This window comes from Zootoca vivipara, chromosome 13 (genome assembly GCF_963506605.1).
Source record: "Zootoca vivipara chromosome 13, rZooViv1.1, whole genome shotgun sequence".
Taxonomy (NCBI): Eukaryota; Metazoa; Chordata; class Lepidosauria; order Squamata; family Lacertidae; genus Zootoca; species Zootoca vivipara.
In genome coordinates this window covers 35,170,479-35,235,534 of record NC_083288.1, presented here as the reverse complement: position 1 = coordinate 35,235,534, position 65,056 = coordinate 35,170,479, and the positions used below count along the sequence as shown (strand labels likewise).

The 65,056-nt window shown below is 47.3% G+C and overlaps 2 protein-coding genes across 3 annotated transcripts; both read left to right on the top strand.

Annotated features, from left to right (window-relative positions):
• The first annotated feature begins 27,227 nt into the window (after window positions 1–27,227).
• On the top strand, window positions 27,228–40,966 carry SYT5 (synaptotagmin 5). Its single transcript, XM_035136738.2, has 9 exons — window positions 27,228–27,495; window positions 31,478–31,636; window positions 33,179–33,360; window positions 33,946–34,065; window positions 34,162–34,329; window positions 34,921–35,088; window positions 35,808–35,925; window positions 38,150–38,283; window positions 39,311–40,966. The coding sequence occupies exons 1-9, from the start codon at window positions 27,228–27,230 to the stop codon at window positions 39,518–39,520; spliced, it is 1,527 nt and encodes a 508-aa protein (XP_034992629.1). The 3' UTR covers window positions 39,521–40,966.
• Window positions 40,967–48,292: 7,326 nt separating this feature from the next.
• DNAAF3 (dynein axonemal assembly factor 3) lies at window positions 48,293–64,547 on the top strand. Of its 2 annotated transcripts, none has more exons than XM_060281615.1 (12): window positions 48,293–48,524; window positions 51,411–51,494; window positions 52,755–52,919; window positions 55,156–55,249; window positions 55,399–55,556; window positions 55,719–55,895; window positions 56,031–56,153; window positions 56,995–57,117; window positions 57,900–58,053; window positions 60,423–60,537; window positions 62,765–62,839; window positions 63,271–64,547. In XM_060281615.1, the coding sequence occupies exons 2-12, from the start codon at window positions 51,435–51,437 to the stop codon at window positions 63,464–63,466; spliced, it is 1,440 nt and encodes a 479-aa protein (XP_060137598.1). In that variant the 5' UTR covers window positions 48,293–48,524; window positions 51,411–51,434; the 3' UTR covers window positions 63,467–64,547. The 2 variants fall into 2 exon arrangements, with proteins under 2 accessions (XP_060137598.1, XP_034991831.2); XM_035135940.2 differs by having other exon boundaries at window positions 48,294–48,524; window positions 52,777–52,919.
• The last annotated feature ends 509 nt before the right edge of the window (window positions 64,548–65,056 follow it).

Genomic DNA, 65,056 nt, shown 5'->3' with positions numbered 1-65,056 from the left:
CGACAGCAGCGATCTATGAAACACTGGGTGCACCCTCATGTCCTCTGGCAGTGCCAGCCTGTATGCCACCGGGTTGACCTGTTGCGTGACCGTGAAGGGGCCCAACCTTCTGGGCGCCAGCTTTTTGCACCTCCCTCTGATGGGAAGGCCCTCCGAGGACAACCAAACTTTGTCCCCCACCCTAATGACCTCCCCCGGTCGCCTGTGGCGATCTGCCCCCTTCTTGTACGCTTCCTTGGCTCTCTCCAAGTGTTCTCTAAGCTGCTGGTGCACCGTCTCCAGTTCCTCTGCCCAATCCTCAGCCTGTGGGCCCTCCTCCTCCTCCTCCCCCTCCCTCTCTGGGAAAGATCTGAGGTCGCGCCCGTAATTGGCCTTAAAGGGCGACACCCCTGTGGAGACGTGCACCGCATTGTTGTAGGCAAATTCTGCCAGTGGCAGGCGATCCACCCAGTCCGTTTGCCGCTGGCTGACGTAGCATCTCAGGTACTGCTGCAGAATGGCGTTGACCCTCTCCGCCTGTCCATTGGTCTGCGGGTGTCTAGCCGTCGACAAGCTGACCTCCACCTGCAGGAGGTTCATGAGCCGCCGCCAGAACCTGGAAACAAATTGGCGGCCACGATCCGAAATAACCCTTAAAGGTAATCCATGCAGTCTGAATACGTGATCCACAAACAGTTTGGCTGTCTCCTCTGCAGAGACCGCCCTGGCACACGGTATAAAGTGGCCCATTTTGGACATGAGGTCCACCACCACCAACACTGCGGTCTTGCCCCTGGAAGAAGGCAGATCTGTGATGAAGTCCATGGACACCACTTCCCACGGCCTGTGTGGCGTGGCTAAGGGCTCCAGCAATCCCGGTGGCGCTGCTCTGACCACCTTTGCCCGCTGGCAGGTGTCACAGCCCCGTACATAGTCTCTAACATCTTCCCGCACCCCTGGCCACCAGAAGTGTCTCATGACTAGGTGAGCGGTTTTGTCCCTCCCAAAATGACCCACCGTTGGGTTGTCGTGCATCTGCTTGAGGACCGTACGTCTAAGCTGGGTGGTGGGCAGGTACAGTGCACCCTTGTAGAAAAGCAGCCCCCTGCGTTCTGCAAAGTCTTTTGCCTGCTCCCCCCCCCTCTCAGTTCTCTGAAGATGCGGTTGGCAAACTCATCTGCTGCCGTCACTGCTGTGAGTTCCGCCTCGCTCACCACTGCTGCTCCGCAGGACCATGCTGACGGGGGGAAAATGTGTCTGGGTGCCGGTGGCGCCTCCTCCTCCATGTACTCTGGCTTGCGGGAGAGGGCATCCGCCCTGACATTCTGCTCTCCCGGGATGTAGTGTATGGAGAAGTTGAAGTTCGAGAAGAACTCTGCCCACCGTATCTGCCGCTGGTTGAGCACCCTGGCAGTTCTCCAGAACTCCAGGTTCTTGTGGTCTGTGCACACCTGGATGGGGTGCTTGGCGCCCACCAGGAAGTGTCTCCAGTGCTGGAACGCAGCGTGGATCGCAAGAAGTTCCCGATCAAACACTGTGTAGTTTCGCTCTGGCTGGGTCAACTTCCTGGAGAAGAAGGCACAGGGTCTCCACTCTCTGTTGGCGTCCAGTTGCAACAAAATGGCGCCCACAGCTTTATCAGAAGCATCTGTCTCCACGCGTAGGGGCGCGTCCTGAACCACGTGGAACAGGTTCTGGTCTGAGGCGAACACCCTCTTGAGGCTTTCGAACGCTGCTTGCGCCTCTGGTGTCCACCTGAACTTCTGCTTGCCTCTCAGGCAGTCAGTGATGGGAGCCGTAACGCGAGAGAAGTTCTTGATGAACTTCCTGTAGAAGTTGGCGAAGCCTAGTAGGCGTTGGGCATCTTTGCGCGTCCTGGGGCTGTGCCAGTCCAGGATGGCCTGCACCTTGTCCTTGTCCATCGCCAGCCCCTTGTCTGACAGCTTGTAGCCCAGGAAGTCCACCTCCTTGGTGTGAAACTTGCACTTCTCCAGCTTCACATACAGGTGGTTCTCCTTCAGGCGCTGCAACACCTCCCTGACATCTTTCACATGCTGCACTGGGTCATCGGAATAGATAAGGATGTCATCCAGGAAGACCAAGCATTTCCTGAAGAGGAGGGACCCCAGGACGTGGTGCATGAAGGCCTGGAAGCATGCTGAGCCCCCTTGCAACCCGAAGGGCATCACCCGATATTCAAAAGAGCCCAGAGGCGTGAACATCGTGGTTTTCCATTCATCGCCTTCCCGGATCCTGATTAAGTTGTACGCCCCCCTCAGGTCTAGCTTGGTGAAAATCTTGCCCCTGCGCGCTGCTGTCAACAGATCGTCCACTCTGGGCATGGGGAAAGCCACTGGCTCTGTCACTGAATTCAGCCGTCTAAAATCCACCACAAGACGGCGCTGTTGCGTGTCTTTCTTGTCCACCCAGAAGACTGGGCTGCCCCCTGCTGCCTTGCTTTCTCTGATGAACCCCCGCTTGAGGTTCTTGTCGATGAAAGCGCGCAGATCCTCCAGTTCCTGGTCTGACATGGCGTACAGCTTGGCTGGGGGTATAGTTGCCCCTGGCACCAGGTTGATCTGGCAGTCAAAAGGCCTGTGTGGGGGTAGGTGGTCGGACTCCGCTTCGCTGAAGACCTCCTGCAGGTCCCAGTACGGCTTGGGTATCGCCTCACCCCCTTTGACGTGCATGGTGGCCACCGTGGCTATCGGAGGCCCCTCCCCTGGTTGGTGCTGCATGCAATGTTCCAGGCAAAAGTCCGATCCAAAAGTGATGCATCTCTGGTGCCAACTGATGGAGGGGTCGTGGCGCGCCAGCCAGCTCATGCCCAAGACGATGGGGGGGTCTGAGATGGTGGTGACGTTGAATGCCAGTGTCTCTGAGTGCCTTCCCACCGTCATTTTCATGGGGGGGGGGGTTTGATGAGTGATGGCCCCTCCCAGCAGCTCTCTGCCGTCAATGGTCGCCACGTGCAGAGGAAAATCCAGCTGCAGAAGCTGGATCTGGTGCTCTTCTGCAAAGTTTCTCGAGAAGAAGTTCGCTGACGCCCCACTGTCAATTAGGGCGAGGACCGTCAGGGGATAGCCATTTGGGAGCGGGAGCGTCACTTCTAGAACCACTCCTGCTCTGGGAGGGGTGGGCTGGCTCTGCTCCTCTCTGTGCGGGTGGGTGGGCTGGGGCTGTTGTCTGCTGACTGTGCCTGGCTGCTGCCCCTTGTCTCCTGCAGCCAGGCTTTCCCGTTTCCCTGCTGTGGTGCTGCGTCAGTGGGGGAGGGCACAACCGTTCCCGCCTTTCCTTGCCACTCCCTGCGATGTGGGCAGTCTCTGACGAGATGCTGGGGGGAGTTGCAGAGAAAGCAATTCCCACCCCTTCCCTCCTTGCGTCTTGGCGCCGCTGGGGTTTGAAAAGCCCGCGCGCGCGCGCTATCAATCTGCATGGGTTCCTGGTCCTGGCTGGCCCCAGGCGTGGCTTGAAAGGGTTGTTGGGGGAGTGGCTTCTCCTGCGACCGTGGGAACCAAGCCCGCTTTGCGCGCGTTGCTTGCTTGTCGCTCCACCGGGATTCCTGTCTCACCCCCACCGCCAGAGCCGCTTTGCTCAGCTGATCCATATTACTGGGCTTTGGACCTCTCGAGAGCTCATCCTTCACCTCCTCATGCAACCCCAAGTAGAACGCCGCTTGCATTGGGGGTGACTCCAATTCCCACCCCAATCTGTGCACCAGCATGGTGAATTTCGCCCAATACGCGCGAACTGTCATATTTCCTTGGCGTAAATTATGAAGTTCCTCCTTAGTCTGGTCCATATGACTATCGGACGAATACATCGTTTTCAAACCTTCTAGAAATAGTTTGACATTCTTCATGCAAGGATTCTTTGTTGCGATTAACGGTCTTAGCCACTCCCTGGCTGCCCCGGTAAGGTGCTCCACAATAAACGCTACCCTGTGCTCATCATCAGGGAACTCATCGTGGTGCAGCTCAAGAGCATACACAATCTCAGTCTCAAAGCCCTGATATTCCCTCGGGTCTCCATTGAACTTGCTTACTAGGGTCCCGGCTCTCCTTCCTGGCAGCACTTGGACTTGGGGTGCCCCTCCCGCCTTGTTTTTCTCTGCATCCAGCTTGTTTTGGAGGTCTACCGCCACCGCCCTTAATTCCTGCTCTCTTTCCTGTAGCGCTCTCACCTGTTCCGCAAGTTGTAGCCGGTCGTCCTGGACCTTCTTAGTCTCTTCTTTGGCTGCCTTCAATTCCCCCTGCGCCTGCAGCGACAGCTGCTGCAGTTCTTGCTGGGCTTGCTCCGCGATCTGCCGCCATCTCTCCGCCTCTGACACGCTCATCCCGGCAACTCCAAAGTAGCCCAAAAAAGGATTCGGAGGTTGCTGTCACAGTGGCCGGAGTGGGCTACTTCAGAGTAACGACGCTACGCAGCTCTGCATTTTATTCTTTTATTGGTGCTGCGTATTTACAGTGCTGAAGTCATTGCTATTTACACGGAGTGACGTGGTCAGTCGGTTCCAGAACCTCCGAATGGCTTTTGGCGCGTCTTTCTCCAACACAAAAGCTTTGGCAGACCCATCCTCTTTCCCCTCCTCTTTCTGCGTAATTCCGGAGTTGGGGGGATGGGTCTCCCCCCCTTATTCGCCCCTTCCTGTCCCACCTGGGACCCTGGCTCCTCTACCTTGCCTGAGCCTCGGACACGACTTCCTGCTTCCCCATTGGAATCGGAACTCTCTCTGCTTTCCCCTGTGCTCGGGGATGGGCTTGAACTCAGGAGGGGAGGGACTTCGCGATATCCCCTGTCCCTCACAGTAGCCACAGCCTATGGTTGGCTCTATGGGAAATGTTCAGCATAGGGCTGGCAAAGCACTTCTTTTTTTCCCCTTCCCTTGTGGGGAAATAAGAGAAAGAAGGCTACATTTTACAGGCAGGGCTAGATGAGGGAGAAGTCGTAGATATCCCTTGCTCAGCCGATGTCTTTTATTTAATTAATTAATGGAGCTGGTTGCTTCGGCTCCAACTCTTTGTTGCCTGCAGGGAACAGGCGCACACAGCCAAACTGAACCGGATTTAATCTCCCCCCTCAACCATCAACTGTCCTGCTGCTTCGACTGCATGCGCCTGTTCCCTGTAGGCAACAAACAGCTGCATCCAAAGCAAACACCCCCCCCCAGCCAGCACAAAAAGGACCCCTGCACTCCCACAAGCTGGTGGGCAAGCGACTGTAGTTTGGGGGAAATAGCTCCAGGGGCAAATCTGGACCCCCTTTCAGGCCAGGATTGAACCGTGGGCTAAGGGTTCCCATTCCTGTTCTAAAACAATGACTTCTACCTACTACTCTTGTCATTGATTTTTTTAAAATAAAAAAATTCAAGTTCAATCCAATGAACCAGCGAAACTGTTTTAGTCTATTAAAATATTTTTATTAATCTTTTTTGAAATAATTTTTATTAGCTTTCCAATAGAAACAACCAATTATAATATTCCAAATACAATATTCCAATTAAAAACAACACACTGAAAAAACCCAAAAAACACAAACCAAATTGTAGTCCAAATTGTTAATTCTTTCTTTTTTCTGGACTGCCGATAGTCTGGACCTCTGAAGCATATTTCCGATGTCTCATTCCTGCTCTTCTTGTTGTTTTCCTGTTTTCCACATTCCGATCTTATCACTTTAAAGTTCTCTGTCCCTGGCTCTGCGATTCTCAGTCATGTCCAAAATCATATGTCCTTACATCCATCGAGTACAGTTTTATTTAAAAATGTAAATTTTCCCAACTTGTTTAGCAGCGCAGCTTCTCCTTCCTCATTCCAATCTCCAATCCAAGCTGTTATCCAAATCTTTTGAAGTTTAATTACGCAGCAACTCCCATGTTATTAAGTTGTTAAGTTGTCCCATCCAGGCTGTTGTCCAAATCTGTCTTTGATGTTAGGCATATGTTTGCATATTGCAATGTAAATGAACTGTATTCCACAAATAGAAATGATTTGACGATCAATCGGCTTTCGGAGACCACACAATCCCCCCTCCCGGGTCCTAGGAGGGGGGCTGCTAGACATCCATTTAGCCTTCTCTCTCGCACTTAATGAAAGTTCTGCAAACAAATGCTCTGTATTTTATCTCAAATTATTGTCTTGAGTCACTGCAAAGTCAGCCAACCAGCATCTCCCACTTCCCTCAAAACAGGGAGAAACTTTCATTTTTCTATTTTTGCTGCGTCACAGGCGCCATCTTAATTCTTCTTTTCTTCATCAAGTCTTTCAAACCAAAGTTGCGCAGTTGAGTATTTAATTATAAATAGAAGCCCATCTGTACTCCTCAAAATAAATTAGGTTTTTTAATGAGGCTTGCCGTAGAAAACCAATTATAAGTACTGAAGTAAAGAAAGCACGCACCAGTCCTCTGTAATCCAAACATCATGACGAGAATCAGTTTGAAATCCTAGCTTAAATGCCAGGGACTGTACAATTATGCAGGTTTTTTCTCAGTCTTTTTCGGTCCAGACTATGTCTGCTTATTGTCCAAATCTAATTATTTTATCCAAGCAGATATTCCCGGCTATGGGAGAGGCTTCAGAGAGTGCCAGCCATACCGTGCTCTGTGACCCAGTGTCCTGCCGCTTGCACAATGCAAGCTGGCAATCTCGGACAATCTGTGGGTCTTTGAGACAGTCCTCCCCCATCCTGGGAGTCTGCCAGGGCTAATTACCCCCATATCAGCCCTGAATTACTGGCACGGCTGAGGTCCGATCGTATGGGAGTCAGCCATTTCCCACCGCCGGAAACAGGAAGTCCCTAGAATATTTTTTTATTAATCTAACCCATTAGGTGACACAGCTCTAAAATAGAAAACATGCTGGTATATTTGTGTGTGTGTTTGTGTGCACATAGATACTTGTTTTGTGCTGCAGCAGACTAGCCCCGTTACCCTTCCCGCATATATTAAGACACAACAAGTTATAGAGTTTAAACAAACACATGAGGCAGCATCTGAGTCAATGACGGCTGGGGCATGAATTACTTACTTTCAGTGGGTTGCGCGAGAAGCAGTGAAAACATAATTTCCCATGCTGCCAACAAACCCAGGTGCTTGATGTATACAGAAAGCTGGTCTGCATTTCTCTCCCGAAACACTCCTCTCCCTGCTCTCTGCCCCCCCCCCTACTGGGACTGAGGTACCTGGGGAATCTCCTAAAGCACCTCTTCACCCAGTTAGACTGTGGTCATTTTAAAAGCATCTCTCTTACCAAAAGATAAATTGGTTGAATCATCCCCCCTCCCCTTTCACGGAAAGGACAGAGAATTATTTGGTTGCTAAGGCAACCTAAGTGTCAGCTCCCAAATGTTGCCATGGTACTGTCAGATCTTTCCTCACTATTTTTATTTTATTTTTTACACATCAGGTCATGGCTCTTTGCAGACGATCACATCTGACTCTGGACTGTAGCAGGGCTGAAGGGATAAGGGGAGGAGGCCAGCCAGATGTCCAAGGGGCTCTCTCTAGAATGGTTGCTGGATGGTGCCCAGCCAAGGATGCTGAGTTCCTTTGGGATGGAGGGTGAGGTCTAGGCACCCTGATGACTTGGGATGCTGAGGGTGAGAACTTAAGAGTGGTGGTGAGGGTTAGAACTCATAGATGCAAGATGAATTAGGCCCCACAGGGCCGTCTCAAGCAGGTCGGGCGCCCTGGCACTGAGGCGGAGAGATTGCTCTGGCGCCCCTGCCCTCGCAGTGCGCAGAATGGCTTCCGTGCGGCTTCGCCGCGCAGCGCCCCCCTGCCAGCCTGGCACCCTGGTGCCCCGCGCCACCGGGACTACACCTAGAGCTGGGGCTGAGGCCCCAGATGGTGCTGGGAGACAGGATTCTTAGATAGGAGAGCGGGATACTGGAAGCATAAATCCTGAATTCTTTAGGAGTAGAATAAGACACTGGACCCCTCCACACTGGTGTGGTTTTTGTGGTTGTATTCTGCAACATTATAATTTTGTGGGGGTTTTTATGTATACTGTTTATATACCAAAATGACACAATAACTGCACCTTAGTGGTGGATTGATACTGGACTATCCACACACTATTCTGCTTTGTTAGCACTGGGGAAACATTTCTTCTGCAATGCTTCCCCAATGTTACTGCATTATTGCTATCAAGCCCCCCCCCCCCATATAGTGAAACAAAAGTGGGACATAAAATGAACTGCAGCACATTTGTGGAATGAAAAGTTGCATGTTTTTAGAATGAAGCTATGGGGCATGCGCTGATTGGAAATGATCCAGGACATTTGCCCTGAAGCTTTCGCATATGGGGCATCTACCTGCCCCATATGCCATTGTAAGTGCACATAATGATGGATGCACAGTAAAAGGGATGCCCGGAGGGACCGTTGAGCTGAAAAGCGTTTTTGATCCTTGCATGCCAAATGTATTAACTGAGATGTTTGTCCCTCCACCCACACCTGAGCTTTCTCTTCTCTTCGCTGACGAAAGCATGGATTGACACAGTGTTTTCCCCCCTGGAAAAAATAGGTGCCGGTACTCACCATGAAGTTGTTACAGTAAGTGCCGCACTTTTTAACAACAAAAAAGAGGTGTGTCGGTATCCCCTGGGGGGGGGGGGAAGCACTGGATTTAGATCTATTTGCACACACACACTCACCCCACAGCTTGGTACAGGCTGGTCGCTCAGCTCCACTCAGTCCCCAACCCTTTAAATTGTTTTCTCTGCGGCCATTGCCTGCATCAGATTTTGGGAGGGCTCTGATTGCGCTGCCCCCACGAACTGCTTTTGGGCAGACCTCCCCAAAGGCAGTGGCCAGTTTGGAAAACCTTGCTTCAAGGGTGAAGGATCCGAGGCTGCCTTGCACTGGGGGACGGGGGGGGGAATGTGCAGATGGGTTTTCGGTGCGGGGATCCAGGTTGTTGTGACGGAGAGTGACTACCTGGCAGCCTAGAAGCTTGGAGGCGTCCTCGCTTTGGATTCCCCCAGAGCGCACATAGTCTGGTGGCGGCTTCCGAGCAGGGGACTCTTAGCCACCAGGGGACTCGCGCGCGTCGCGCTGGTGGCACAGTAAGTTGCAGAACTCTCTCCCTCCACAGGAGGGCAGTCGTGTCTCTCCTCTCTCTCACACACACTCTCACACAACCTCCTACTACACTGTGTCCACCCTCCAAACCATGCCCACGCCTCTTCCATCTTCCTCTCCTTCATACAAGCGGCGCGCCCCTTCTTCTGTCGCCAAGAGCAACGCCGTCCTTCCTCTCCGTCTCCTGCCTTTCCCAACCAGCTCTCGTAAGCTCCTTTCCTGTATACTGTACACTGTCCTATAGTCGCAGTTGAGAATGACAAACCTCTCCACTTTGCCTAGAGCTCCGCGCACCCCAACACTGACCCCCACCATAAACCCATCATTCTACAACACACACGCACCTCAATATTTCTCTTTCTCCACACACACACACACACACACACAACCTCGTTTCCTGACATTAATTCACATTTCACCGGATATTAATTCACCTGTGTATCTGATGCGTCCCAAACAGAATCCATTTTTCTTTTTTCTTTTTCTTTTTAAATTTTTCTTTTTTGTTCTTTTTATGCTATTTTTTCCCTTGTTATTAATGGAAAATGAATAAAAATTACTTTTTTAAAAAAGAATCCTAACCCTCCCCTGGCTCCGCAGACTAGATTCCAACGTACAATATAAACAATTTCCCGAGGCGATCACCACACGATCACCCTCTGGGTGTTGCTGAATCTTCCCCGATGAGGTGACTTAGTTCTCACCACGATTTGGTGAAGGGGGCGGGCATAGACCCCCTTCCCCAACTAGCCTGTCTTTTTAACCTACCTGGTGGTTGCTATGGCATGTTGGGTAAAGGGTGGCTTATGGGCGATCTTATGGCTCTCTGTCTCATGCACACATAGGAAAACTGCCTTATATTGAGATCTACTGGTTCATCCAGCGGGAGTATTCGTCACAGTGACTTGCAGCGGCTCTACCAGGTTTCAGGCAGAGAGTTTTTCCCAGCCCTACCTTGAGATGGCAGGGACCGAACCCGAGACTCTCGCGTCGATCTAGGGCCTTCCCCACATGCCGAGATGCACACAAACACATCTCTCGCACACGGACCGTACAGTGGCCATATCTGCACATCCTGCAACTTAAATCGACTGCACGTTCCTCGCAAGGATCCCTTTTATCTCTGTGTTTAGGAGAGTATCCAGTGGATTTTTAAGCAGATCCCTGCCGCGTTTGTTGGAGGGCGGCGCAAAGTGGAAGGAGGAAGCCATATTTTCACTTGTTTGAAACTGGTTGAAGTTTGCGGGTATAATATGGCTATATCTATAAATCTCTGGGTTTGCTCCCCCCCACACACACACACCATAGCAGACTGACAGCTCTCTCGGGCTCGGTCCTTTTCTCACAAAGACCTAAAAAGTGGGGTGGGTTTTCACCTGCTAACGCTAGTTCCGCCCCCCCGCCGCCGCCCCGCCATCTTCCTATCATCACTTTCAAAGATTCCCTCCGGCGTTAGACCCCCCAAACACCTGAACGCTTCTAAGAACTGATCTGGCTTTGTTTTCAATTCGCCATTTCGAAGATCCCTTCTCCGCCCCCGCCACACACACACACACACACACACACACACACACACACACACACACACACACCACACCCCTCGACCCCTCCTTTCTTCACTTTTCTAGTTAACCCCACCTCTTCCTTCCCGGCCCCACCCCGCAGCCAGCAACGTTTCAGCACCACGGAAAGCGGACAGCTCCTTTGCGCTCGCTCGCTCGCTCTCCCCAAGCACACAAGCACAAAACGCTACCAGCCTGCGCTCTTCCTCGCTCGCGGCGAGCTGCTCCTTTTCAAAAGAAGAGCTGTTTTGATTTGCCTCCGTCCGATCTTTGCCTTTGATCTGTCCAGCAAACCACTTCTTCTGCCGAGAAAGCGGGAAGAGAAAAGGGTAAGATGCGCCCCTTTGGGACTTCGGTTTTCTAGCCAGAAGTGCTGTGCGAGAGGGTGGCTCCGCACCCAAGAGATTATGAGTTGTGTTGAATTTCTCTTTCTTCCTTTTGCCTGAGAGGCTATATCTTTCTCTCTCTTTCTCTCTCAAGCCATCAAGGGTGGGCAGGATGGGCTCTTGAGAACAGAGGGGAGGGAAAACCCCTTCCCCCGGAAGGGGGCCGGTTTCCCCAGAGCTTGGGGAACAAAGGCAGGTGGCTTTACCTGTGTCCAGGGCGAACAGGGAGACGTGACCGGTGAGCTTTGCACAGCGGATGGAACTAGGTGGGAGGTGGAAGCAGAGGAGGACGCTCGCTTGTTATTCCTACCCGTAACCCGAGCGACGCCAGGTGGCGACTGAGGCCCAGGAGGGCGTTAGTGCCCAGGCAAGACCCGGTTGGCATCGAAAAGGGTGAGCGGGTGGAGAAATGGTCAACCAAAAGCGCAATTGTGATTTTGAAGAATTGAGGGCTGAGTATGAACTTAAAAGGATTGTGGCATCCTCCGCCACCTTCCCACGGCAGCTCAATGGGGCATGGCCAGTTGACCCCCACCCCCCACCAACACGCACACTCTCATGCTGCAAATATGACACCCCACCCCTTTTAAACCCATCTAAATAAGTGGACTCAACTATAAGGCTTGAGCGCACAGGAAGCCAGCAACCCCTGATGGGGATGGGAGAGGGAGGGTGAGTGTCGAGGGGAAGATGTGGGTCTCCCGACCCCCAACCGTGCAGGAGATGGAAGGGAGGTGTGTGGATTGCTTGGCTGGAGAGTGGGAGGGTGCGTTTAAAGGAAACAGCCACTGTTTGGGGAAAGGAGACTCATCCGACTGCCCTCTCCTTGGGGAGATAGACTTCGACAGGGAGCCTGGGTAGGGGACAGGATTTGGAATCCCCGGTGGCTCGGCTCTCCTCCGGGAAGGCAGGAGGCGAAAAGGGGCTCATTTGGGGATAATGTCCTCAGTCTTCTGGCGTCTGAGCCGATGGGAGTTGCTATAGTACCATCCACAATTCACGGCGAGGCAAGCTGCGGTCTGTTGTCTCCAGGGCGGGGCGGAACTTTAACACACGCACAGAAAGCTCACGGAGGGGAACGCAGGCGTCTCCCAGCTCGATGCGCGTCAGGACAGGTTGAGCTCCTCTCAGTAATAGGCCTTGGCTTTGTAGTAGCATAGGAAGTAATGCTAAGAGTGCGTCTGAGCACGTTAAGAGAGCATCTCACCACTCAGTGAATTGCGGGGAGGGGGGGCAGGCAGGCATTAGTCTTCCACTCTTTCTCCAAAAAGCTCGAAGTGTTGTCCATTGTGGCTTCCTCCCTAATTTATGCTGGGAGCTACCTCGCCAGGTAGGTTTAGGATGGAGACTGCATAAAGGCCAACCAGCTAAATCCATGGCCAACTGTGGAGATTTAAACCCAGGCCTCCCCAGGGCCCTCTGGCATCCTAACCACTATGCTACACTGGCTGAGGGTGGTGGGGGCGTTTCAGGGTGTTCAGTTGCTTTGCCAACTTCTCACTCTCCTGCCCATACACATGCATGCTCTGTATGGGGAAGGCCAATATCACACTGGATCATAGAATCATAGAATTGTAGAGTTGGAAGGGATCCCAGGGGTCTTCTAGTCCAACCCCCTGCGATGCAGGAATCTTTTGCCCAATGTGGGGCTCAAACCTACGACCCCGAGATTAAGAGTATCATACTCTATGACTGAGCTAACCCAGCTCAGTGACAGTGATTAAAAGGGATTAATTTCGATTTGGGCTCACCAGGATTAATTGGAAACATGTTGCCAGAGTAGCTGTTGAGTATCAGTCAACCCCCCCCCTCTCCCCAACCTGTAATTAGCAAGGGAAACAAACTCTTTGAAGAAAGGAGTGCTAAGTTTCAATGTCTGCTTTGGCTTCTCACCTTTGTTCATGGCAGGGCTGTTTAACCCCTCTTTGACAGGCAAGGAATTCAACAGGTGAAGCTTTCTCCTCATTGCATCCTTATGTAGCTGGGAGGAAGAACACGAATTAACTTTGTGTCTTATGGTGCAATTGTTAGAAGCACAGCAATCCAACCATCAAAAGAAGGCAACACAATACAACAAACCTCACACCCGTTAGGATTGCCACTTTGAAACAAGCAAAACAACTGGCTTGGTTCTTGGTAGCATGATATGCAGAAATTAAGCAGACAGAGCTCTTGCAAGCATTGAGATAAAGCCTCTCCGGCAGAGAAAGATCTGAAGAGCCTTTTAACTGAGGGATGGGCTATGACCCTCCCCACTTATTAGGAAGTGAGTTGGCTTTTGAGGACAGCAATTACAGTCAGAACTTCATTTTTGGGTGTGAAATCTGGAGTGACACAATGGGTAGAAAAAGGGGGGGCAGAGAACCAGCTATTTTGCTCCACTACAGACTTGTTGTGTGGCCTTGGACAAGTCACTTACTCCCACTTCCTCATCTGTAAAACGGGAACATTCTGCCATGGCAAAGCTACGCTTTAAGGCCATGCAGTGCTTCAAAAATTAATAACCGTCTGACCTTTTAACGTGGATAACATTTCAGCATGCTTCTATTCCTGTAGGGCTGTGAGCCAAGGGCTCCTAGATTTGTGACATGCGGCTTCTGAAAAGATGGGAGAGATGCCCCCACCACACCTCTTTCTTTTCACACTTAAGCACTCTGTGCATGCTCTACTCTTGGAAGGAGGTAGAAGGGAGGGGTGCAGACCTTGCTTGTGCAAAGGGCGTGTGGCGCTTGGTGTGTGTGTGTGTGTGTGTGTGTGTGTCTGCAGATGGCTCCAAGAGGAGGCTTGCTTGCATTTGGTTGCCATAGTTTTCCTAAAGGGATGGAGAGAGTTGCTGGGAACGCTCCCATATCACCAAGCCAGCCACCCCCAGTCCTCAGCCAGGCATTTACCATATTTTTTCTGTATATAAGACTAGGCTTTTTAAACCAAAAAATTAGGTTTAAAATTGGGGCTCGTCTTATACATGGGTAGTGATGAGGGGTGTTTTCTTAATTTGGAGTCCTCCAAAATAGTCTTATACATGGGGGTGTCTTATACACGGAATGAATGAAACTGCGTGAATGAAACTGCATCTCTGCCCCTTTTGCGACTCTCTCTCTCTCTCTCTCTCTCTCTCTCTTTGCTTGGAGTCTCTGTTTGGACTCTCAGCAGGTCTCCACTGTGAAATGGTTTTCTTTGAGCTCTGAGCTTGCAGTAAAATCTGAGGAGGGAGCCCCTGAAACTAGCTTCAACAGGAGTGAATTAGAGCTGGTGAGGTTAAGAGGGGCACTCGGCTTCCTAATTCAGTGGAGGCTGCTCTATGAGGACAAATGGGGCATTGCCCACCAACCTCAGTTTGCCCTCTGTCCGTCTCCACCTGCCTACCTTCTTACTTAAAAGCGAGGCAGGCGCTGGCTTTCAGCTTCCACCTCTTCCTTAGGAAGATAACTCATCAGGGGAGGGGGGACTTGGTTGGTCCAGCCTCTCGTTGGCTCTCTAGCTCCACCTACTGTTTGGGCCTCCTGCCTTCTACCCTGCCGCTCCCAAAGGGCAGGGGCCACCACTGTCCTGATTCCTCTGGAAGGATCCGGTTGGTTTTATTGGGCTTAATTTGACTCAGCTTTTAGGACGTTAAGCTCATGCCACCAGTCCAGTATCTCCTGAGGCATTTGATCTGGGCTTCGTAGTGGACAACTGGCCAGAACCCGTTTTCAGTGCCTAGCAAGGTTGAAGTGGTGAGAAAGAGCATTCTGAGCCATGTGCAGAGTGCTCCCCCCCAGTGTCTTGCCAGTAAACAAACAGCCAGCTACATCGCACCTGGGATTCAAAGGAAGGCCTCTGGTGATAGCCCAACGTCCCTTGATTTAAAATACATAAATAAATCCAGCGGGTGAGAGGTTTGGGAGGAAGCCAAGTCTCTTGAGTCCTCAGAGAGGTCAGGGAGCAGGTTAGAGCTGGAAAGAGGGTCAAAGTCGAACACACCTCCATTGTCGTTTTCTGATGCAGGGAGTGTGGGGGGCAGGTTGAGGGTTAACTGGGAAGAGCTTAGCGACCAACAGTGCTGTTATTCTCAAGCTGGGCATCTTTTGGGATTACATATTTAATCATGTTCCCAACCTAATCATATGTATTATGTATAGTGGTATAGTCTCTCTCTCTCTCTCTCTCTCTCTCTCTCTCTCTCTCTCTCTCTCTCTCTCTCTCTCTCTGTCACACAAACACACACACACTTTGAACACACAAACTTAAAATCATCAGAGGCATGTGGTGCCTTAAAAAAGGAATGGAAAAACCTGCCCCCCTCCAAATGTTGCTAGACTCCAGCTCCCATCAGTCCCAGGCAGCATGGTCAGTGGTCATGGCTGATGGAAGTTGTAGTCCAACAACATCCGGAAGGTTCTTCTCCACCCCTGCCTTAGAGACTGGCAAACTTAGGCCTCTCTGGCACGATACATTTGAAGCACTGTGATTCCTCTTTAAACATCAGTGGCTCCCCTTCCCCCAAGAAACCGAACCCTGGGAACTGTAGTTTGTTAAGGGTGCCAAGAAGAATTGACGGTTAGATCGCTTTGTGAACGGTAGCTCTGTGAGGAGAATAAGGGTATCCTAAGAACTCTCAGCAACCCTTAACAAACTACAGTTCCCAGGATTCTTTGGGGGAAGCCATAGGACTGTTTTAAGTTATACGATAGTGCTTTGAATGCATAGCGGAGATGGGACACATTATTGTGGCATAAGCTTGCCTTGTTCTTTTGTTTTTGCTACAAGAAGGCAGCTACCCCTTGGGAAGTTGTTACAAACTCCTAAAGCAGCTCAGTAACTCACAGAGCGACCCTCATGAACACTTATTTGGGAGTAGAGCCCGCTGGAGCAGAGGCATTGTCTTGGGTCAAAGATTGGGGCCCCCCAGTGGTGCAGCATGCATGTGTCACCGAGAGTAGACTTTGCCCAGTGCTGTGCAGCGTCAATAGTGGCGGCAACTCCTCTCATGCGCTTAGGAGGAGCCTGCCTTTGACGCTACATCACACTCAGGTGGGCATTTCGGCTTCCTCCACCCCGCTCAGTATTGGGGGGAGGGGAGGTCCTGAGCCGCCTGCTAATGAATATTGAGGAGGCTAACACCCCCTAGAGTCTTAAGCCAACAGGACTTCCTTCTGAGCAGACAAAGAGAGGATTGCCCTGTGAGATGTTGAGCTATGAGCCTGCCAGGGAGTTCAAAGCACTGGTTTTAATATCACAAGAGAATAGTTTGAATTCAGCCTACCTATCCCTTCGTAGCTGGAGCTCCAGAATGTTCCTGCGGGTTCAATTTAGTCGACAGGAACTCTGGGCCCCTCCAGGTGACCTATTTATTATTGAGCACTCATCCTGATTTGCTTGCACAAAGCTTAGGCTGTGGCTACATCCAGTCTTTGTGGAGCATTTGTTCAGATCTGTTTACAGGGCTGCCATGATGCAACTGTGACCCTGCATTCCTCCTGATTTTACACATCTTTCTCATTGGTGATTCACCCACCCCACACATTTCAATGCATTTCCCCATTGCTTTCCAAATTGCAAAAGGTAAGGTCCGTTGTTGAATTATACTGTAATTGGATCTGTCTCACTGGGACAACAGGGTGCTTTAATCAAACTTTGAATGCAAATGTGAAGTTTTGTTATGTTCCTGATTCCGTCCCTCAAAAATCATGACCGTCCATTGGCCACCTTCTGCGTTTTCCGGGATATGTTTCCATCCCATCCCATCTATATTCCACCTCTCTTTCATGATGAAACTGAAAGCAGCATGGGTGTCTTTGCCTGCATAATTGCCCATCCAGGGACTTACAAGATCCAGACCTCCTTAGCTTCAGCAAGATACCTGCTGATCAAGCCTGAGGTGCAGATTTCAGGCAGGGGTGGGATTCAGCAGGGGCAGAGTCTGGTCTTTCAAATTCCAGCGATGCCCTGTGTGAGGCCACAATTCGGTGCCCTCCCACCTCTCGCCTTCTGTTTCTGCTCAAATCACTCCACCATAATTGTGATGCCCTGTGGCATAGGTAAAGGTAAAGGGACCCCTGACCATTAGGTCCAGTCGTGACCGACTCTGGGGTTGCACGCTCATCTCGCATTATTGGCCGAGGGAGCCGGCGTATAGCTTCCAGGTCATGTGGCCAGCATGACAAAGCCGCTTCTGGCAAACCAGAGCAGCACATGGAAACGCCGTTTACCTTCCCGCTGTAGCGGTTCCTATTTATCTACTTGCATTTTGATGTGCTTTCGAACTGCTAGGTTGGCAGGAGCTGGGACCAAGCAACGGGAGCTCACCCCGTCACAGGGCTTCGAACCGCCGACCTTCTGATCAGCAAGCCCTAGGCTCAGTGGTTTAACCACAGCGCCACCTGGGTCCCTTGCCCTGTGGCATAGCACTGTGCTAAATCTGCCTCTGGATTCTGTGTCTCCTGAATAAAGACTGCAAAGTAAGGTCCACTCCATCCAGGAGGAATGACTTCTTTGTAGACCTGCATAGATAGGATCCTTGCTGTGCCGTGTGGTTTGAGAAGTCAGCCCTGCATTGAACCCAGCAATGTCATTAGCTTTGGCTCTGCTCACAAAAATTCCCCACCCCCACCCCCAAGAATGGATCCCACCATAGAATGCTGCAGAAATTGTTCTTAATTCCAAGAGCTTTCCTGGAACATTTTGAACCGTTAGCTTATTTGCAGCCATTTGGATGCCATCCTTCTGATCTGTTGAATACAGGCAGAAGATCTAATCATTGATTTGTTTTTATAATATCTATAATTTTGTTTTATAATATCTTGAGTATTCCTGCCACTTCTTTTCCTTTCCAGATCAAATCTCACTAGGTGGTGGTAGGCCAGGGCTCAGCAGAAAGGCCTCACCCATGTTCTAACTCATTACTCCACTGGCTACCAGTTGTTTGGGGGATTTGCTTGGCAGTCAGCCAGAAATGTTTGTCTCTGTGTTAATCTCTTTGAATAGAATGGCTGGCACGGCCATTGTGATGTAATTATGGCACTCTCTTTGCTGTCTCCACTTAGATGAGCTCTGTCCTGACGCCACACAGTATTTCCCTTACTTGTAAAGTTATGGCACAGTCTCAGTTGGGATGCTGAGACCTTGTCTGTGTCTGCCCTACTTGCTGCCCCCAGAGGGAAAATGTCACCAAAATAAGCCTTCAAAGCAGCCTGTCCATGAGCTCAGCAAACTAACAGGCTGGTTTTGTGATGTAGACTGAACATCCTGATTTGTGAACCTGCTCAGGGATCTCCTAAATAAGGAGTTGCCAATGTGGTACCTGTTAGTGGCATGGCACCCTTGAGGTCTTTGCTTGGCTCCCACAAGGATGGATACCTTTTTCTCCCTTGAAAAACACATACCGGTAGAGATGAAGGAGGAAGTGGAAAGAATGGTGCTCTTTCCCGCTTCCTGTTTCAGCTCTATGTGCTTTTCATGGCTCAGATGAATTCTGCCAGATCCAACTTTTACACAGATCCCCTAGGAAAGTGAAATGCATGCAGGTGTGCATTTTCTTTCCATCTCTTTGGGTGGAAGAAAAGTAAGAAGGGACCAGAGTGGGTTTGCGCTCATGGTACTTTTTTAAAAAAACACAACGGCCCTAAAAACTGTTGGTGACCCCCCTGGTCTAAATTAAGAGCAGTATATAAACAACCCTAGTAAAAACAAGCATAGTTCACTTACATTTATCCTATTTTTTGGGGGGAAAATCAACTTACAGAATTCATTGCCACGTGGTGGCGGTGATTCCTGGTTTAGGTGGCTTCAAAGCCCTCAGCGGCTATTTGTCCATGAAAGCTAAATAGGCTTCCATGTTCAAGGATAATACAGGTGAAACTAGGAAAATTAGAATATCGTCGAAAAGTGCATTTATTTCAGTAATGCAACTTATTATTTTTGATTTTTCTTTTAATTTTTACAAATGCTTTCTTTTGGAAATTCCACAGTAATAAAAACAAGTAGTTACAATAATACAAAAATAAACATCGCTATTACATTTCATTAATGACATTCCATTTATAATTGACCCGCCTAACGGCAAATAATCACAATTACAACAAATAAAGGCTTGACATACCTTGCTTTGCATGTCATGCATCTATCTCATATATTGGTTTCACCTTTTAAGTTGCATTACTGAAATAAATGCACTTTTCGACGATATTCTAATTTTCCGAGTTTCACCTGTACACCTCAGAGGACTAGACAAGCAGCTAGGGCACACTGTTGCCTTTGAGTTCTGCTTGTTTGCTTCCTGAAGGCATCTGCTTAGCCACTGCAGAAAAACAGGGTGTTGGACGTGTTGTTTGAGTTCTAGTTGATGAACTGAAGACAACCACAATTTATTAAAGGTAAAGGTAAAGGGACCCCTGACCATTAGGTCCAGTCGTGACCGACTCTGGGGTTGCGCGCTCATCTCGCATTATTGGCCGAGGGAGCCAGCGTATAGCTTCCAGGTCATGTGGCCAGCATGACAAAGCTGCTTCTGGCAAACCAGAGCAGCACATGGAAACGCCGTTTACCTTCCCGCTGTAGCGGTTCCTATTTATCTACTTGCATTTTGAGGTGCTTTCGAACTGCTAGGTTGGCAGGAGCTGGGACCAAGCAACGGGAGCTCACCCCGTCACAGGGATTCGAACCGCCGACCTTCTGATCAGCAAGCCCTAGGCTCAGTGGTTTAACCACAGCACCACCATTACATCTGTATTAATGCACCTGGGGATAAATAATATTGCTGAAGGGGAAAAGATACATACTTCACTGGCTGCGCTCATAAGGTCATAAGAAGGCCCACATCAAAGGCCCATGGAGTCCACCATCCTGTTCCCACAGTGGCCAACCAGAGGCCTTTGGGAAGACCACTGGCAGGACTTGAGCAATTCTCCCTACTTGTGATTCTGAGCAACTGGTATTTAGAGTCATACCATTTCCAATGCTGGATGTAGTACCCAGACATCATGACTCCCATCGCCATCTTAGAAGACGAATCCCCTTCAATGGAGAAGCTGGTTCCCCCTCCCAAGTTTGTGATATATATATATATATATCCAGAAACCCAGAAACGTCAGCGGGTGCAGAATGCCACGGCGAGACTCCTTACAGGGATCACATTCATCCAGTGCTTTACCAGCTGCACTGACTCCCGGTGGAGTACAGGGTCAGGTTTAAGGTGCTGGTTTTGACCTTTAAAGCCTTATGCGGCTTAGGACCCTCGTACCTATGGGACCGCCATTCCCGGTATGCCCCGCAGAGGACATTAAGGTCAACAAATATAAACATACTGAGTCACAAGGTGGTTAGACTGGCCTCGACCAGGACCAGGGCCTTCTCAGTACTAGCCCCGACCTGGTGGAACGCTCTCTCTCAGGAGACTAGGGCCCAGCGGGAGTTGTCATCTTTTTGTAGGGCCTGCAAGACGGAGCTGTTCCGCTTGGCCTTTGGACTGACTCAGTCTGACCCTGGTGCTACCCTCCCCTAAGGCTTTATCCTACAGATATTTAAATGAGGTTGCACTTGTAGATTCCTAATTTTAAAATTGAATTTTAACATTGTATTTAATCTGCATTTTAATTGAATTGTTTCTTTTATGCTTCCTTTGATATTCTTGTTGTTAGCCGCCCTGAGCCATCTTGACTGGGAAGGGCGGGGTATAATTATTATTATTATTATTATTATTATTATTATTATTATTATTATTCCAATTAATGCAGTTGCATTTTTATTTGAAACAGGGTAGTTTTAACTGGTTGATCTAATCACCATCAACAACGATAATTTTATTATTTGTACCCTGCCCATCTGACTGGGTTGACCCTACAAAACATTACGAACTTAGTAGTGTGAGGGAAAAATCATAGGCAATTGATAAATTGTTCTTCTTCAGTGGCACCCTACAATCTGCCTCCTGGAACAGACTGGTGCACCCTGTCTCACAGTAGGGCCGGCCGTGCAAGACTGACTGAGCCCAAAGATCTGTGGCGTAAGAAGGTGAACCTTTGCTGGAACAACCACCAGCTCAGCAAGGAAATGCTCTTCTCTGTCTTACCACACACACACACTCCAAAATCTATTCCTTGACGCTTCACAATGTGTAATGCTAGTGAGTATGAGCCACCCACAAGGCAAGAGACTGAAACTGCTAATCTGGTAAGACATCTGCTCTTGGAGAGGGAAGAGGGAGAGAGGGGGAAAGGAGTCTGGGCCTTTGCCATCCACTCTGGCTATTACATTCCTTGCTGTTTACAACATTAAGAACAAGGCCTTAATGCTTTGTTCCTCTGTTCGAAGACTGTGTTCTCGACTTCCTCCTCCTCTCAATGGACGAGATGTTCAGAGTAGTGCTGCTGAGACAAGAGTCAGGAGCCAGGCTTCACAAAACAAGGAGTCACAAAACAAGCACAGGCAACGTTGATATGATCCTCCAGAGGTTGTTTGACTCAGGCTCCCATCAGCCCTATGCATCATGGCCAACAGGCAGGCCAACAACATCCACACGATCGCAGGTTCTTCTTCTCCATCACTGCTGAAGATACCCAAGTAATGTGCTGCTGATACTTTCACACACAATGTGTGAAGCTGCAGCGGGTGAGATGGCAAGCTGTTCCATGCTTGGAGCCTTAGTGTTAATGCGCAGGAATTTACATGCACGTTCTCTGGATACACTCCCTGACTTGCTCAGAGTTAATTGGGAGGGAGGTGGCTGAATCTCAAAGCGTGACTACTCTTGCAACTAGCCCTGAAAACTAATGTTAAACGTCCTTGCCCCAAAAGGGGGGGGGGGTTACAGAGACAGTATTTCAATAGGGGTTGTGATTAGAAAATGGGAACTGTCCCTTGTAAATAGGGATAGCTAAAGCTGTGGGTTTGGAAGGTCAGCGGTTCGAATCCCAACCACGGGGTGAGCTCCCATTGCTCGGTCCCAGCTCCTGCCAACCTAGCAGTTCGAAAGCACGTCAAAGTACAAGTAGATAAATAGGTAGATAAAAGTAGATAAATCTCCAGCGGGAAGGTAAACGGCGTTTCTGTGTGCTGCTCTGGTTCGCCAGAAGCAGCTTTGTCATGCTGGCCACATGACCTGGAAGCTGTATGCCAGCTCCCTCGGCCAATAAAGCGAGATGAGCGCCACAACCCCAGAGTCATTCGCAAGTGGACCTAATGGTCAGGGGTCCCTTTACCTTTAAAGTGTTTGTACTGGAGCAGGCTAGGGATTGAAAGCGAGGCCCCTGCGGGTCAAGGGCTGCATGTAACCCTCAGCCTAAGTGCAGGAAAAAACCTTCAGCCTAATTTTGTGTGTCAAGGGGAGCCCAGAAGGAGAGAAACAGAGAAGGAGGAGGTGGAAGGAGGACTGGCAAGAGTGAACTCTCTCATCTGCCAGCCCATTCGGCAGGGAGAAAGAAGGGTGTGAGAGAAAGGGGTGGTGGGGGAAAAGTGATACAGAGGGAAAGAGAGAGAGAAAAGGGTTGACACAGAGAGAAGGAGAGAAAGGAGTGGTACACAGAGACCAAGAAGGCGTGAGGAAGAGAGAGAAAAGCGGTGGCAGAGAGAGGGAGGGAGGAGGAGGAGGCGCTTTGCCTACTTTCCCTTCTGGTCCTGCCAACCTCTCAATGCAGGCATGTAGCCCCTCCCTGACCATTGCCCTCTCCCCCAAGGGAATATGGCTCTCAACAGGAAAAGCAAGGTTATTCATCCCTGCTGTAGTCGCTGAGCCCTGCACCCCCACAGAAAAAGGAGTTCCCTCCATAGCTACGCGAATTGCATCCTTTCCCCAGCCGACTCAGAGTTTTATTGTTATGCCTGCCTTAAAAACAATACTAACTCCAGCACTAAAATCAGGCCTGGAATAAGAGAAGGCACTTTTGAGAGGGGGAAGAATTTAGTTTGTGAGTCTGATTCCCTCCCCTACACACCCAAGTCCATCAGATCAAGAGAGGAAGCGACTTCTCCTAGAAGGAAGGGGGGAAATGGCCAGTTTTCCCCCACCCCTCCCCCACCTCTAATCCCTCCCTCCCGGCAAGGCTCTTCCTTTCTGACAGCCTTGTGAAGTATGGATGAGCAAACTGGAGGACGGGGAGTGAAGCTGAAGCTGACAGGAAATCTGGGGACAAGTTGGAAACAGGCCCCGGGGTTGGGAAGGCGTCGCTGGAGCTTGGAGGAGAGGGGTGTCACTGCGCATTCGTCCAGGAAATGAGAGGTGGGGAGGAGGGGGGGGGGAAAGAGGGTTGATCTCAGGACACACTGTTGCATAAACAGGAGTTCTGGAAATCTGTATTTAAAACACACGCACACAGACCGAGATTCCGTAATTCGTCAGCTTAATAAATAAATGTGGCAAATTCAGCAAATGAGATTCATTTTCTTTAATGGGCCTCATTTTATATCCTCTCCCTGCCACCGCCACATGGAAAGCAAGATGGGTGGGGCGGAAGGACTGGAAGCGAGTTACAGGTGTTGACCAAATAACTTACAGTATGGTGGGGGGCAGTATTTATCTGAATATCAGTTTCTAGGAATCACAAGTGGGGAGAATGCTCTGTTGCACCCAGGGCCTGCTTTCAGGCTTCTCATAGGCATCTGGATGGTCTCTGGCCTGATCCACCAGGTATCTTCTTCTGTTAACATGGACCCAAGGCATTTATTTGAGAGTCCTACCGTCTGCTTGGGAAGGAAGTTCCTGTTGTTTGTGGGGACAGGATGCAGCGGCGAAATGAAACCACTCTGTACATGCCCAGAGGTACATTCATTTCTCATATCGTATTATTTCATCTGTTTCTCTTAAGAAGAAAAAGAAAAAAAATCAGAGGCCCAGCCACAGATAGGAGAGGTTGGTGCTAAATCAGGATGCATATGGGGAAAAGATGATGTTGTGGAACCAATATCAGAAGGACCCACAAGAGATGCTTGTTTCTGCTTAGAGCCCTGTTTGTACCACATCAGATTAACAGAGTTTCTAACCTAGGACTAGAGCTGGGTGATATATTGATATATCGTCCCAAACCGGTATGATATCAGTGTCATAATTTTGAGCTAGAAATATATTGCAAATCTTGGTGTGTGTGTGTGTGTGTGTGTGTGTGTGTGTGTGTCTGTGTGCGCGCTATGCAGAAATCACAATGTGGGGAAAACTGTGAAGCCAGCCAATCCTCTACCTAGCTCCATCCTTAATTCAGACATTGTGATATATCAGTATATTGTGATGTTTAGCTGGTGGTACATCAAGAAGTTGAAAACCAGATACCACCCAGCCCTACCTAAGACCCATTTACAGCAGGTACTGTAATCCTTTGGTGGCAGAGCCCTGCCTCAGTGGTAGAACATGTGCCTGGCATGCAGAAGGTCTCGGGTTCAGCCCCCTGCATTTCCACATGGGGCTGGGAGAGGCTCCCTCCCTGGAATCCTGGAGAACTGCTGCCAATCAGAGTTGACAGTACTGAGCTGGGTGGATCATAGAATCATAGAGTTGGAAGAGACCACAAGGGCCATCCAGTCCAACCCCCTGCCAAGCAGGAAACACCATCAAAGCATTCTTGACATATGCCTGTCAAGCCTCTGCTTAAAGACCTCCAAAGAAGGAGACTCCACCACACTCCTTGGTAGCAAATTCCACTGCCAAACAGCTCTTACTGTCAGGAAGTTCTTCCTAATGTTTAGGTGGAATCTTCTTTCTTGTAGTTTGAATCCATTGCTCTGTGTCCGCTTCTTTGGAGCAGCAGAAAACAACCTTTCTTCCTCCTCTATATGACATCCTTTTAGATATTTGAACATGGCTATCATATCACCCCTTAACCTTCTCTTCTCCAGGCTAAACATGCACACGAAAGCTCATACCAAAATAAAAACTTAGTTGGTCTTTAAGGTGCTACTGAAGGAATTTTTTTTATTTTACTTCGATCCAGACCAACACGGCTACCTACCTGTAACCATACCCAGCTCCCTAAGCTGTTCCTCATAAGAAATCATTTCCTGGCCTTTGACCATTTTGGTTGCCCTCTTCTGGACACGTTCCAGCTTGTCAGTATCCTTCTTGAACTGTGGTGCCCAGAACTGGACACAGTACTCCAGGTGAGGTCTGACCAGAGCAGAATACAGTGGTACTATTACTTCCCTTGATCTAGATGCTATACTCCTATTGATGCAGCCCAGAATTGCATTGGCCTTTTTTAGCTGCTGCATCACACTGTTGACTCATGTCAAGTTTGTGGTCTACCAAGACTCCTAGATCCTTTTCGCATGTACTGCTCTCAAGCCAGAATCAGGATCAATTGTCTGACTCCATATAAGACACCTTCCTGTGTAGCTGCAATGGCAGCTTGCTTGGAGGGTGTTAGTTTGGGAGCACAGAAGTTGTAGGATGCAGTTTCTTAGCAGGTCTGGGTCTGTTCAGTGCCTGGATGAGAGATTCCCTGGAAGAACGACGGCATCGCTTGCCTCCAGACCATCCCCTGGTAAAGACATGAATCATCTCTCGTTCTCCTGCACTCAAGCATCCCTTTCTCCGCACAGCAGCTGCAAGGTGTTAAATCCTTGCTTTTGAAACAATGTCTGGAGGATTTGGGCTGTAGAGAAGTGCATAAGCTGTGCCAAGCCCATCTGTGAGCTATCAGAGGCGGGGAGGCAGAATGAGTGTGGCAGGTGGGTGACAGACTTCAGGGCCTATCATGCGGGGTGGACACAGGAGGTGGAGACGGGAAGGGCAGGAGCACAAAGCGCAGAGCTTTCTACTAATAATATATAGAGCATCTGTCAGTCCATCGATTTCTTTGTGTCTTTCCGGCTCCACAGACGCCGTTTCCCTTCCGTTCAGTTTCTCCATCAAAACCGAAACAATATTTAAAAGTAAAATTGTGCCTGATAGACTGTGAACATCACTGTTCATGGCAGTCAGAACAAGCCCACACAGCGTATTTAAATAACTGGATCCCTTTCACTTATAAATATAAATAGTGTCATTTACGTAATGACATTTTAAAACCCTCTCTTCTTTTCTTTTTTCTTTTAAATCTATGGAGAGTTAAATGCATTTCTCATTTTCTTTTCCTTAAAAAAACCCTAATATCCACCCCTCTCTATCAAACACCCCTTCTTTCATGTGCATTGAACTGTAATTAATGCTTCCTGCAAACAGTAGCCAAGTTCAGATGGAAGGATCTCAGTGAGTAAAATAAACCATGGTTTACTGGACCACGAATAACCATTGTGTTTGCAGGGTCCCCTTCCCTGCTGTTTCCACCACAGGTTTGCTAAGCCAGATACACATTATATCTGAAACAGGAGCTGCCTTAGCCCTGCCTATAAGCCAGGATTGTACAGCGTGGGTTGTATTCAGTTCTACTCAAAGTAGACTCCTAAGTTAATCATGGTCATTAACGTCAAAGGGTCTACTCTGAGTAGGACTAGCATTTGATGTATTTATTATTATTATTATTATTAAAATGGTGGAAAGCAGCATCTGCAATCAATACTAACAGCAGATCACCATTTATCTATCTATGTGGCTGAGCTGAAGTCTGAAATGCAGGCTTTCTTGTTCAAAGCTCTTTCTTATAACCACTACAGTATAAGCACATATAGCTTCTGCATAACCACGCCAGTAAATTTTCCCGCGAGTGGCTATCAGAACAGCACCCTTAGAAACCCCAAACAAACAGTCAAATCACAGCTCTTTCCGTGCCTCTTTCATGTTTTCCTTTCAGTCACAAATAGAATGGGGAGGGGGGGGGGGAGTTGACGATGTTGTTTTTAAAGCAGACCGCGAGTCTTGAGTTCAAATGCTGCCTCCAGGAGCAAGCTGGGCTTGAACTGTGCTCTTTTATTCGGGTGGCGGCTGCTTTCGAATCCAGAGGCCGTTCCGGCCTATTTGTCAGGAGATAAACGGGAGTGTCCAAGCAAGAGAAACGGCCTGTCAGTCTGATTTGCGGAGAGACGGTGGCCAAGCACTGTGGGTGATAATCCGAGGCGGGCGCTCCCTCGGGCTCCCTCTCGTCCTCCGCGCCCAGCTCTTTTCGGTCCTCCTTAATTATTTAGAGTGGAAATCATTACCACTCTAAAGGGATCTAGGGAGAAGGCCATTTTGAGTGGTTTGCACTGTAGAGGCGGGGCGGGAGGGGGCGGGAAGGCTAGTGAGTTAAAAGGGAGGGGAGTGGGCTGGGAGCCAGACTCCGATCTTCCCTGGAAAGGCTAGGTAGTAGTAAAAGCAGGAATTGGGGTGGGGGTTGGGAGGGATGGCTGCACTCAGGACGCCTGGGTTCTCTAGATGGAGAGTCTTAAAAGGGAAGGAGGAGGGGCAGCTCTCTGCTAAGGCGATCAATAGCGCACTCGTCCATACCCGCCGGGCACTGCTGCTGCTTTTGCTGTCCAAGGTCCTGAAATCCAGCGCTGCGTCCCTGCGTTACGTGCCTGCTTGCCTGCCTGATTACGAGGAAAGTCCCCGAGGGGCTGCCGCCCCCTCCCTCCCGCCTCGCCAAGCTGTTGCTTTTCTGTCCATCAAGCGTCAGGGGAGATGCCCCCGTCCAATCAGCGGCTTCCTTGTCGCGGGAGTCCGTGCGCCCCGGCAGCTGCGTCTTCCTTTCCCTCGCCAAACCCTTATTGAGGCAAGATGGCTCTCAGCAGAAGGGAACATCTTTGTTTTTGAGTGAGGGGTGTGTGTGTGTGACAGAGAAGCTGAGAGAGAGGGAAGAGACTGTGAAGGAAAAGCCACACGCCCCCATTCCGCAAAGTAGATACACTACAGCCTTTTGCAAGGATGGGGAAGCTGCTCAGGCCAGATAAGGCCCTCCTGGCCTTCCAGTGTGGCCCTCAGGACTCTGAAGCCACACTCCTTACCAGCCCTCACTTGCCTTCTCCTCGCCAGTGCTTTAGGCTGGCTAGGGTGTTTCATGCTTGCCTGGCTGGAGGATAGAGAGATGGGGGTGGTGCAGAAGCTAGCCAACTGTACAAATATATATACATTTCATTTTTCTTCCCAGAATGCAGCTCTCAGGTTAAGGTTTCCCAACATTGCCATTCTGTTGGATGAGAGCCCAAGGATCCAGGCTCCTGCTTTCAAACAACGTATTATTATTGTTATTATCAAAATTTGTATAGCACCCCTATATCCATATGGTAGATCTCAGGGTGGTTCACAACATAAAATTGCAATATAAAAAACACAAAATATATAATAAAAACAAAAACAAACCAATAATGTCACTTTCCACACATAGTGCTGGTCACAGACAGCAGCCTCTCAAATTCAAGGAAGAGAAATGGGGGAGGGGAGGGCACAGACATTTTCAGTGATTTTTCTCCAGGGAGAGGATGAATTATCCCAGTTTCTTCAGGATGGGTGCTCACAATTAGCCGTGGCAGCATTGTGTGCTTGGGGGTGGTAGCCGCCCACCCACCCACCCACTCACCCAAAAACATTAATATAACAAAATAAATCATGGAGAATATTCAGAGAAAATTCTGCATTACTTTGGCTTTCTTTTTCTAAGGCTCTGAGAAAGAGGAGAGGAGAGGGGTGTGTCAGAGATTTTACTCCCCCAAAAATGCATTCTGAGAAACTTTAGCTCAGAATGACCTAATGCATTTCACACCGACACCCTGTCCAAATATCTCACATCAAAACACAATTCTGCATAAGCAAACCTGGGGCAACTGATCAAAAAAACCCAGAGAGCTAATCACCGAAACCGTTTATGGTTTTATCCATGTGCTCATTTTACCTAGTTTCCCCCCCCCCCCATTTCATCATTGTATTAATCCCCCAGATGTATTTGTAAATCATCCTCATTACATCTCCTCTTACTCTTCTCTTTGCTCTGCTAAAGGGAGCCATAGCTGCCAAGTTTTCCCTTTTCTCGCGAGGAAGCCTATTCAGCATAAGGGAAAATCCCTTTAAAAAAGGGATAACTTGGCAGCTATGAAGGGAGCAAAGCAGTCCTTTTCAGTTTATCTCACAGTAAAGCTGGGGGTTTTCCTTTGTGTTTTGGCAAAGTTATAAAACAACAAACGTTTGCTAACAATTTACACAGGGGTGGTGATTTTAGTTCTTCTGGAGCAAATAAGCACAGAGTCTTGTGATGCCTTAAAGATGAACATATTTATTAGGATTTAAGCTTTCATTCACAGCGACAGCCTACTTCATCAGATGCAACTCTCGTTCATAAAACCTTCTACTTGAATAAATGGGTCAGTCTTCCAGATGCAACAAGACTCTTTGCTGCAACAGATGGATGCAACTGCTCCCCTGGACACTGTTACTAAAGTTAAAGGCAGCAGGAGACTGACTGAATTTACTTTCAAAGTCACTGAGAAAAGCAACAAATGAATGAACTAATTATGAATGGATGGAAACGGAAATGAATGAAAAATAAACAATAAAAATGAATAATGGATTATTATAACCTTGTACACCTCTAAGCTTATTCAAGAGAGAAGACAAATGCATTGGATGGCTGCCTTGAAAGATCATTTGGAAGCTCTAGCTACAGTTGCTCAGAATACAGCAGCCAGCTTATTAACGGAGACTTGTAGAGCCAACCACATCTTGCCACAGCTTAAAGTTCCGTGCTGACTCCCAGTTTCTTTCCAGGACCCAAAAGAAAGTCTAAAACCAATTACAATAAACACAATCAATAAAAACTCTTTTTTTAAAAAAATTAAGCATAGGTCTTGCAGATCCTGTGCAACTAAAAGAGGCCGCAAATACTTGAAAACCTTTCAAATTAAGTGCCAAAAGCAGGCAAGTTTTTGCATGGTGCCATATATAGAGCATTCCACAAGTGGGGAGCCACCACTGAAAAGACCAGTTCTTGCATTGCCAACCTCCAGACCTCGTGTAGAGGTGGCACACAGAGAAGGGCCTCAGATGCCAACAACTGGGCCATATACAGGACCTCACAATTTCTCACAGCAACCTTAGCTCTATTTGGATGTTCTTCTCACAGTTACGGAGAACACATGAGCAGCAAAAACAGGACTGTGCTGAGCGATTGCCCCACTCCACCTTGCATTTGTCTGTCTATCCATAAAGTGCAAATGCCTGGAGCAATATGGGTTGTGTGTGCAGGATTCCGTGAGAAATCCTGGGAAACCCTGGGGTTCCATAACATGTGGATTTCTGTACCCCAGGGGTGCGGTACCTTTTTAAGCCTGAGGCTTGATAATTACTTTGTCTTCTCAGATAATGCTTCTTGCTTGACTACATGGAGGGGAAGGAGGGGTGAATGTGTACGTATGTGTAGAAACGAGTCCACTGTACAAAGGTGATGTTTCTTGCACTTCCCGCTTTTGCCTCTGGATGTCCCATCACTGGGCCTTGGGAGGCTGCCCAGAAGAGAACCTGGACCTCAGGCTGAAAAAGGTCATCCACCCCTATCTTAGGTCAGCGTTTCTCAACCGCTGTTCCGCGGCACACTAGTGTGCTGCGAGACGCTGGCTTGTGTGCCGTGACGTGCGGCGACGAGAAGGGCGATTTGCATTGTCACGTGCCTGGCGGCCGCCAATAACCAACACTAACCCGCCGGAAAGGAAGCCGGCCGGGTCACGACGCGGGGCGAGCGCAGCTCTCAACAGCCACCACCATGGGAGGGTGGTTAGACAAACTTAAAGAAGCTGGCTGGATGAGCTCAACCCGAAACTTGCTGAGCAAAGGATTGTGCTGGCAGAGAAATCAGCGGCTTGTGAAGCCTTATTACAGGAGATTGCAACCAACACAGCAATTGGCAAGTGATTCTTACAGTCATAATTATATAGTCAATATAGGGCGGCACAGAGTTAAATTTTTTAACTTTTTTAATGGTGGTGTGCCTCGTGAATTTTTTCATGGAACAAGTGTGCCTTGGCCCAAAAAAGGTTGAGAAACACTGTCTTAGGTGATGGCAGTGTGACCTATCAAGAGATGCACTGCAGAGCTCCAGAACTTGGACCTGTTTACAGCTAGGTATAAGGGGGACGCGGGTGGCGCTGTGGGTTAAACCACTGAGCTTAGGGCTTGCCGATCAGAAGGTTGGCGGTTCGAATTCCAGCCACAGGGTGAGCTCCTGTTGCTCGGTCCCAGCTCATGCCAACCTAGCAGTTTGAAAGTTTGAAAGTGCAAATAGATAAATAGGTACCGCTACAGCGGGAAGGTAAACGGCGTATCCGTGCGCTGCTCTGGTCACAGAAGCTGGCCACATGACCTGGAAGCTGTACGCTGGCTCCCTCGGCCAGTAAAGTGAGATAAGCGGCACAACCCCAGAGTCGGTCCTAATGGTCAGGGGTCCCTTTACCTTTACCTATAAGGTGTAAAGGGACAAGTCAAAGGCTTGATGGGAAAACAAAGGAAGGATCTGAACAGGGAGGGAGGGCCGCTACCTTAGGGAATGGTGTCAATAGTGTTAAACTGCACAGGGTGGTGTTTTTGTGTTTTTTTAAAAAACTGATTACACTTGCAGCAATCATCAATAGTTAACAAATTAGCCTTTTCTCCCTCTCTCTCATCTTCCAGGTTCCACAATGAATGCAGCCCGGAGGTCAGCCAAGGTGGACTCGGAGGTGACAGAGTCCCAGATGGAACCGTCCCTCAATGCCACCGAAATGCCCACCAAAGAGAACGTTTTTTCTGACTTGAAAGACAAGTTCATGAACAAGCTGGGCGCCCTGCCAAGTAGGTAGAGCTTGAGCACCTTCTGAGCTTACATTTCAGCTTGGAGGATGGGTCTGATGAAACGGGCTTGAGAGGGCGTCAAGATGTTATACAAACAATGCCTTATCTATTTGAGTCGCATACGCTGGCATTTCTTGGCCCTAAAATGTGGGTTCGGTTTTAATTTTTGCCCAGAGAATGCGCAAAGACTGTGTGTCCTCTAATTCCACACAAGTGGAGCAAAGCAAGCCTGCAGAACGTACAACTGAAATACCAGTTTGTTTACCCCCTCCTGCCTTCATGAAGCTCTGCTTGAAAATATATGGGCTTGGATTGGTCAAATCTCTGATGCTAAAGGGTGTGGTGTGGATGTTATATCGGCAAACAGTTTTAATGCAAAGTATACATAGGCCTTCCTGCCAACCTAGCAGTTCGAAACCGCATCAAAGTGCAAGTAGATAAATAGGTACCACTCCAGCGGGAAGGTAAACGGCGTTTACATGCACTGCTCTGGTTCGACAGAAGCGGCTTTGTCGTGCTGGCCACATGACCTAGAAGCTATACGCTGGCTCCCTCGGCCAATAACGCGAGATGAGCGCCGCAACCCCAGAGTCGGTCACGACTGGACCTAATGGTCAGGGGTCCCTTTACCTTTACACATAGGCCTAGATAGATGCTTTATATCTGTTCCACGTTCCACATGTGGATATAACATTATAAAAGTTCAGGTGCCTGTAATATTCTTCCCTAGCCTAATCAGTGGAACCTTTTGAGATGTATAATCGACAAAGATTTTTCTTCAGGCAGAGCTCCATGGAATTAGGTAACTCTGGAGAAAGAAGCCAGAGCTTAGGCCTGAAGGAGGAAACGGGAGGTGTCCCCCCAAATGTGACAGTGACACAAAAGCAGGAAGGCTTGCAAGGGCCTGCGAGGATTCTATCATGTGGATGAAGGGCTTGGAAGGCTCATGGATAGATTTAGGGAAATGGCCTCACTACTAAGCTTGTGCTTATATCCTAAGCATGCTTATTAGGGAGTAAGTTCCATTTCAGCTCAGGGAACATTAGGATTCTTTTATTCAAGGACCAAAAGCAACTATAGTAGAATATCTTACAGAAGTTGCTCAAGAAGGGAAGGCTGAAAAAGTCCCCCCCACCCCTGAAGTAAAGGATTTCACAATTAAATCTCAACTCCTCCAGGAATTAGGCAAACCACTATTTCCCCTTCTGCCATGGGGGTGGGGTGGTGTGGGGGAATGATAATTTTGGCCTGCTTTACTGGGCTGTCGTCAAGATTCTTGCATTAACCAACATGCTTTCAGAACTTAGAACAGGCATCCCCAAAACTTCGGCCCTCCAGATGTTTTGAACTACAATTCCCATCTTCCCCGACCACTGGTCCTGTTAGCTAGGGATCATGGGAGTTGTAGGCCAAAACATCTGGAGGGACACAGTTTGGGGATGCCTGGCTTAGAAGATGCGCTGTATATATTATGTCCAAAAAGAGAGAAAAGCTGTTGAACCTCACCCGCCTTCACTGATCCTTTGTTCTGCCCCTCTCCAGTCCCGCCCTGGGCTTTGGCCACCATCCTCATAGTGGCCGGCCTCCTCCTTCTCTGCTGCTGCTTCTGCACCTGTAAGAAATGCTGTGGCAAGAAGAAGAAAGGGAAGAAAGGCAAAGACAAAGTGAAGGCCCAGATCAACATGAAGGAGGTGAAGGAACTGGGCATGAGCTACATCGACAAGGTGAGTCAAGGCTGGTGGCTGCTTCCCTCTCACGGCACCGGGGGAAGTCGTCGCTTTCCTAAGGTATTTCTGAACTTGCACACTTGCACGCATGCAGGCCATAGCTGCCAAGTTTTCCCTTTTCTCGCGAGGAAGCCTATTCAGCATAAGGGAAAATCCCTTTAAAAAAGGGATAACTTGGCAGCTATGATGCAGGCATCCATAACCCATACATAAACTGACTTTTAACTAGGGAACTACAGAAAAGCTGCCATCAATTTAGCATTGCCTATTAGGTGCTTGCTTCTGTGCCTCCGAAATACATTTTATATACCTGATCAACATGCAGGTTTTAAGAATTGTAGATTGTGCTGTGTTACATACGTCAACATTTCGGGGCAGATCCACACCATACCTTAAAAGCACATGTAGTTTTTTAAGGGCAGTGAGAATATTAGGAGGGGGAACTGCAGTTCCCATGGTTCTTTTGCAGGGTGGGAAAGAGCATGGAGTACTTTAGATATATGGTGTGGATTGCTCTCTGTCTTTGATGCTGATACTTCCCTGTTGGCTGCTCTGGCCCTTCCCTCCCTCCCTCCCTCCCAGGTCCAGCCTGAGATAGAAGATTTGGATCCATCTCTGCTGCAGGAGCCCAAGGAAGAAAAGCCCCAGGAGAAGCTGGGGAAACTCCAGTACTCACTTGATTATGACTTCCAAAGCACCCAGGTAGGGATGGTCAATGCTGCCAGCTGGGTTGGACGGGCCAGTGGTCTGACCCAAGGCAAGGTAGCTTACCTCTGCTCCTCTTAAACCTTGCCCTAGCTGGTGGTAGGCATTCTGCAAGCTGCTGACCTGCCAGCCTTGGACATTGGGGGCACCTCGGACCCTTACGTCAAAGTCTTCCTGCTCCCAGAGAAGAAGAAGAAATATGAGACCAAAGTGCACCGCAAAACCCTCAACCCCACCTTCAACGAGTCCTTCACTTTTAAGGCAAGTTGTCTTCTGCATGTTCCCTCTTCCATCTTGGCCAAAGTTCCTGAGCTTTGCTGAGAATTTCTTCCCCATCTACTCCATCGCCTTCCCTTTTTACCACTGGCTTCTCCCCATAATTTGCGGATCCTCTTCTCCCTCCCCACCCTATCACACACAGTTTTACCACTGAATCGACCAATAGCACAGAGGCAGGGGGACGCAACATTCCCTTCAGGGCAAACTACCATGGGCCATATATCAGTGGTGGGCGGGGCCAGAAGCAAAAGTGGGCGGGGCAACATATGCAAAAATTTCCTTAGGGCAGTAGCCAATGCCTACCCAGACACCCATAACCCCCTTTGAATCCTCCATTCAGGCAAGGAAGAAGCATCATCACAGTTGAAGGACACCTTCCAGCCACGCCAAAACACTCAGGGAGCAAGGCAGGGCCTGTGAGGGGGTGTGGCCTGAGCAGAAGGGGTGGGGCCTGCTGAGAGTTCTGAGAGCTTGATAGGTCCAGGTGGTCACACCTGACCCTTAGGTGGGAGGTTCCCCACCCTTGCAATGCCGTCTGCCATTTAATCAGCCTGTGGTGTGCTTGGCCCTTAGGTCCCCTACTCGGAACTGGGCGGCAAGACCCTCGTCATGGCCGTCTATGACTTTGACCGCTTCTCCAAGCACGATGCCATTGGTGAGATACGCATCCCCATGAACACGGTGGACCTGGCCCACGTCATTGAAGAGTGGCGGGACCTGCAGTCGGCAGAGAAAGAAGAGGTAGGGATTGATCCGTGTGGAGTTACTTTCAACAGTGCCTGACTCTGAAAGCGGGTTTGAACATCACAGTCGGAGCCCTTCACATATTATTTCAGTGAATTCTGAACTCACAGCTTATTACCCCGGCTTTTGATACTTGCAGGACTCACCTCATTTTTTGTGATTGTGAGTTGTTTAAAACTGTTTTTAACATTGTGTTTTAATGGTTGCAATTCACCCTGGGACCTTAGAGTGAAGGGTGAGTAAATAACAACAGCAAGAAGCCGCTTTTCCATAAACAGCTGACATCAGATAGCTGGGATGATTTTGCTTGTGTATTTATTTACATTTACATCCCATTTATTTAACATTAATAGGAGTTCAAGGCAGCACACATGGCTCTCCTGCACTCTCCGTTGTTGTTTTTTGCTTGTAACAAACCTGTGAGGTAATTTGTGCCAGTGGTGGACTTTGAGCTCTCATTTATTAACACTCGGACCACGGCGCCTCGCTGGCATGTGGAGTTTGCATGATTCAACAACTGGGGCTGTGAGGAGGAGAGTCACATGAGTCCTCCTGACCACAGAATTGGCATCCTGTAGATGGCGGGGAGGGGGGGGGTTGCCAACTGTGTGAAGGCTTTTGCCTGAACCAAATCACCCACCCACCCCTTAAATATGGAGATTGGCTCTTGATGCTTCCATCCTAGCTCTAAACCAGCCCTATTCTCCTCTCTTCAGCATGAGAAGCTGGGAGACGTCTGCTTTTCTCTCCGGTATGTCCCTACGGCTGGGAAGCTGACAGTGATTGTGCTAGAAGCGAAAAACCTGAAAAAAATGGATGTGGGGGGCCTTTCAGGTAAGAACTCGCCATCGTGGCAAGCTGAATCAGGGCACAGCCTGGGTTTCTTTTAGTTGGAAACCTTTCCTAAGGACTTAGTTCTATGATTCTATGTTTCTGTGACTGATGGGGGCATTTGCGAAAAAGACTTAATGGCTGAAGCAGATCTATAACCAGTTGAGCTGTGCTATTACTGGCTGGTTTGCTACTCTTTTTAAAAATATATATGTATTTGTTCTTTGAAGTGCATTACAAGTATATTTTCATATTTGTGGGTCTAATTGGTGGTTGTGGTTGCTGTATACCAAATTAGAGCATTGGCCCTCCCGGCTCAGTATATAACCTTATCCTCGACAGACAATATTTAACTTCCACTGTTGCTGGGGAGTCACAGGTGAGGAGAGTGTTGTTGCTATGGACTCACAGCTGTCCATGGAAACGCAGGTTAATTCTGTGTCCAGGGAGACTGTCTACCAGCTCTGTATGGTGTGATGGCTGAGACCCACCTGCTTGAGCATTGTCTTGCCAGAGTAGTATATGCTCTGATTATCTCCCGCTTTGACTACTATAATGCGTTCTACGTGGGGTTACCTTTGAAGGTGATTTGGTAACTACAACTAATCCAGTATGCAGCAGCTAGACCAGGCATCCCCAAACTTTGGCCCTCCAGATGTTTTGGACTACAATTCCCATCATCCCTGACCACTGGTCCTGTTAGCTAGGGATCATGGGAGTTGTAGACCAAAACATCTGGAGGGCTGCAGTTTGTGGGTGCCTGAGCTAGACAATTGAGAGTGTTGGTGCTGACCTTTAAAACCCTAAATGACCTCGGCCCAGTATACCTGAAGGAGCATCTCCACCCACATCGTTCAGCTCAGAGGGCCTTCTGGCGGTTCCCTCACTGCGAGAAGTAAAGTTACAGGGAACCAGCAGAGGGCCTTCTCAGTATTACTTACTGTCTGCTGTAGCATGAACACCCTCCCGTCAGATGTCAAGGAGATAAACAACTATATGGCTATATGACTTTTAGAAGACATCTAAAGGCAGCCCTGCATAGGGAAGCTTTTAATGTGGCTGGGTCAACCCAGTCAGATGGGTGGCATATCTATATCTATATAAATGTAAACTGGGCATGTGGGTGTGTTTCCAATTTTCACCAAACCCGCTTGACCGGTTGAGGTCAAATTTTGACACATCACATGCGAATGTCTGAAGGCTATAGGAAAGTTTGCTAAGACAGATGCCACACCTCCGCCAGGTAAAACCCCCCCAAAAACCGTGTTTCAAAACACACCACTCTGACGAAAATGCATGCTGGGAAAAGAACCAGGTTGCAAACCAGTGCCCTCTAGCGGTGGCTACACTGGTACTGCACCTATAAAACCTTCCCTCTCAACAGCACCTCAGCTCCCGTTTACATGCTAGGCCGAAGCCTTTACAGACTAGGCCGAATGGAGGTACTGACTCGCCTGGGTGGGGGTTGGGGGGAGGAGGGGGAGGGTTAGGTCAGGACACGGTGGGACCAGTCACAGGGATGAGCCGGGGGGTGGGGGGAAGAGGAGGCATGATAAGTCATGGGTCAGGACAGGGTGGGGGGAATTACAGGGATAAGCCAGGGGTGGGGGGGGAGGAGGGGGCGGGATACATCATAGATCGGCACATGGTGGGGGGAATCACACAGATGAGCCACAGCAACACGTGGCAGGGCCAGCTAGTAAATAATAAAAAGTATAATCACAATCATCATCAGTGGGTGGCCACTTGGTGTGGAATCTATGCACATATTAAAAATACTGTAAAAATGCTTTTTATAACGTTTTAGGAAATATATTGAATTTGCCTATAACTCACTGCTGTCATCTAGTGCCACATTTGTATATTGCACTTTACAACACACTTAAAACGTTTTACAGTACAGTATTTGCAGCTGTATAGCCGAGTCCTATGAGAACAGAGTGCTGGACTAGATGGGCTGTTGCTTTTCTTCTTATTACCGGCAGCTGCCCTCTAGGATTTCAAACAGGGCTCTCTCCCAGCCATACCTGGAGATGCCCAGAATTGAACCATGGACCTTCTGCATGCAAAGCACAGATGTTCTGCTACCTCTTAGATGTGGCCCTTCAATAGACATCAAAATCACAATTCATTAGCAGTGGGGAAAATGGGAACACAGATCACCCGCAATACATTGCATAATGGAACTGCTGTGTGATTCTGAAATATCTTTCTACTCCTATCCCAGACCCCTATGTTAAAATCCATCTCATGCAAGGAGGGAAACGTATCAAGAAGAAGAAAACAACCATTAAGAAAAACACACTGAATCCCTATTACAACGAGTCGTTCAGTTTTGAGGTGCCATTTGAACAAATCCAGGTAACCCCCCACCTTTCTCTCCACCCCCACCCCCATTTCACCCAAAGGCAGACAATTCTGAACTAGAGATGTGTGGACAAATATTTTTGCAGTCTTGCTAGGAGGTTACTTTTTTTACACTTATGCACAAGTGCTGAATTTTGCATATGTGTTTCTGTCCGGCTAGTTTGAATCTAAGTTTGTGTATTTGTTTTGGGCCCAAGTCAGGCGATATTTGGCAAACTAGTTTGCTGTTTCTCATCACTGATCCACTGCAAGTTCAGATAGCTAACTGGCTTGCTATTATTATTACCTGGGTCCTGAGCTGTTGTGGATCCTTCTTCATTCTGAGCATTCTGGCTGTAAAAATTACTTGCACACTTCCCCCCCCCCTCTGGGTGGATCAATGATGACATTTTAGAAAGACCCTCGACATATTCAGAAGACTTCTTTGCTATTACAAATCATGCCAATCTCACTCTTCAAAGAATAATTGATAAAAGGGATAATCACTGCACCCCTCATATGCTCCTGTGAGTAGAAAGAAACCCAGTCCTCAAATCACCATAGAATCTGCTACTGGTAGTTCGGGGTTATGCACAAGTCTTTTCTAGATTAACCCCCCCCCCCACTTCAGTTGCAACCCTTTGAAAAGCTCCAGGCTTTAAGGAGCTAGAGAGACATAGCCTCGTTAAAATTAGATGTCCCAACCTCTCCCCAGGTCAAAAGTACTTAAATCTTGCCAAGTTTCCTTCTGATAATAAGGACCCAATTGTTTTGGCAAAGTGGTGGGGAGAGGGTGCAGTTTTCAACAGAGAATGCTTAATCCTTTACCTACCAGCCACTATCCACCGGCAAACTGTTTGCCTCCACTCCCCAAGTGCTTTCCCCTAGCAATTTGGCAAAGGTGCATCTGGAACTCAAGCTGTGTGTGAGAGTAAACAATGGGAAGAGTTGTAGGTGGGAAATGGGGGGGAGGCAGAGGGTAAAGCTCTATTGCTCTTCTGCTGCTGATCGTGCCTGTTTCTCTCCCCCCCCCCCTTCACAGAAAGTCCAGGTTGTTCTGACGGTCCTGGATTATGACAAACTGGGCAAAAACGAAGCCATCGGGAAGATCTTTGTGGGCTGCAACGCCACGGGGGCCGAGCTGCGCCATTGGTCTGACATGCTGGCCAATCCTCGGAGACCCATTGCGCAGTGGCACACCCTGCAGCCTGAAGAAGAGGTGGATGCGGTTGTTGGCATAAAGACCTCTTGATGCCCCTTCCTTGTTGGCCGAAGGATCTGGCAGCAGTTGCTTCTCCCGTCCAGAGCGAATGGGAGTGTGTGGTTGAGGCAGCCCTGAAAATGTGCACGTGTGTGGGGAGGGGGAGAGCCTGTGAGCCTGTCTCTTCTCTCAGAGCCATTTCCTGTTGAAAAAAAAAGAAACATCTCCAAGAGAGTGAAAAAAACACCCCTCTGTTTTTTATCCACTGTGTGAAAAAAGAAGGAAGCTAGCTTACATAGCAGCTTAAGACAGGTTAGAGATTTACTATAGGTTTACTATGAGGCTTACAACACAACTTGCACAGGTGTATATTTTTGGGTTGGTTTCTCCCTTGAAAGCTGAACCTTATGTGCCAGGCAGGCTTACGTTTTGACAAAGCGATCTTTACATTAACCATGCCATCTTTGGGAAAACCAGCCTCAAATAAACCTACTGTTTATCTTTTTTTACCTTTGAGTATACTATAGGTCCATTGCAGCTTTCTTTAAAGGACACCATTTCATATACATTTTGGGTATTGTACTCTGGTGCCATGTTTAAAATCATATGTAAATCTATTGCAAACAATGCCTACAAATGTGTTTATAATAGATTTACAAAAGAGCTGTGGCAAACCCGGTTCTCTGATAATATTAACTTTTGGACACTGCATTATAATACTGATTTAGGAAGCTAGATCTTAGGTGGAAACATACCGGAAATCGTTTAAAACCTAGTTTGATGCATGGTTTGAAAATGCAACTTGACCGTGGCTCTGCACATGATGATTAAAATAGCTTTACATTTCTGGCCACTGTGTTATGAAATATTTAAAATTTGGTCCTCCTTTGCAGTTGAAACTGCCTAAAACAGCTTAATCGGGATAAGGTTGCAAATATGCTGTGTGTGGACTTCATGTATAAAACGTATTGTAGTATATCCTAATTATTTTATTACAAAATGTTCACATACTTATCTGACATATAAAAATTAGCCGTCATTGGAGAACTACTGTGGATATGTTTACTAGCATATATTTACTATAGGGTGCCCCCTTCCCAAATTACAACAGTTTTATGGATGTTGATGTTAACAGAGATTTAAGCATCAGCCAACGTATTAATGAAGCTGTTCGTATATAGCTTATTCTACTTCATATTGACTTAATTTGGAGTTTTCTAACAGTTTTGACAGAACCATGTATCCGTTTTACAGCACATGCTTTACAACTTATTTATGAAATGTTTGATATGAGTGTTAGAGAAAATTTGCTATAGGCTTTATGTAGACTTACAGCAGGTTAACTACAGATTTACTAGTGATTTACTAACCAACTTAAAATAATTTTGCTATGTTACAACATGTTTACATTTTTGCTACAAGCTTACGACTGGTTTATTATAAAACTGCAACGGGTTTACTGTTTGTTAGCAACCAGTTTGATGCATTTTATAAATGAGGAAAAAAAGCATTTATCTATAGGATTTACAGCTGGTTTACAGTGGTTTCCCATGGATCGAAACATGTTTACAACACCTTTGCTATGACAATGATACAAAATCAATTGGTTTTATAGCAAATATTCTGTAATTCTACAAACTATTGTTTAAGACCTAATCACATGCTGAGTAGCTGTTTAGCAGGTACATTAATAGCTGGATTTTTATTTTATTTTTTAAATGGGATTGCTAGCAAGCCAATGATTTGGGCTTGTAATCCTGAATTGAAATACTTTTGTCCAAATCTGAAATCTGAATTCTGGGCATGACTCTGTGCTTTTGTCTTTTTAATGCAAATGACTACTTTTGCTTTCATGTTGCATGGAGCCAGAATAGGAGAGGGAGGCAATACTGAAATACTTAGGCCAAAACATCTGTCAAAGGTCAAGTAAGTCCACAATAAAAAAGAAAGAATTAAGAAAGAAAGAAAGAAAGAAAGAAAGAAAGAAAGAAAGAAAGAAAGAAAGAAAGAAAGAAAGAAAAACATTAGACTAGAACTTTTGATATTTATATTTGGAAGCACTATTTCCATCGCACCCCACCCCAAATATTTGACAAAGCATAATTCTTGGTCTCTGTTACAATCCTTTTACCAAAGGTTTTGTGCCTACAAGTAAACATCAGTGTTGAACCGTCCACTGAACTCACAAGCAAATGAGCTTAGATAGCAGAAATAGTTCTAAATCTGTTTCCAATGACAATTTGCAGATGAGGTCCAGTTTTCAAAGGAACATACTTTTAGGCTAAGTTACCAAGTATTTTATTAGACTCGTCTATAAGCATACTTTAGCTGATGATGTCAGCAGAAAGACAAAGGCTGTAGAGCATTCTTGATTTCTCAGCACATTTATAGTATATATCATATACCATAAAACTATAGAATTATAGTTCTATAGTCTCTCTACGCTTTTTAAAAAACGTATAATTGAGGCAAAATGGCCGACTTCAACTTCCTGATCTTGGCAACAGAAGAACTAACTCTAATTAGTCAAAGTTAATGTACCTCAAATGGGGAAGCAAATCAGTATTATGTTTCTGAACTCTCTGTTCTAAAATAAGAGCAACCAGGAGAAAAGGGAATGGGAGGGGAAAGGATTTTAGTCACTTCTTGTTTGGGGAAGAGATGTTTTGAACGATCTCTGCAGTAGAGAGATATCCTGCTGGTGTTGTCCTCACATCTTGGCTGGGAAGGTCCAATTAATATAGGAACTGCTTTATGCAAAGTCAGATCATTCATTGCACCATCCAGTTCAGTATTGTCTACATCAGAGCTAACCAGTGTGGTGCCTTCCAGATGTTTTGGACTACAACTCCCATCAGCCCCAGCCAGCATGGGCAATGGTCAGGGATGATGGGTGTTGTAGTGCACAAAATCTAGAGGGATACCACGTTGGCGACCTCCGGTCTATACTGACTGACAGTGGCTCTCTGGGATTCCAGACCACGGTCTCTTCCAGATCTACCTGGAGATGCCAGGAACTGTACCTGGGATCTTCCGCATGCAAGCTGATGCCTCACCAAAGACCTAAGGCCCTTCCCCAGTTATCCACCATTGTCTCCCTTATACTATAGAATGGCACAAATTTCATGTTCAGACAGGTGGAGGGAGAAGAGCATCATCATCTATACTGTAACAATACTGGGCCACCTTTGAAAGCCACTGTCCTGTTGAGCAGTGACAAACATCTACAGGCCATAGTCCACAAAATTACTTATTTCCTGAGTAACAGGGTATTCTAGAGACATAGAAGCCACTTGGAGCTTTGCCAGAGTGGTTAGAAAAGGGCACAGGAGGCCAGCTTACTAACTCTTTGCGCGCCATCTAAAAAATGTCCACACAATTCTTTGGGAATTTAGGAGCTCCCCAGTTTCTTTAACTTTGTAACTCTCCAAGCCAATGTTCGCATTACTTTTCATCCGATTGTACAACATCGGGTGTTGTGCATCTGCACTCCAAAAGAAACAAACTTTATCAGCTCTACTGTTAACGCAAAACACGTAGGGCTCACCACCACCCAGAGCTGCGTGTGAAATTGGAATCTGACTTCCCTCTAAGATTAGAGAAAATATTCCAGACAGTTCCAGACTGTCACCGTTTTGGGGTAGAATTTGGTCACATGCTGGTAAATTCAGGTTTCACGATTATAGTTGATTGGGATGTCTTGTGCAACAAAACCGATTCTCCAAAAGATTGGATTTATTGCAGTAAGGAAAGTGACATGAAAATGCACTGGGAACTGTAGGACAACACTTGATGCAACATCGTCCAACCCCTCCGCCAACAATCAGAATGAATGCTTATTAAATAGCCCGCATTGTGTAACCTCCCTGCAAGCAGATCAAGATGAATATCTTGAAAAGTCGGCCAGAAGCACCCTTTTACAACCACTGAAGTCTTTAAAAAGAAGGCTCTTGTAAAGTATTAGCACTTCAGGCCCTGCTTTTAAATGCATCGCATTCATTTCATCCAAGACAGGAAACACATATTAACACTTATTTGTGCAACCCAGGGTGATCTCACCGCCTAGCAGAACTGCTGCTCCAATGCCAGATTTGTAAGCAGTGAGATTTTATTTTCCGTTAACTACTACCTTCCTGCAGAGATGCAAAAACCAATCTCCTTCCATGCTTTGGAGAGAGAGTTAAAACATGAAACCAAAAAAAAAGGGGGGGGAGAAAACCAACCAACCAATAAAAAGACTAGGCCAAGGTCAGTTGCCCAGCCAAGGGGCATGTGGCCATTTTGTTGTGTAGCCAATGTGTTTTTGTAGTTGCAGTGTTCATGGCATTGCGCTACCATCTCCATCCCACTTGGGTTTAGAATATTTTCTGCTCTGTTGATCTCCTCAGGTCCACCTTAATTTCAACCCTGCTCCTACATCTCTTTTTATTTTCAGTTGTTCGTCAACAATAAGAGATGGCAGTTGCAGAGCCAAGGGGATATATACTGTTTAATATGTCATGCTGGAAGGTGTTCATTTCAGGTAGCTGAACTACCACTTCATTTTCCATGATTTCCTCACAGTCCATGATAACTGATGAGTGGACGAAGCAATGGCCTGTTAGGAAGGCCAGCGTCGATCTGTTAGTGAGTTCTGTGCTGTGTGTGTCTCACCCACTGTATTCCACTAACAACATAACCTTTTCCTAAGTCCCTGCTAATATCCATCTTCAAACAATCTGGCATCAGCAAGCATGTCTGTGCCCAGGTCAACATGCCCATCTATGAAAACAGGCCGCCTCCAAGTTTTGAGGGGCTGTGTAATTTGTAACGATTGAAGGGATTGTGTAAAGTGCAGAAGGCTTTGTAACTTTGGTGTGTGTTGTTTCTAATATCCCCTTCAATCCTACGAACCACCCATTTAAGTGGTGCCGTCCTCTGAAAGTCACCTCCACTCCCCCTTTTGAAGCCTGTTTTAATATTGATGTATTTGACCAAACAGTACTCTTTGTCTGTTAATAAAGAAGAGATCTCTATATTTCAAATGTGTTGCTTCTCATTGTCTTTGCTTTGGGCTGAGGTAGGGGTACTCAACTGAGAAACATACTGTTAAGTTGTGGGAAAGACGGATGAAGACACCACTCTTAAAACAACCAGCTCTTTATTTCAGCTCTGAGTCCTGGACTGCACAATAGCTTAGCCGGCTGGTTTATACAGTATAGTACTCAGTAACTTGCAACAGTAACAAACAGTAACAAACTTCCCCTAGTTACCCAATCCGTGAACAGCAGTCTCAATCCTTCATTTGCATGTTGTGGACCTGAGTGAGAACTGCAGCGACTGTGGGCAGGGTAAGAACTGCAGCCATGGTGGCCAGAATGAGTACTGCAGTCAAACTAAATACATAATACAGTACATTATTGTTGTTGTTGTTTAGTCGTTTAGTCGTGTCCGACTTCATGACCCCATGGACCATAGCACGCCAGGCACTCCTGTCTTCCACTGCCTCCCGCAGTTTGGTCAAACTCATGTTTGTAGCTTCAAGAACACTGTCCAGCCATCTCGTCCTTGGTCGTCCCCTTCTCCTAGTGCCCTCCATCTTTCCCAACATCAGGGTCTTTTCCAGGGAGTCTTCTCTTCTCATGAGGTGGCCAAAGTATTGTAGCCTCAGCTTCAGGATCTGTCCTTCCAGTGAGCACTCGGGGCTGATTTCCTTCAGAATGGATAGGTTTGATCTTCTTGCAGTCCATGGGACTCTCAAGAGTCTCCTCCAGCACCATAATTCAAAAGCATCAATTCTTCGGCAATCAGCCTTCTTTATGGTCCAGCTCTCACTTCCATACATCACTACTGGGAAAACCATAGCTTTAACTATATGGACCTTTGTTGGCAAGGTGATGTCTCTGCTTTTTAAGATGTTGTCTAGGTTTGTCATTGCTTTTCTCCCAAGAAGCAGGCGTCTTTTAATTTCGTGACTGCAGTGATCAAGGAGCCCAAGAAAGTAAAATCTCTCACTGCCTCCATTTCTTCCCCTTCTATTTGCCAGGAGGTGATGGGACCAGTGGCCATGATCTTAGTTTTTTTTATGTTGCGCTTCAGACCATATTTTGCACTCTCCTCTTTCACCCTCATTAAAAGGTTCTTTAATTCATAACACATACAAAAAAAATCCTGCTGTGTAATGATTTGTGAAGAATTGCTTCTGGTTGGCACCAGTGCCTTTACTGCCGCGTTCTCAAGGCTGTATAAAAGGCCATTTCATTCCATTAAAGCCAAGAGGTCATTATTATTCCCTATTATACTCAGGTGAGAGTCATAGACTGGTAGTTGAGGGGAAACTGGCCACTTCTCATTTGAATTTGATCTACTGAAATGTATCCGTGATTTAGGTGGTTCTTTGCCTGAACATTTATTTACACACAGGTAAATAAATGAATAAAAACTGTCAAAGAAGCCTGGGCCACCTCCAGCTTTTGAGACCCTTAGCTATAACACAAATTGAAATGACATCACCCAAAAATAAAATAAGACACCCAAAATAGAGCGAGTTGCATGCAAGCACAGACATGAATGCACACACACACACAAATACTTTTCTAGCTGAGGGTGTGCGTCACATTTTGGTCTGATGTGCATAAAAACAAGTTGTGAAACTTATCAAATGCCAGGAAATGCACAAGTGTCTAGTCCCTTTTGAGCCTGAGACCCTAGGCTTAATGGCCCTGCAGACCACCACCACTCTTGGCTGGCTCTTGATGTAGGTTCGAAGAGGAAAAGAGCCATTGCTTTTTTTTTCCCTTAAAAAATGTTTAGGGATACTCTCATTTTCCTACTCATATTGAAATACTGCCCCTCAATGAGGCCAAACTTAGATTCACAAAATGTTTAGGGGTACGTGTACCCCTGCGTCGTCGTCCCCGAAAAAAGCACTGGGAATAATTAATTCAGACCCTCCAAGTGTCCTGATTTTCCATGGACAGCCCCGGATTTACAGAAGCCGCCCCAGTTTCTGATTTGATCCCGGAATGTTGCACTTTTCCTTAGGACGTCCTTATTTTCATCAGAGAAATGTTGGAGGGTATGCTAATTTAATTGGTTTCATTCGTGATTCCTGTGTTGCACTGGACTAAATGCATCCCTGCTTTTCCCTGGGCCTGAGACTTGATCTTTTGCCAGAAGGAACAGAACAACAACAGACTTTGTTTCCAAAGTGGCTGCAAGAACACTTAATCTGTCAAGTTATTTATTGTGTACAGAGACTTCCCAATTTAACAGTAATCCCAGCCTGAGGTAAAAGTACATGCAAAGCAAGTTAGAGCCACCTGCCAGAACAGCCTGGTTAGGAACCCTGGGGACGGACTTGCCGACCCCGTACCGCCCAGGCTGCTGCATTAAATATCTTTTGGCCTCAGCAAATCCCTCCCAATCCCAGAGTAAAAAGGGGCTTTATGTTACAAGGATAAAAAAGCTCTTTCATTCCTGGAGATTTAATTTGTTTGAGACAATTAGAGGGAGGAACAAAACAGAATCGGAAAGGAGGGGAAATGGGATGCATGAGGATCAAATGATGGGCAAGGGATGGGAGAGTAGGGGCAGATGAATAAAATGGGTAAAATGACAAATGTACAAAGATAATGTTTAGACCGACCCATCGTGGTGGAGTGGCTAGACTCCACGGGTATGGGGAACTTTTGGCTCTCTCTGGATACTGTTGGAGTCCCATCAACCCCTCTCCCACCCTTTTTTTTTGCCAAAGTTGTTGAGATTTTTGGGCAAAATTGTTTTTGAGCTATTTTTATGGAGAAACAGCAAAAACGACATGGGCTGCCATAAGTCAGGATTTTCCTGGACATTCGCTCAATTCCCGCCTGGATGCTTCCAACAAGTGAAGCTCTTCCTAGCTTGAAGATATAGTGATGAAATTAGCTTCAACTTCTGGATATTTGCCAGCCCTACATATGTTACCCAATAAATGTTTATGAGGCTTCTAGTGGAATGTGATAATAGACAATAGTGGCCACTGGGCGCCAGCAATGGCAGTGGAAGACAAAAGAGCTGGAGAATAGGGGTTGGGAGGTTCATGGGGAAAGGCAGTGGATTGTGGTGCTTCTGAGGCTTATAAAATTTGAAAAAAAAGTACTTATTGTCACTAATACAGATTGTCGCCATCAGGACAGTGAAATGTTTTAATTATCAGCAATGGTTTGATATCCATGTGGCCCTCCATACATATATTGTTGTTTATATCCTATATGTTCCATTTCAGGATTGATGTGTGTGCTGTATTTGTTTCCGACGGCATTGTTACGGCATAGCATCTTCCAAAATAAATACAGTATTTTAAACCTGTTTTGGCATTGAGGGTCGCTTTTGTGGCCTAGCACGCTCCTGTGCCAATGTGCCATCAGCAGATTGATTTGCAAGATTGATTTGCAAGCTTTTGCTGTATGCAACCCATTCCCGGGAGTTTTATACTTAAGGCTTAAGCCAGGAACCATAATGACTCAGGAACTTCAAGTGGGCAATAACGTTAAAGGTGCAGAGGCAGACCAGGGCAGGGTTTTCCACTCATACCCAGGAAAATGCAGGCCTGGCATTTTGCCCGCGTCGCTGCAGGCCCCGTTGCCACGGAGACAGCGTCTCCGGCTGCCCTGGGTCTCCTCCGCCACCTCCCCTCCCCCGCGCACTCATTGGCTGCCAGCCGGGCCGCAGCACGACCGATTGAACGGGGGCCTTGTCCGTCACGGCAACGCGAGGAGGAGTGGGGGCGGGACCTCCCGAAGGCAGGTAAAGCGTGGTAGTTTCCCAGGGGCTGCGAAGGAAAGAGGGAGGCATTTTTTAGAGCGGGGTGGCTGGGAGGAAGGCTGAGACCAAGCGGGGCGGCGGCGGCACGGTTTTTGGGAAGGGAAGTTTAAAAATGTGCGGGAAGAGGGTTGAATTCAACCTTATGGAACCGAAGGGAGTCGGGCTACTACGTTGGGTGTGTTTGTGTTGCGTTTGCGGGAAGTGAGGTTGCGAGGGCCGAGCGAGGTTTAGCTACAAGCCCAGCAGTGGCGGAGGAGAGTTTGCGTGTGAAGTAAGTTGGAGATTAAGCTCGCGATGACTATTGCTACCAAAGAGTTAATGGATGCATCCCTATACGAAAAAGGATGAGGGGAAACCTGTGCGCCCCCAAATAGAAATGTTTGACTCCCATCGTCTCTGACCTTTGGTCTCGCTGGCCGAGGCTGATGGGAGTTGGGAGTCCAGCAAAACAGGAGAGCTGCTGGTCCGTCTGTCCGTCCCCACCCCCCAGCTGTGAACGGGATGGCATCCTCCTGCACACTCCAGACTCCTTTATTGTTCCTGTAATTCCCACCCCCAACTCTGGTGTGGCTTATAGGGACAGAGGACACTGTGTTCTACTCACATCACAATCCCTATACATGTCTACTGAGGAGTAGGCCCTGTTTAATGCAAGGGGGCTTACTCCCAGGGAAGTGGTTATAGGATTGAAGACAGCCAATTTATTATCCTGGGGAAATTGCAGGAGGCCAGTGCAGTAACAAAATTAGAGCCACACCACTCCCGGCAACTTTTCTTCCTGTAAAAATAAAATGCGAGGGATCCAGTTACAGATCTCATATCTGTTCTGTCCTCCCACACCTACGGTACAAAATAGATTTGCTGGAGAATGGATAGAGCTGCTTTCCCCAACCCGGCACCTTTCAGGTGTGGAATTGTAGTCCAAAACATCTGAAGTGCACCAGGTTGGGGAAGGCTGGAAGAGAGGCATTGGTCATCTAGGAACGCAAAGTGAGACCATTGGTCTGTCTAGTCTGCAGTGATTTGCAGCTGGCTGGATCTCCAGGGTTTTATGCAGGAGTATTCCCCAGCTCTACCTAGAGATGCTGGTGATTGAACCTGGGACCTTTGCATGCAAAGCTCAGAACCCTCCCACTGAGCTATGGTTCCCCACCTAGTCTCACATGGGTACTGAATACCTTTTTAGTAACAGCAATAGAGGAGGGAGGAATGTAGGCAGGGATTCGTCTCTTTTTCTTATACTCTGGTCTATCAATCAATTTATGTGGTTTTTTTTAATTGCAATAGCTCATTCCCTGTGGGTTTGGTTTTTTTTTAAAAAAAATAACATATCCTCAGTAAAGATTCTGCCAAGAGAGAGGTGAATTCTGTAAGATCGTCTTGAATGGGTTAAACCATGCAGAAGTTATTCAGCTGAATAAATAATTTAGTTGTGTTTATTAGGTTGTTATAGGGAAACCTTGTTTGTACCTAATAAAGCCAACAGCAGGCTGGCTTATTTCAGCTGTTGACATTCATGCTGAGTTAAGTGAGCTTGCTTCAAGTCTAAATTAGTGCAGTCATATAATGGGAGCAGGAATGGGGCTTGTGGAATATATGCATGATCACTCAGTAGGAGCTTTGCAAATGAGGGTTGACCTATGTAATATGCCCCTTCATTGGCCATTTGGGGCCTTTCAGGACTTTTTAAAGGCAGCATGTCTAAGGCAATACAGTACAGCACAATCATGTGTGCCCAGTGGGCTGCTTCTCCATATCCATCTTTGAACAGTTATGGCCTCACTGCAATAGTACCTGCTTCTTAATTTAAAGAACAGTTTGTGATGCAAAACAGAAAATTGTGGTGTTTAAATAAAAATTAAGAGTCTTACCAGACATGTGCGAAGTCTGTCATCCTTGGCGATTGTAATCCACCCTTGCCTTAGCTTAGCCCTTAGCATCATTATTTGAAACTCAAAAGCTGAGAGTGTGGGAATCGGTTTGTTTTTTGTTTAACTTTTATTTATACATAAATTTCTGAAATACTAAATCAAGAAAAATCTCAACGTGTACATATAATTAAAGGTTAAAACACAAAAAGGCAGAGATCAGAAGGACATATAACGTACCAGATGCCATGCTGGAAGCCAGAGTTCAGTTTGGACCATGATTGTGCCTATTCAGTTAGCTAAGCACCTTCCTTATTTGCTGGATTGAACCAAATAAAGAGATAGTTAGAAAGTGAAAGGATGATCCCTTCTTTACCAGACGTCATGATGGGGATTGGGCCTGGCATATGGAGTTTGATACCTTCCAGATCATGGAGTATCCTGAGCCCTGCTTGAGTGGCAAAATGCTCCACAGCAACACATGCGGGTCCCTCCTGCTAATCTTGATGCTTCTTGGTGCAGTTCATTCTCCATTTGATGCAGATTCCTTCCTACCTTTTCCTTGCTCCTCACCAAGTAGCTTTAAGGGATGGGTCTGTCCCCCCTGCTCTTGTATGTCTTGTGCCAGTAATGCATCATCTGGAGTGAATTGCTTAGATTTGGGAGCAATGTGGGGGGGGGCAAGCAGGTGAGGAATAGAGGGGAGCCTTTTGAAAGTAGGCTTAGCACACATTTTGGAACATTTGTCATGCCCCCCAAGGTGTAAAAGAGACAGAAATAAAATTCCAAAGGTCATCCCTTGAGCAGGTCAGGCTATTTTGCAGGGGCAGAAGAATGTATGAGATACCTGTTTTAATGTTATTGACATTAGCATTTTGCCCTGTAAAGCAGCATAGTGTTTTATTATAGTGCTTTGATTGTTCAAAGTGCTGCACATACTTCTTGTAATCCATAACGTAATCTTAAGGTATTATTAATGCAGGGGCTGGGGCTGGTCTAAAGCCATTTTGTTGACGGCATGGCAAAGGCAAGATTTTATCCAAGGGACTTCCTGGTCCATTAGCCTCTTAGCCTGCCACACTTTGGCATCTTTATATCACTCCAGATTAAACTGCAGCAGTGATATGTGAAGAGGACAAGGTACCTTATGTATGAGGATTTGAGAAAGAAAGTGAGATAGCAGCAGAGAGAGTAAGTGAGGCCTGGTGGGATCCCCCTGAATCCTGATGGTCTTAAATAGTGTGTATATATGTGTGTCTTACTATGTCTTCCTTGTGCTTTCTATGCAGCCATGACAGCAGCAGGAAGCGGCAATGGTTTTGGCACCACAGCATGGTGGGGCTTTTCTCCAGCACTTGACCTACAGGCCACATGTAGGTACCACTTCTTCCACAAATATGCCCCCTGCAACTTTGCTTGCCTGCTTTTTTGTTTTTTAAGCAACATTTATTATTATTTTTAGTTTTAGTTTGCCTGCTTTATTGCCCATTTATTGTGAAATGGGATCTTCTCGTTTCACAGGTTGCGGGAGGAGTTTGAAACTGCTTCAGCTGATCAAATGCACCCTGTTTTGTTGTTGGCTCAATATTGAGACACAGGTGCCTTCTGAGAGTAGAAGCATCTCTCAGTCCAGTGATACCTTCCCGGCTGCTTGGGGGCTTTCAACAGCACCTCTGTGCAGCTGCCAAAAAGGCTGATTATTTCCCTGCTAGGGAGATTTGGTTTAAACAGAAAACTTTCAGCCGATGCTGAAATATATCCAAGGTGTTCGTTCTGTGATTCTGCTGAAATTTGGTGCAGAATCTGAGTTCCTAAGAATGGCAGCTTCTATCTGAACTTTTTAAAAAGCTCAGTTTCTCGATTTCTGGATGTAAAGCTACATTTGAAAACATTCAGGCAGACTTTCTGGACTTTCTGTGACTTTTCTAGGGTCTCGCCTCATAGCTTGCAGCTTTGTTCTTCTGCTTCAGGTGCCTTCAGAAATGCATAATTCTAGTGATGAGCCTGCTCTGGGAAGTGCAATTGCCACATTTCAGACATCACTGGATCAAGTTCAGGAAAAAGCCATTTTTCTTCTTTACAGCTGAAGCTGAATTTGCACAGCTCTGGTTGGTTGGTTGGTTGGCCCTTGCATCAGTCATGAGCCCACAGAGCTTTGTTTCTGATCAGCAGAGGTTTAGTGTAGGAAGTCCTTTAAAAATGGAAAAACAACCAAAAAGCCCATCGTTATCTTCATACCCTGATTTCCCGACAGGATTGGTTCCCACAGTCACTTTCAATTAAACTTTGTGCATATGAACAATATACTAGGATATTGTCCGACCTCTGAAAGCCCTTCCTAGAATTGGGTATATATAAATGGACTCTGCATTGGCTGATTGTAAAGATGTCAACCCACAGAAATAGCTCTCCTATTGAACTGCAGAGCTTTCTAGCTGTTTTCCTTCGATCAGCCATCTCCCATGTTCCTTGTGGAAAATTCCAAAGCTGGTAAAAACAAAGTTGGTAAAAACAAGACTTCAGTGCCGGGTTCTAGGGAACACTAATAAATTCTGCACGTTTATTTTGCACTTTTTTTAAACAAAATATTTCTAGTAGGAAAATAGGATTTACCATGGCTGTGCAACATGTAGAGCCATTTCACTTTCCCAACAGGTCTGGAGGCCTCTATGGAACATCTGCAGCTGTCCCAGGATGGTATTCCCGAACTGAACATCCTGCTAGTGGGATCAGTAGACGGCCGTCATATCCTCAAGACAATGAGTCAGGCGCACCGATGGCCACGGCGGAAAATCAATGTGTGTAACTTGCCTCCTGCCACAGATTTCCATGTTGTCTTGAGCTGCTGTTAACTGGACAGACCTTCCCTGTGCTTAGCCGAGCTTTGCGTGTCTCTTGCCTAGATAGATCTTACTTCAAACCTTAAAATTAAATTCTCTTTCTCTATGCTTGTTTGACAACAGGACAGCAGAATGGGGCAGATTCCAAAGGCTGTGAGTCGGGTGGGAAAACAGGCTTGTCTGCATTTCCTGCTTGAGCAGCATCACTGCAAATGCAGAATCCGATGTCTGTATCTATTTGCTACAATTATATACCACCCATCTGCCAAATTTCTTGAGGTGATTTAGATTTTTATAATAATATAAGTTCCAAACTAAGAGATGCAATACAAAAGGATACAGCAGCAACCTTGGTGAAACTATGCAGGCCTAGGTTCTGGTTAGTGTCTGAGCAGGGAGACTAACAGGGAAGCCTGTGCGTATTGTGCCTTGGTTTCTGTGATGGAGGAAAGGCAACTTATCAAGGGGTAATAAATAAATGTACTTGGATTTCAAAACTGGCGGGACCACCAGGGTTGGAATCACCTTGGGGGACAGGGCACCTCTTGGCCATTGCTGCTGTGTTGTTGTTGTTGTTTATACATGTTTGATGTTGACCTTGGAAGGGCAGAGTCATCTCTGCTGGGAAGGACCTTGTCTCTCTTCCAGCAACTGCCTCCCTAAAGAGCCCAACCTCAGACAGTGCAATGAAGCAAAGGGCCTGGGAAGAAGTTCCCATCTTTTTTTTTCTTTCTTTGCTTTGCGGAAGGAGAGGTTTCTCTGTTGAGCAGGGTGGGAGGAGCCGGCACTCTTGGGTTCCCTTTCCAACGGTGACTCAGGCTGCCCATGTGATGAAGTGATGCTGGCGCTCTGCCCCCTTTCCCAGAAACGTGTGGCGACAGTAATTCATTCCTGTCAATGTGAGGAGCCTGGCAGGGATGTGTTGGCAGCTGCCCATCAACGAGAGCCCCTCAGCTCAGCATGGTCAGCTCCGATGTCCCATGAAGGCCATGGACTGACACGTGTGAGGGAGGTGTGAAGTTCAGGAAGAGCGGGGCGGTGGGGGGAGGGGAGATGACAATTCACAGAAGCAGCCTCAATTCAGCCCCTTCCCCTGTAGCAACTCCTACCAGACAACATTCACCAGCACGTTCCCCTTGCGACCTTCCTTCATCACGAGGAGATGAATCAGCGGCAATGTGTCTCACAGCCAGCATTTCGGAGTGTCACTTCATAACAAGAGGACTTTTTTTGTCATGAAGGAGAGAGAGGAAGGAATGGGAGTAGGGCTGGGAAAGAAAGTGGAGGAGGGGAAATCAAATTTTCAGTTTGGGGCTCAGAATTTCTGGGAGCTTTTCTGGCACTCTTGGGTTCCTTGGGATAGCCAGGAGGTGCAGGCTAGGGAGATGGAAGAACTCCTAGAATCTTTGCAAGGTGAGCCAATTCATTTCAAGCTAGGATGTAGGAAATTCAGGAAGTTGAGCGTGCTGGGATAGAGAATATCTACTGAGAGAATAATGTACTGAATTGAGTTAGAGCTGGAGAGTCAGAACCAGGACACCTCACTATTTATCTGTGTTAGACGCTTCCAGGGACAGTGCTGCCAGTTTTCTTGGGATGAGAGCACGATGGAGATCTATAATACCTTTGTGTAATTTCCTTTATTTACAAATATGCGGGCAGAACAATCAGTGGCCCACAGGGGAGCAGATCTGCTTCCCTGCATCACATCCCCCAAGAATGAAGTTGCACTCCAAAGTTTCTTCAGTCAGCTCCCAGCTATCTCTTGCTGTTCTGTTTGCTGCCATTTTCTATTTCTCGCACATACCTGCCCTTGCCCTCCAACCCAGATAGGTATCTCATGACAAACCACAAAGCACAGGGGCGCTTTGTGTTTTAGATGTCTGGTATGGCCAACCTAGCAGTTCGAAAGCACGTCAAAATGCAAGTAGATAAATAGGAACCGCTACAGCGGGAAGGTAAACGGCGTTTCCATGTGCTGCTCTGGTTTGCCAGAAGCAGCTTTGTCATGCTGGCCACATGACCTGGAAGCTGTACTCTGGCTCCCTCGGCCAATAATGCGAGATGAGCGCGCAACCCCAGAGTCGGTCACGACTGGACCTAATGGACAGGGGTCCCTTTACCTTTTATTGACCTTGAGGAGAGCTGTTTAAACTAAAGCTTGCCCTCCTAATTGTTTGTCTCCTTTGCTCAGTTCTATGTGCTGGAGAACAATCTGGAAGCCCTGGGTCGGCAGCTGCTGTTCCTGAGTCTGGCTGTGGAGCCTCTAGAGAAGATGGGGCTGCAAGGTGAAGGCAGAAGAAATGCTCCCTCGCCATCTCCTTCCCTTCCCTGGGTTCCCAGGGCTTCTGGCCCCTTGTTTACTGGGGTCTCCGGGAGGCTGAAGCCATCTGAATGGTAACAAGCCCTGTCTCTTTTTTCCCTACCACCAACCAAGAGAAAAGTGAGACGTTCTTGGAGCTGATAGGAAACACATTGCTCCGAGGCCAGACGGCTGCTTATCTGCAGGAGAAGGCAAACCTCTTCATCCGCTATGTCACAGACCCTGATTTCCAGCAGGCTCATCTGCCCCTAGTTGACTTGTCTGCCCTCAAGGTAAAATGCAAGTTAATTCAGCAGGAGCAATGGAGCCATGATTGATGTGCTGTCATTGCCATCATGGGCTCAGCAGGACTCCAGTTATTGTTAACTGCTGTTCCGGAGGATCCTGGAATTATGGCTCCAGTTATTCACTTGCTTTTCCTCTTTGCTTGACAGTTCAAGGAGAGGGACCAGTTGGAGGCCATCTTCAAGTTCTGGCGGAATCCCGACCCACAGACTTTCCAGATCAAGCAGCTCTGGGATCTGCGACTCCGGCAGTACCTGGGGGCCCGTTATGACTCTCGCCGCGGGGTGTGTGACTGGGACCTTAATATGAAGCTGCATGAACATGGGGTGCGTAACTGAAACGAAGGCGGTCGTGTTGGGCATGCAAATCCCTCTGGCTCAGCTTGGGGCTGCTGGGCTACAGAGATGGGCTCTGGGGAGTTACCGCCTTTCTACAGTTGTGGCATTTCTTTCCCCTCCTAGGCCAATGTGATAAACTTCCGTGAGTTTTACCGGTGGCGGGACACAGGTATGGCCTTTGAAATGCGGGAAGCCCCCTACGACATCCCCAACAAGACCTTGGCATCTGGCTGCCTCCTCAGACATGTGAGCCACCTCACTTTATTGAGACTGGTTGTGGAGGCCTATCCTGTCATCCCTGACTAAATTAGCTGAAGCTGATGTGAGTTAGAGTCCAGCACACGCTCAACACTTTGGTCTATTTTTGTGGGGTGCCGGGAGAATATAAGCCTATGCTTAGACAGGGCTACCACCCATTCTGTGGCCCCTCTTTATTACCATTTTCTAATAATTCCTCTCTTCCTTTAAGGAGCTTCCCCTTTATTTTCACAGTAACCCTGTGAGATAGTTCTAGTTACAGGTAGGTAAGCCATGTTGGTCTGGTGTAGTTGAAACAAAATAATAATAAAAAATAATAATCTGAATAATAATCTACTAAGGGAGTAGGTCCGGTTTAGACTGCTCTGTCCTTCTAGGACTACCACAAAATATATGTTTTTAGTCCTCCTGGATTCTGTGTCCTTTCCCCTCTCCCATCCAGTTTGTGAGCACTGTCATGCAGGATGAAAAATCCACCCTTAATTCTGGCAGTCTGCAGCCATCCTCTGATGAAGTGTTGATTCTTGGGATCCCAGTAACAGTTTCCACCTCTTGTCTGCAGTTACCAGTTCTCACACTGCTGAGAACAGAACTTCATCTTATGAGCGAAACACCAGTTCCATGTTTGGGAAAGCTAACCAAGGGAGAATTAGTGGATAGGAAAAGGGGGGCTAGCCCTTCCACCTGCCAATTCTTCCCTTTAAATCCTGCCCCCCCCCTTCCTGGAAATCTTTGTAATTGCTTTTCCCCAGCAGGACTCTTAAACTGGTGGGCTACCAGCTGTGGGCAAAAATGACGTATGTACTGATCCAGACTTCTTACCTCTTAGAAAGGGGAGCGAATACCAGCGCGGGGATATTGGGGAGATGTAGCCACAGGACCCTACATCATTTTTGGGATTGAGGCAGAAGATCCCAGCCTGCTGAAAACGATAAATGGCATCCCCAGTAAGGTGAGTGTGGCTGCCTTTTCCCCAGGCATCAGAAAAAGCAGCTGTGGTTTTGCAAGGAGAAGAGGGTTGATAAACAAGAAGACGATAGCTTTCTGAAAGCTGGAGTGAAAACAGATTTCTCTGCTGCCTCCTTCAGCCTTTACTCCCTCGTTGAATACCTTTGCAGCCTTCCGATTGAACGCTGCCCTTTTTGCCTCTTCTTCATGCCTTAAGAGGTTTTTCCACCCCTTTTTCATATACAAACACTGTATCTGTCGATCTGCTAAGATGTTTGTTTAGTGTGCTATTTAACCTGGATTTTCCCTCTCTGCGGAAAATCCAGCAAGTTGAAAAGCTTTGAAAACGGTTCCAAGAAAGTGGGGGAAGTAGCTTTGTGACTGACAGCAATGCTGGCCAATCGGCACTGCACAAAGCATGTTTCTCCGGAACTTGCTCATGGAGGGGAGGTTGTTTGTCTATCCCAGGGGTAGTCAACCTTTTCATGCCTACCCCCACTAATGCATCTTTCTTGATGATAAAATTCCCTTACCATCCACCAGTGCTCGATGGAAGGAGGATTCAGCTTGTGCCATAGAACCCCTTACCGCCCACCTAGAATCCCGAAACGACCACTAGTGGGCGGTAGGGACCAGGTTGACAACCCCATGTCTATCCAAAAAAGTGCAGAGCATGTATGGCATAAGGAGGATGTAAAAATAAAATAGGTTCAAGGGACTTGAATTCAAAGAGGGGAAGAGAGGGACTCCAATAAAAACAGATTCCAGTCTTCTTTCTCTCCACAGAGTGCCCAGGAAATCTCCTTACACAATGTCACTGCCCTGTTGTATGAACTCAGCTATAACACCTGCTATGACCCATCAGCATCCTCTGACGAGGAGGGAATTAGAGGCAACTTGCAGGGGGCTGGTGACCATTCCAAGCTGGGTGGTAACGGTGGTGAGTAGTCAACAGGTTGATTGCACATCATGCTATAAACCTTGGTCTAGTCAGATGTGCATCAGCAGGAAAGGGCCACAGACTTGCACAGATAGTTTGTGTGGGAATGTTCAGGGATGCAGGAGAAGATATAGTGTTTGCTTACATCCTTTCCAACTTGTGTTAACAGGTTCTACAATTTAGCAGAGCAACATTCCCCTTTTTAAACTTGAATAGTGGATGCGTTTGCTCAGGCTTGCTAAAGCCTCTATAATAAGTTTCATTGGTAATTTCCCATTTAGTCCCTCATAAAAAGATAGACACGACACAGTCTTCTATAAAAGTATAAAAAAGGTTTACTCACACATTCTGTTCACAGTTGGATCCCAGAAGGCAGACTTTGTGTTAAAAAAGTAATATACAATTAGAAACTATCCCATAAGGAGACAGCCCTTTGTCCTCTTTTGGCTGGAAGCCAAGAGAGCATCTTAGAAGAGTTTGGATTTGATATCCCGCTTTATCACTACCCTAAGGAGTCTCAAAGCGGCTAACATTCTCCTTTCCCTTCCTCCCCCACAACAAACACTCTGTGAGGTGACTGGGGCTGATAGACTTCAGAGAAGTGTGACTAGCCCAAGGTCACCCAGCAGCTGCATGTGCAGGAGCGGAGACGCGAACCCGGTTCCCCAGATTACGAGTCTACTGCTCTTAACCACTACACCACATTGGCTCCTCATATTAGGCTAAGCAGATGTTGCTTCTTCGACAAATGTGGTCAGAGAGAGAGAGATGGCTGACCAGTCCTCCTCTTTTGTTACCTGGGCAGGTGAGGTCATGCCCACCTCTAGTCACATGCAGAGGAAGTCTGTCCCAGCCTAGGAGAAACAGGAAGTTCTGACTGGCAGGTCCAATCCCCTTTTATGTCCACTCTAGGGATGTTGTACTTGACTGCTCTTGTGTTTCACATCCCACAATTTGGAGCAGACATTTAGAAGGCTCCCCCCCCCCCCCGCCAATCCTGGCTTGTCATGTTGTCTGGAGCAAGAATCATGGCTTCTTAAGCTGGTTTATTAAACCAGAGTTATAAATCACAACTCCTTGCCTGGGTGCCTTGGCCAGCTGAGTTCTGGGGAAAGTGAAACTTTAAAAACTGCTGAAGTAAAAGAGGGGAGGGGGCATGTGAGCCTGAGGCTTCTGGTGGTTTCTTCCTGCCCAGTGCATGTCTCCAAAACAGGGTTTCATCTGACATGCAAACTGGCTCAGGCAGTGCTCTCTGTTTAAGCCTGCAGTGTTTCCCAACCTTGTGCCTCCAGCTGTTTTTGGACTACAATTCCCATCATTCCTGACCACTGGTCTTGCTAGCTAGGGATGATGGGAATTGTAGTCTCAAAACATCTGGAGGCACAAGGTTGGGAAACACTGGTTTAAGGGACTTTGAAGGCTCTTTTCCATTACTCTCTTGGGCCAGAGGGTTTCTCAATAAGCCAGTGAGTGATGGCTTGTTGGCTTGACTTGATTTTGATCTTCCCTCCACCCCAAGAGTTCAGGGCTAGTTACAAAATGTTTATACGATTCACTGACCCTTAAAAGCCTCGCAGTCTTGCAGCATCAGATTAATAGGCCCAGGGGAGAAGAGCGGGTGAGCAAACAGATTAATATAACATAAACTGTCGAGGGAGATCCTTTCCAGATGTTCCAGCGGCAGGCCTCACCTTACGCCAGTTCTTTGGAGCAAGAGCAGTTTGAGCGGCCACTTGGGAGTAAGAGGGTCAACATCAGTGGGATTAGAACTTTCCCCTTCCCATTCCTCATGCAGCACTTTAAACCATAGACATACAGTATGCAGTTTCACAGCCCTTCTTGTTTTCTGAGGATGTGGCTGTAGTTCAGTGGCTGAATGTATGTTTTGCATATAGAAACTCCCAGATTCAGTCCCGGGCATCTGCGGTGGAAAGGCAATCAGATAGCTGAGCTAAGAAGACTTCTCTGAGTCTTTGGAGAGCCACTGCCCATCAGAATAGGCAGTGCTGAGTTAGATGGACCAGTGACCTGACTATATAAAGCAAGTTCATATGTGCTTGTGCCTACATACTGTATCTCTACATCACTGATTTTTAAAAAATGGAAGATGGTTGGTGTGTGTGTGGATTTTCTAGATAGATCAAAATAATAAATGCATTTTAAGACTATTACTCTCCAAATTCCTGGACCACTTGTCTCTATTTCTATACTCTGCTGAGTTGCAGAAAAAGAATTCTCTGTTTCTAGCCACATTCCCTGTCCGCAAAATATATATCTGCTCCTTTCCCTGCCTTCTGTTGCGTTGGCCCTGTTGTTTCTCAGCCCGGCTTTTTCTCTCTTCCCTGTGTGATGCATTTCCTACGCTGCAGGCCCTCCTTCCGTAGAAGATGCCAGAGTCTGCTTCTTGCCTCTCAACTGCCTCCCTGAGCTCCACCACAAAGGCAAATACCAACAGCTCTTCAATCTCATATTTGTCTCTTGCAGGTAGGAATGGGCTGAGGGCACGGGACTGCTGGGTTGGAGGCATGGGGAAGAGAATATTGCAGGAGTCTGGACTCTTGGGTTTCCTGCCAAAAGGTTGGAAGCAGCTAATTGGGTTGGGAGGCAGGACATGGTTTATCTAGTTGCAAGGAGGTTGGCCTATCTAGACGGGTGACATCATCAAAGCTTATAATTGCCTCACTTTGAATGCAAGCCTGTCCAGCTCATAGGGTTGTATCCAACCCATTGAAATGAATGGACCTTAGCTAGTCATGACGACAACAACAACAACAACAGCAGCAGGAGCAACAACAACAACAACAACAATTTATTATTTGTACCCCGCCCATCTGGCTGGGTCTCCCCAGCTACTCTGGGCAGCTTCCAGCAAAGATTAAAATACAATAAAATGTCACAAATTAAAAACATCCCTAAACAGGGCTGCCTTCATATGTTTTCTAAATGTTAGGTAGTTGTTTATCTCTTTGACCTTTGATGGGAGGGCGTTCCACAGGGCGGGCGCCACTACCGAGAAGGCCCTCTGCCTGGTTCCCTGTAGCTTTGCTTCTCGCAGTGAGGGAACCGCCAGAAGGCCTTCGGCGCTGGACCTCAGTGTCTGGGCTGAACGATGAGGGTGGAGATGCTCCTTCAGGTATACTGGGCCGAGGCCATTTAGGGTTTTAATGGTCAGCACCAACACTTTGAATTGTGCTCGGAAACATACTGGGAGCCAATGTAGGTCTTTCAGGACTGGTGTTATATGGTCTCGGCAGCTGCTCCCAGTCACCAGTCTAGCTGCCGCATTCTGGATTAGTTGTAGTTTCCGGGTCACCTTCAAAGGTAGCCCCACGTAGAGCGCATTGCAGTAGTCCAAGCGGGAGATAACTAGAGCATTAATTTCAATGGGGGTGCGTTGAGCAGAACTAGCATTGGATGCAATCTTATATAGTGCTTGGCACCATATAATTTGTGTAACAAGTTGAGTGCAATTTTCCCCAAAGGTACTTCCCATTTTAGAACACAAAACAAGATTTTTGCAAGGGTCTGTGCATCCCTGTTCAGCATTTAGCAGACCAGCCACCTATGGCCTGCACCCTTTGTTGGTGCATGCACAAAAGTTATCTAATATTAGCCCTTTACCCTTGATGGGACTCGCTCATTTCTGTGAGTTAGTGACCAAACCACACAACCAGGTTTGGGGAGTTTCTTATGCATTGAGGCCAACTCTCTTAGGGTGCTACCAATTGACCTGTTCTTTATGGAGCTTTCATGCTGATTTGCTTGTGGCGAGGTTAGGTGGCATTGCATCAAAGCAAGTGTTATCCCACACTGAGAGCCAGCATGGTGTAGTGGTTAAGAACGGTGGACTCGTAATCTGGCGAACTGGGTTCACATCTCCACTCCTCCACATGCAGCTGCTGGGTGACCTTGGACTAGTCACACTTCTCTGAAGTATCTCAGCCTCACTCACCTCACAGAGTGTTTGTTGGGGTGGGGAGGGAAAGGAGATTGTTAGCTGCTTTGAGACTCCTTTGGATAGTGATAAAACAGGATATCAAATCCAAACTCCTCCTCCTCCTTCTCCTCTTCTTCTCCTCTCCAGTGCATTTTCCTGTCACTTTCTTTATCACAAAAATTCTCATCTTTTGGGGAAGTGGGCTTATTCCTCAAGAGCTCCCAATCAGTTATAACTGTGCCACCTGAATTTGCCATCTGAAAATGGCAGCTATCTAGAAGTCTCTATGGGCTGTCTCCAGTCTGTCAGTGTTTTGCAGAAGGGATCAAGCACACATTGGCACTTGAGGTTAGCATGTTTAAGGTAGATCAGAGGGCTCTGTTGCCTAGCACTACAAGTTCACTTTTTATTTTTTAAAATTGACTTCTTGCAGTCTGGAAGGTGACAAGGAAATGCACTGGAAAACGGGGGATGAACAAATGATTAATGCAAAGATGTATAAACACCCCACAAACAAATGAAGATGAATGCTCATTGTAATATGACCACCCTGCCAATAAATCAGAATGATGGCTAAGCAAAAAGACTGGGTATAAACTAATCTCCTCCTACATTTTGTCAAATGAAGTACATGCTATTAAAACTCACCATTACTTAGTTAATTCCAAATTGTGCATAGGGCAGTTTGCCATCACTAGACTGGACAGCAAAGTTGGTGGGTCCTCAGTCTCTTATCGCTACGGTCACCACTTCCTCCTTGCTTCTCTTTTGTAGCATGCTGCATGTCCTAAAACCAAACGTGAATCTGATTGCAGCCCCGAAAGCCACTCTTATTGTTGAGCTGACAAAGTGAGTATTATTTTCTGCATCCTCTCTTGGGAAGCTGGCCTACTATGGATGTGTGCACATTAGTTCATTAGAGCACATTGAAGTTGCAGTTTTTCCTGGTGCTATATCTTCCCCTAACTGTTCACATCAGCACAGCTTCACTAGTGTCAGATTCATTTCAGTTTGTGTGCACATCAGGGGGTGTTAATAGGGGTTGCTAGCCAATTGGGAGATTTGGGAGTACTAAAATAAATTGCCGAGAGCGATCCAGTGGGGTGAATTGGTTCCTTCTGAATGGAGCAGGCTGGGTACAGACAAGGGCCAGAACCACCTTGGGAGGGCTGTGGGGACTAATTAAAGAGAGCAGCTCATTATCCAGGGTGTTTAATGGGATCCAGGACTCCTGGGTTCCCCACACCCCTTACTCATCTGTCCACTTGTTCTTTTCACAGCTTCCTGTCTGACCTCCGCAAGGAGCAGGTCTCCGTGTTCTCCTCTCGAGTAGCCAAACAAGTGGCTGAGGCAGGATTTGTTCCAGTCCAAGCAGCAGACAAGAAACCCTTCTCCTTGTTCCAGCTTGGGCATCAGGAGGCTGGAGAGATCTGTAATGAGTTCCCTGCGCTCGAGATGACAGCACCTGGTCCCTGAGCTTCCCCCTCTGTACCCTAGTTTCCTTTATAACCATTATTTTTAAAAGAACAATAATTAGTTTCAGACGGGAGTTTCTTGTGGAATCGGTACAGCTCAGTCACGCAAGCTTTTCTTTTTTTACATTTAACCTTGTTGTGGAAAATCCAAGAAGTAAAAACGACGCATTATGCACTGCTGATATAGAAGCTCATCGGTGTTCGGGTTTTTTTTTGTGGGCCAGTTGTCATCTGTGTAGTGGCATTTCAGCAGCTGCTCTCGGGGGCCCCTGCTTTTGTTTGCTCCTTAGCTGAGCTGTTTTGTTTCCAGCGAACTCCCCAATACCAGAAAAGTTCATTTCTACCCATTGCTGTGCCCTGGTGGGACTTTTGATATAAAAAAATAAAAAATATTTACGGTACAAGGGTTGTCTTGCACAAGTCCTCTTTATCAGAATTTTGGTGTTTTGTCGCTGCTGAGGTCTGTGAGGCTGGGGAGATGCGTATAAAGATGAAACTTCAGGAAATAACAATACTAGGCTGTGAAACTTTCCCTGGCTGAGGGGAACAGGCATCTCGGTTTTTGTTTCTTTCTTTGGCCTGCTGGCACCTTGTTATTATTTTTACTGGCTTGGTTGTGGAGTCAAGTGGGGAACTGAAGACGCTTGCTTGTTTGTCCTGAAGAGATCACCCTACTTCCAGATATCAAAAATCTTGCAATGGGGACCAGTCCAAGGTGCCAGAGATCCCTGGAATGAGGGGCAAACTCCATCCTCTCCCATTTAATTACTCACAAACAAGGCAACAAAATATCCTTAAAGTAGTGACTGGTGGTGGGGCACAGGGGACAAAGCTGGTGTTTCTTGGTAAACAAGAAAGGAGGCAGGGCAAAAAAAGAACAAATACAACTTTGTAATCTGACATTCAGGGTTTGTAGGCAAATCTTAGGTGGGCGTGCTTATCTGGAAGTGCTGATGACCTCTGCGGAGGACCACGCTCGAAAGGAAGTGCATGGAGAATTCTAGGTGTGTTTACTCTGAGTAAGTGCCACTGAGTTCGTTGACACTTAGGCTCATGTTAATCTGCGCAGGATCGCAGCTGTAGATTGTGATCTGCTTTGTGACTTGGCTGTGGAAATAATTCTACTCTTCCCAGTCAATTGGACGTGAAGGATGGAGGGCAGCAGACAAAGTTGTACTTTGGGGACTTATTTTTTATCCATTGGAGGCAGAATTTATATGTGCACGCTTTAGCTTATGCATAGGCAATAGAGTGTGTTGTAACCAAGAGAGAGAGATAGTGTTCTCTCAATCTTGGTCTCATCAGCACCCAGAAGAGAGCAGCACCGTGTCTTCTTCCTCTTTCTGCCTACACCTTGTACTAGGTGGGAACCTGTGGTCCTCTTGACTGTTGTTCAACGCCCATCAACCCCACCCAGTATGGTAAATGGTGATGTGTTTTGAAGTGAGAAGGCGACATTTCCGTGCGCTCTGGCTTCTGTCACGGTGCCCCATTGCGCCAGAAGCGGTTTAGTCTTGCTGGCCACATGACCCGGAAAACTGGTCTGCAGACAAACGCCAGCTCCCTCAGCCTGAAAGCAGAGATGAGTGCT

Coding starts and splice junctions, on each gene's coding strand:
- SYT5 (XM_035136738.2), top strand. CDS start 27,228: ATGGCTGCACTCAGGACGCCTGGGTTCTCTAGATGGAGAGTCTTAAAA. Junction 31,637..33,178: donor CAAGCTGGGCGCCCTGCCAA/GTAGGTAGAGCT, acceptor GCCCCTCTCCAG/TCCCGCCCTGGGCTTTGGCC. Junction 34,066..34,161: donor ATGACTTCCAAAGCACCCAG/GTAGGGATGGTC, acceptor ACCTTGCCCTAG/CTGGTGGTAGGCATTCTGCA.
- DNAAF3 (XM_060281615.1), top strand. CDS start 51,435: ATGGTTTTGGCACCACAGCATGGTGGGGCTTTTCTCCAGCACTTGACC. Junction 60,538..62,764: donor CTCATATTTGTCTCTTGCAG/GTAGGAATGGGC, acceptor TCTCTTTTGTAG/CATGCTGCATGTCCTAAAAC. Junction 62,840..63,270: donor CTTATTGTTGAGCTGACAAA/GTGAGTATTATT, acceptor TTCTTTTCACAG/CTTCCTGTCTGACCTCCGCA.